This window comes from Eptesicus fuscus, chromosome 5 (genome assembly GCF_027574615.1).
Source record: "Eptesicus fuscus isolate TK198812 chromosome 5, DD_ASM_mEF_20220401, whole genome shotgun sequence".
NCBI classification, from domain to species: Eukaryota; Metazoa; Chordata; class Mammalia; order Chiroptera; family Vespertilionidae; genus Eptesicus; species Eptesicus fuscus.
The window spans coordinates 40,409,934-40,482,022 of record NC_072477.1 but is presented as its reverse complement, the minus strand read 5'-3'; the positions used below and the strand labels follow the sequence as shown (position 1 = coordinate 40,482,022).

Below are 72,089 nucleotides of genomic sequence, written 5' to 3'. Positions count from 1 at the left end.
CCTGCAGGCAGAGTGGTTAGGGGCAATCAGGCAGGCAGGCATGTGAGTCGTTAGGAGCCAGCAGTCCCAGATTGCGAGAGGGATGTCCCAGATTGGAGAGGGTACAGGCTGGGCTGAGGGACACCCCTCCCCCCCGCCCCCATGCACAAATTTTGTGCACTGGGCCATTAGTATATATATAAAAATACAGACAAGCCCTAGATGGTTTGGCTCAGTGGATAGAGTGTTGACCTGCAGACTGAAGGGTCCCAGGTTCAATTCTGGTTAAGGGCAGATGCCTGGGTTGCGGGCTCAATCCCCATAGGGGACGTGCAGGAGGCAACCAATCAATGATTCTCTCTCATCATTGATGTTTCTCTCTCTCTCTCTCTCTCTCTCTCTCTCTCTCTCTCTCTCGCTCTCTCGCTCTCTCGCTCTCTCGCTCTCTCCCTTCCCCTCTGAAGTCAATAAAAATATATTAAAAAATACATACAAAACATACTAAAATGGCAACTGTGGTTATCATAGTATCTTTGGGTGCTAGAACTAGGTGGTGTTTTTTTTTAAATAATGTTCTATACTTTTCATAATGATTTTCCAATAGGAAAAACTTCTAAGCAGAAATAAGTAAGATGATCTAAAATGTATTAGTTAATAAAAACCTATAAATTTTATATAAAGTATGGTTTTCAATATCTCTACATCAGTCTTTGAATAATAGAGGGTGTCTATCAGGAGAAGCCTGATTATAGTTAATTTGTGACCCTGACAAGAAAACTTTCAGGTGTTTTTGTTGTTGTTGTTGTTGTTGTTTTTCTCTAGGTCCAGCATTATTTTTTCCCCATTATTTAAAATTCATTCATAAACCACAGATTACCTTGATTTTGCTGTGTGAGGTAGCATAAAAATAATAGTCATTATGAGGTTGGGCCCTCCAAGAAGCAGATGCCAAGATGGGGTTAGATGTGCAAGAGAGGGTAACAGCTGTGAAGGATAAAGGGGGAGCGAGCAGGAGTAGGCAGGAGTCCTCAGAGGGAAACAAAGGTCTAATCCCTTGGAGGCAGAGGGAAGGAAGGTCGGGCAGTAATGGTCTCAGACTGCAGTGCAGTTCCAAGAGAGGTTCAGCCAAGGCAATGGGGAGTCCTCAAGTCAAGTTACCCATTGAAAGAGTCTCGTGCTGCACAGGAAAAGGACCACATTTGTACCTGCATCGTGCTCAGTCATTGACTGGGAGCAACCTATGGGAATTGTGACCTTGGTGCAAATGCAATGGTACATTCAGAGGGACAGCTATCAGCACCTTAGTCAATTCTGCTCATCACAGTGGATATCTGAGCAGTATAAGTTCAGGGCTGCCACAGTCATTAAGATGCATATTATAAGAAGACTAGAGGCCTGGTGCACAAAATTTATGCATGGGGGGGGGGGAGGGGGGCAGTCCCATCAGCCCAGCCTGCACCCTCTCCAATCTGGGACCCCTTGAGGGATGTCCGATTGCCCGTTTAAGCCTGATACCCGGGATCAGGCCTAAATCAGCAGTCGGACATCCCTCTCACAATCCGGGACTGCTGGCTCCTAACTGTTCACCTGCCTGCCTGCCTGATCGCTCCTAACTTTCCCCCAACCACCCCCCCCCACCACCAGCCTGATCATCCCTAATAGCCTCTGCCTGCTGGCCTGGTCACCCCTTACAGCATGGTCACCCCCAACTGCCCCCCTCTTCCAGCCTGGTCGCCCCTTCATGCTCCCCCCTGCCAGCTTGGTCGCCCCCAACTGCCCCCCTGCTGGCCTGGTCACCCCCAACTGCCCCCACTGCCAGCCTGGTTGCCACTCATTTCCCCCATCTGTCGGCCTGGTCACCCCTCACTGCCCCCCCCCCACTGGCCTGGTTGCCCCCAACTTCCCCCTGCCAGCCTGGTCACCCCTAACTGCCCCCCCTGCCGGCCTTGTTGCCCCCAACTGCCTCCCCTGCTGGCCTGGTCACCCCTCACTGCCCTCCTCTGCCAGCCTGGTTGCCCCTAACTGCCCCCCCTGCCGACCTGGTTGCCCCATGCAGCCTGCTGTTCAGTCGTTTGGTCATCCCTCACTAACCCCCCCTGCCAGCCATGTCGCCCCATGCAGCCTGCTGTTCGGTCATTACTGTGAGGACGTCCTTACCAATTTGCATATTACCCTTTTATTAATATAGATGGATAGATGAATGGTTCCCTAAGTCTTTGAAACACAGAATGAGTGACCTTGACATTTTCTTAAAGTTCATCACAACAGGCAGATGTGCCAAGAGGCAATGCCACCCCTAAAGCAACTCGGAGTGAAGCACATTTGAATTTGTGGGCTAATAATTGCCTCACAGAGACAGAAATAGTTACTGTGTGCATATTTAACTTCTGTAGATGAACTCTGGCTGGGGACAGGCAGCTCATCTATTCTGCTCTACTTTGGTTTTGGTTTAGCTAATTCTCTATTTCAGGTAAATATAATGAAGATAATAATATATTGTAAATGAGACACCAATTCAGAAATTTTCTGTTTTCCCTTTGGAAGTCTTGGCTCAACAAAGACTGTAATTACTGGAAAGCAGAAATGTAAAGCTGTCATACTGAAGTGTTTCCTCTATTTCTCTGAGGCATTTAATCAATTCAGCCAAAGCAATCAACAAAACTGGTTGTTTATTGTTTTACATTCCAAATCGCCTAATGACTGACAGGGTTTCTTCAGAATTAATTGACTAGATGTCGAACTGCTGTGATAACATAAACCAGCATGCCCACATGGCTCTTAAGGTGGCATGATTGCAGAGAATTTAATATAGCTAATACTAATGAGCAAAACTCTTTTCAATTATTTTATACTTGAAACAAAAACACATTTGTTGCCCTGGCTAGTGTGACTCAGTTGGTTGAGCAGTGTCCCATGCATCAAAAGGTTGCCAGTTCAATTCCTGGTTAGGGCACATGCCTGAGTTTCAGGCTCAATCCCCAGTAGGGGGCATGCAGGAGACAGCCAGTGGATATTTAGCTCTCACATCAATGTTTCTTTCTCTCCCCCTCCCTTTCTCCCTCTCTAAAAATTAATTTAAAAAACAAAAAAGACACTTAAGTTGTAAAATGGTCAAAATATCCAGGAAGCATGGATAATATAATAAACTAGAGGCCCGGTGTACAAATTTGAGTCGGGTGGGGTCCCTTGGCCTGGCCGGCGATTGGGGCCAATCGGGGCTGGCTGGCTGGGGCAGGGGGAGGGACTGCGGGAGGTTGGCTGGTTGCAAGAGGTTGGCTGTGAGAGCTCACTGACCACCAGGGGGCAGCTTGTGCATTGAGCATCTGTCCCCAGGTGGTCAGTGTGCGTCATAGCTACCAGCCGGTCGTCCTGTCATAACAGTCACTTAGGCTTTTATATATATAGACTAGAGGCCCAGTGCATGAAATTTCTGCACAGGTAGGTTCCCTAGCAGCTGCCGGCCCCCTGGTCGAATACCCAGTCGAATTTCCGGTTGAGGGGAGTATTTGCATATTAGGCTTTTATTATATAGGATGCTTATTAATTTTTTAAAATTACCTTGCATACCTGAGGGTGAGTATTTTAAAGCTTTGTCTATGGGATTTTCATCAGTGTGCCTTGGAGTTTCCAGGGTAGAACAAACCCTATTCATGTCCTACTCATGGTGTGAATTCAATGACTATATTGTTTAGCAGCTCCCTGTTTTGCCTTCTCTCCAGTCCCTGGTAGCCACCATTCTACTCTTTGATTCTATTTTAGACACTTAATGTAAATAGAGTCACTTGGTATTTCATCTGTGATTGGCTTATGTCACTTAGCATAATGTCCTCAAGGTTCCTCCACATTGTCACAAATTGCAGAATTCTCTTATTTTTTAAGGTAGCATAACATTCCGTTTGTATGTATATATCACATTTTCTTTAGCCTTCCATCTGCTGATGGACACTTAGGTTGTTTCTATACCTCAGCTATTGTGAATAGCACTGCAATGAGCATGGAAGTGCTAATATATCTTCAAGATTCTGATTTCATTCAATTCTTTTGGATAAATTCCCAGAAGTAGAATTGCTGGATTATATGTAACTTTATTTTTAATTTTTTGAGTAGTCTTCATACTGTTTTCCATAGTGGCTGTACCATGTTGTATTCCCACCAATCCTTCCTATCTAATAAAAGAGTAATATGCAAATTGACCATACCTCTGCTACACCCACAAGCCACGCCCACAAGCCAATCAGGAGCGATTATGCAAATAAACCCAACCAAGATGGCTACGGCCATGGAGAGCAGGAGGGAGGCTTGGTTTTCCCGGCAATAGAGGAAGCCAAGCTTTCTGCCTGTCCTTGCTGGCCTTGGCGGGGAGCGGAGCTGGGCAATCGGAGCCAGCTGGGGGTCCCCTGACCTGGGCCCGACCCTTGGCCAGAGGCTTGCGGCCTTGGCCCGGGGCAGAGCCAGGCAATCAGAGCCAGTTGGGGGTCCCCTGCCCAGGGCCCGAGCCTCGGCCAGAGGCTTGCGGCCTAGGCCCGGGGCGGAGCCTGCAATCGCAGGGAGCTGGGGGTCCCCTGCCCAAGGCCGAAAGCCTTGGCCAGAGGCTTTTGGCCTGGGCAGGACTGGGCAGGGGCAGAGCCTGCGATCACAGGGAGCTGGGGGTCCCCTGCCCAAGCTGAAAGCCTGGGCCAGAGGCAGAGGCTTTTGGCCTGGGCAGGCCTGGGCAGGCCTGGGCAGGGGCAGAGCCTGCGATCACAGGGAGCTGGAGGGCCCCTGCCCAGGCCTAAAGCTTTGGCCAGAGGCTTTAGGCCTGGGCAGGGCCCAGCCCTCGATTGGTGTGAACTATAGAGGAAACACCTTTTTCTGACTGCACATTGGTTAAGCTTCCTGTATGCCACTGGTAATATTCTTAGTAACTTGGGTAATAAGAATCCAAAAAGGTGATCTAGGGTTTTTCCACCACACTTCTGGAGAAAAAAACGAAGGTCCACTGCTGGAAGGGCTAAGAAATGTCATATCCTGCCCTAGCTGGTTTGACTCAGTGGATAATGCCTCGGCCTGCAGACAGCAGGGTCTGGGTTCGATTCTGATCAAGGGCATGTACCTAGGTTGCAGGCTCCTCCCTGGCCGGGGCCCAGGTCAGGGCTCATGCAGGAGGCAACCAATCAAAGTGTTCCTCTCACTTTGATGTTTCTCTCTGTCTTTCCCTTTCTCTTCCACATTCTCTAAAAGTCAATGGAAACATATCCTCAGGTGAGGATAAAAAAAAAAAAGAAAGAAATGCATATCCTATGAAAGACACATCTTGAAAATGCCTAAAGAAAGTTGTCATTTTTTCTTGGTGAAGGGACTGGAGTCCGTGTTGATGAAAACACCTTGGTGGCTGTGGTGGCTGGCAGTGGCTACAGCAGCGGGGTGATGGGGCTGGTACCTTCCCCTGATCAGCCCGGTTGCCTCCCACAAAGGGAGGCCAGACTGCAGCTTACATGCCCTAAGCCGTCAGTAGGACATCCCCTGAGGGCTCCCAGTATGTGAGAAGGGGCAGGCTGGGCTGAGTGGACCTCCCCCCCCCCCCCCCCCAGTGTATGAATTTCGTGCACCGGGCCCCTAGTAGTGTATAAGGGTTTAAATTTTTCCGCACTTGTTGTCTTTTGTTATTTTGGTAATAAACACCTTAACAGATATGAGGTGGTATCTCACTGTTGCATTTTCCTGATGACTAATGATATTAAGCATTTTTTAATATACCGGTTGGCCATTTATATGTTTTCTAGGAGAAGTGTCTATTCAAGTGCTTCGCCCATTTTTTAAATGGGGGTATTCAGGTGTTTTTGTGTTTTTTGTTTGTTTGTTTGTTTGTTTTAGGTTTTTCTGCTATTGAGTTATAAGAATTCTTTATATATTTTTGGAGATGAACCCTTCATCAGATATATGGTTTATAAATATTTTCTCCCACTCCACACATTGTCTTTTCACTCTGTTGATTGTTTTATTGGCTGTGCAGAAGATTTTCAGTTTGATGGAATCCCACTTGCTTATTTTTGGTCTTGTTGCTGTGCTTTTGGGGTCATATCCATGGTTGTACAGGCCAATGTCATGAAATTCCCCCCTGTTTTCCTCTAGGAGCTTTACAGTTTCAGATCTTACATTTAAATCTTTATCCCATTTGAGTTGAGCCCTATTTCGTTATTTTGGAGGTGGATATCCAGTTTTCGAAGCACGATTTGTTGAAGAGATTATCCTTTCCCCATTGTGTATTCTTGGCTCCCTTGTTGAAGTTCAGTCAACCATATATGTTTAGATTTATTACTATTCTTTTCCATTGATCTATATGTCTGTCTTTATGCTAGTATGTTTTCTTTTTATTATGGTCAGTTTGAATTTATATTTTGAAGTCAGGAAGTGTGATGGCTTTGGCTTTGTTCTCTCTCAAGATTTATTTGGCTATTTATGGCTTTTTGTGGTTCCATATGAGATGTAGAATTGTTTTTTTTTTTCTATTTCTGTAAAAAATGCCAATGGCATTTTGATAGGGATTGCAATGAATCTGTAACTTGCTTTGAATAGCATGGACATTCCAATTCATGAATATAGACTGTCTCAGCATTTGTGTCTTTCATCAATGTTCTATAGTTTCAGTATACATGTCTTTCACCTCCTTGGCTAAATTTATTTATAAATGTTTTTTTCTGCCGAAACTGGTTTGGCTCAGTGGATAGAGCGCCGGTCTGCGGACTGAAAGGTCCCAGGTTCGATTTCAGTCAAGGGCATGTACATTGGTTGTGGGCACATCCCCAGTGGGGGGTGTGCAGGAGGCAGCTGGTCGATGTTTCTCTCTCATCAATGTTTCTAGCTCTCTATTCCTCTCCCTTCCTCTCTGTAAAAAAATCAATAAAATATATTAAAAAATAAATAAATATTTTTTTCTTTTTGGTACTATTGTAAATGATATTTTTTATTAATTTCCTTTTCTCCCAAGAGCTTAGTTTCCACCTCTCACAGCCATTCAGAGAGAGAGAGAGAAAGAGAGAGAGAGAGAGAGAGAGAGAGAAGAGAGAGAGAGAGAGATTTTTTGTTATTATATAGAAACACAATTGTATTTTGCATATTGATTTTGTATCCTGTAAGTTTACTGAATTGATTTATTAGTTATAACAGTTTTCCTGTGGAGTCTTTAGGATATATATATATATATATATATATATATATATATATATGATCATGTCATCTGTAAACAGGGACACATTTACTTCCTTTCTGATTAGGATGTCTTTTCTTTTTCTTACCTAATTGCTCTGGCTAGGACTTCCAGTACTGTGTTGAATAGAAATGTCAAGAATGGACATCCTTGCCTTGTTCCTGATTTTAGAGGAAAAGCTTTCAGTTTTTCACCATCAAGTATGATGTTAGCTGTGAGCTTTTCATATCTGGCCTTTATTTTAATGACTACTTGCTCTGATTTGTGTTACTCCAGAAAGAGAAAGAAAAAAACAGATTATTTTAGTTTGTGATTCATTCTATAAGTGTGATTCCTGCACCAGCATGCAGCCCGGAACTTGTTATAAATGCAAATCTTCCAGGGCCACCCCAGACCTACTGAAACTTCGGGAATGGGGCCAGCAGTTTGTGTTCCAATAAGCCATCTGGGTGATTCCAATACATGCTAAGAGGAAGTGTGGCTAATACCATTTCTTCTAGTGTATTCTTTCAGAAAGCATTATATGGCATATTAAAAAGTGTTATATAACATAGGGGTTCCTTACTTGAATACACTTCGGAAATTCTGGGCTAAATAAGTAGAGCCCATGGACCATGTCCCTTCACGGAAGTCCCACACAGGTAATTTCTCCTGAACTGTCACTACATGTAAGCACCTGCTTGTGCCCACAAATAGCACATCCCATGTTCTTTCTCCCAAGAGCTTAGTTTCCACCTCTCACAGCCATTTAGAGAGAGAGAGAGAGAGGGAGAGAGAGAGAGAGAGAGAGAGAGAGAGAGAGAGAGAGAGAGAGAGTTCTCCTTCCCTCAATCCAAAGCCTACCTCTCTTTTTTTCAATCCAGTCTGACTGACAGGTGGAAAACCCAATGTGGTCTGATACCCCACACCTTCTAATGCAAGGCAATCACAGTAATTAATGGGCAACATATTAACCAAAGTCTAGGTTATTCAGTCTTCAGTAACTACCCTTTTGGGACACATTCAGTACAGTTCAAACACATTTAGAAAAAAAAAGACATTTTTCTGCAAGGACACAGTCTTGCTAAAGATATATTTTAATTCCTATTTCTAAACTGAATGAAAATATCTTGGTCTGAGGCATCTATATTTGTGTTATTTCAGTGGTTCAGGGATCTCCCAAAATTAATATGGAGTTATTTGCTTTCCATCTATCTGCAATGCAAAACCTAACAAGGGTTTGTCCATAGAATAGATTTCAATTTCCATTTTAACATGAAGAAATTAGTTATGGATTCCCAGATGGCAGTTTTTCAGTTTCAGCAACTTAAAATTTGGACTCCAGCTTCAGCAAAACTGCAGGTAACTTAAATATACTTATTTGTCCCTGTTATAGGGGCTACTCCATAAGACTTAAATGAGGGAGTCCAAATTGCTTTTTCACTTACTAAAAAATTAATATACTTCAATGCTTTTAATGTTAGTTTGTTTCATTATTGGGTCAACATCATCAGCCAAAGAGCAGGAGGATAGTATGCCGAAAAAGAGATATTCTTGCCTTTAAAGAAAACAATATTGCATTTCCTGTCTATCTTAGCTTCAGTCAAGATCTATCTCCACACCATGAACTATAAACATCTAATGGCATGTATGGAAGAAGCCTTCCAAAGCCAGAACTCTAACAAAAGCTGATAAAATCTGGGTGAGATAGAACTTGGGAGATTAACGCAAGCATGACTTCAGATTTAAAACTTCTTCAAAGAAAACACCAAATTATGCCAACCTACTTGTGCCCAGCCGCCTTAATGAGAACAATTCAGTTCCAAAGGAGAAAGGGCACTAATTTAAGGGTTGTTGGCATGGCAAACAATAGATGACGTCTCATCCCTTTATATCCTATAATAAATGTGTGTCATCCCAGCTTTTCCTTCAGTTCCTCTGACTCAAATTCATGCATTGTTAAAAACATATTAAAATGCACTGAATGAGAGCACTGCAAAACAGAAATAGAGGCAGTTGTTGATTGCAAGCCAAGTACTTTTGGCTTTTCTTCCTTATGTGAATGTAAACAAACTGTCAGACACCCATATATACGAATGGAAAATTATTCAGAAAGGGGGGCTGATGACTGAGGTTCTCAGCACAGTTATAACAGCAGGGAATTAATTCACTGACATGTTATCTGTGGAGGGTTGTTCCTTCACTCAGTGTCATGCCACATGACAGATACCTCATTTCATGTTGTCCACCACTAAACAGAAAACTCTTGTGTAGATTACAGTAGTGAAACCCAGGTTTTTCTAAGCAAAAATATTGAGTTTTCCCCAGGTGCTGCTGCTTCTTTCTCCATGAAAAAAAAAAAAAGAAAAGGAAAAGATATAGACTAATTGTCTTGAAAGTTTGGAGGTCAGATCTTAGAAAATGATCATTGGTAAAACAGTCACATCTATTAAATAAGGGTATGGAGTTCACCAGAAACTCTATGGGAGTTAGAAGAACACAAATCTAGGGAGATGACAACAGTAAAACATAACTAGATTTCAAATGTGTGAAATACATATGTGTTAAAGGTTTTGTTTTGATTGGATGAGGGGTTATAGCTTCTAATTAATCTTTGAAGCAAATCAGAAAATCAAAGTTTTAGTTGCCGCAGATACTGCCAGTAACTATCCTCCCCATCTTCTTAGTCATAAGATTTGAAGTTGGGTACATGGCCTCCCAGTTTGTCTACATACCTCAGGCTACCTTATAAGCCAAGTGTAACCTATGACAAACTTCTGATAAAAGGGACTTGGGAAAGTGATATGTGCATCTTCCAGGCTGTGTCCTTAAAGAGAAGGGGCATGCCCTTCGGTTCTCCTTCCCCCTCTTCACAGGCTGAAATGTGGTTGAGGAGGTATGTACAGGTGACACCTTAGTGATGGGAACCAATAAGATAGAATTCTGGGTCCTGATACCATGGTGTTGTCAAAGCAGCTGCTGACTGCTTATACATAATCAGAAAAATATATTATTTTGTTTAAGTCCTACTGTTCAGATTATCTGTCATAGAAGTTGAATGTGTATTCTATTTTTTAACAGTTTTAAAAAATATATTTTTATTGATTTCAGAGAGGAAGGGAGAGGGAAAGAGAGCTAGAAACATCAATGATGAGAATCATTGATCGGTTGCCTCCTGCATGCCCCCTACTGGGGATCGAGCCCACAATCATGGCATACGCCCTTGACTGGAATCAAACTTTGGACCCTCCACAGGCCAACGCTCTATTCACTGAGCCAAACCAGCTAGGGCTGAATGTGTATTCTATTAATGAAAGGTATGTTTGTTATAAAGGAAAGATGTGCCCTGGTTGGATAGCTCAGTTGGTTAGAGAGTTGCTAAGGTTGCAGGTTTGATCCTGGTCAGGACACATACAAGAATCAACCAAGTTCTCTCTCTCTCTCTCTCTCTCTCTCTCTCTCTCTCTCTCTCTCTCTCTCAAAAGTCAATAAGTACAAAATTTTTTTAAAATGAAGGATGTGAAACTTCTAATCCTCTACAACAAGGGTTAGTAAATTATGGCCACAGGCCAAATCTGGCCTGCTGCTTGTTTTGTAAACAAAGTTTTATTGAAACACAACCATGGTCATTCATTTTGTGTTGTCTTTGGCTACTTCCATACTATAACATCAGTATTGAGGAGTTGTGACAGAGACCATGTGGCCCACAGAGTCTAAAATATTTATTATCTGGCCCATAACAGAAAAAAAGTGTCCCTGCTGTAGAGGGGAAGAAAAGGAACACCTGGTCTTCCATTTTAAGTCGGAAATTCAGGAGAACCAACAGCAAATAGGAAATTGTGAAAAAGATAATTTAAAATCAAAAGCCAGGAATGTGACTAAATATACAGTTGGTTAAAATAAATGTGAGTGGGCTAATGTCCTCCACTAAATATGCTAACATTCGTCAGGTAAGATGAGTTAAGCTTGGAGTTGTTAGGAAACTGTTAGGAAATTTGGGGCATTCAGATAAAGAATAAGAGAACTTCAGAGGGGCAACAGCAGGAGGAATTTGGTATGGGTAGAATTTCCCAAGAAGTTCTGTGTTTAAAATTCCAAGTAGTTGTTAGTAATCATTTCAGCTGAAAAGAAAGAAATTGAGAGGAAGGCATTCTCATTTCTTCAGTGATCCACAGAGCCCTTGGTGAAATAGCCTCAGAGCACGGTGGCTATAGGAAAGGTGGGAGTGATGTAAAAGTAAGTTCTACCCAAACAGAGGCCAAGTTCAATTCAATGGGATCAAGTGCTTGGATATCATTTAATCAGTACAAACTGTCTATTCTACCATTCCCTTACATTTTAATTTTTATTAAAATTGTATACTTAAGAATCTTATGGAGCTCTTACCACTGGAGAAATACAGAGAAGAAACCATGATATTGATTCCAGTTCTAAGTAGAGGAAATATAGTTTCTTTGACCCTCTCACTTCCTCTTTCCACCCTCCTTCCCTTTTTCTAGTTACTCTTCTCCCTTCTTTAATATGATCAGTTTCCCATGCTTGATTGCTGGCCTCAACCCCACTACATTTCAGCTGACCCCATAGGTCAGCTTTCATTGCCATTGTTTTTATAAAAATCTAGCTCTTTATGCCATTTTCCCTCGATCCCCTTCTCCAGTTGTTCCTGGAGCCAATCTGCTTACACAGATTGAGTTAATGCAGTTGTGCCTGTCCAGTGTTTTAAAGCATTACATTGGTGGCTTCACTGCATTTTATTTTGAGGTTATAACCTCAAACTTCACCAATATAATAAATTGCCATGTGGAGAATGGTTTGCATCTTTTCCTGAATTACTGTTGAAAAAAACTCCATTCTGCTGTTTCCAACATACAGAGTTGCTTTTAAGAATTTAGCATCAGAAAAAATGTCTTTCACCTGACAAACTGGTGGCTTTGCTTTTAACAGGTGATAATCATATAATGAATCATAATAAAAATTTCATTTGACTGGCTTCAGGAAACTTGGAGCTCAGTTAATGTGTAAGTGCAGTTTAGGTTTGGGACATATTTATTTATTCTTTTCTGTGGCCTCTCTACTAATGGTCTTAGGAGAAATGTATTTTTTTAAAATATATTTTATTGATTTTTTACAGAGAGGAAGAGAGAGGCATAGAGAGTTAGAAACATCGATGAGAGAGAAACATCGATCAGCTGCCTCTTGCACACCCCCTACTGGGGATGTGCCCGCAACCAAGGTACATGCCCTTGACCAGAATCTAACCTGGGACCCTTGAGTCCGCAGGCCGACGCTCTATCCACTGAGCCAAACCGGTTTTGGCCAGAAATGTATTTTTGATTATGCGACACCTCATGTTTTCCTAGAAGATAATAAAATATAAAATATAAATTTGATTATAAAATGTCATTCCTCCCAGAAGCCTGTGGAAGCAAATGACTTAACACAAGGCTGTGGGTATGATAATCTGGGACATAACATGGCCTTGGAGGAGATTATTCTGGACTAGTGGTATTTTTTAAAAAATTATATTTTTACTAGATGCCTGGTGCATGAAATTTGTGCACTGGGGGGAAGGGGTTCCCTCAGCTCAGCCTGCACCCTCTCACAGTCTGCGAGCCCTCAGGGGATGTCCGACTGACAGCTTAGGCCCGATCCCCACACTCACAGTGGTGAGCCCGGACCAGGGCCTCTGGCTGAGCAGATCTTCCCCTGTGGGAGCACACTGACGACCAGGGGGCAGCTCCTGCATTGAGCATCTGCCCTCTGGTGGTCAGTGCGCATCATAGCAACTGGTTGTTCTGCCGTTCAGTTGATTAGCATATTAACCTTTTATTATATAGGATTGATTTCAGAGAGAAAGGGAGAGGTAGAAAGAGAGAGAATCATTGATTGGCTGCTTCCTGCATGCCTCACAATGGGGATCAAGCCCCCATGACCAGAAATTGAACTGTGACCTCCTGGTTCATAGGTTGATGCTCAACAACTGAGCCATGCCTGCCAGGCTGGACTAGTGGTCTTTTGGTGTCCCCCAAATCACACTCTGAGGGTGCTGCTTTTGCAAGCTCAAGCCCTGCCCATGGAGACTCTGCCTGCTTGTGTCAGGAAGAGAGAATTTGGTGACAGCCTGCTGGGAGCTGGGAGAGTTGCCTTAAGAAAGCTATTCAAGGTGATTTTGAAAAGCATGCCAATTTATAATCTAGTCTTGCTTGGGAAGTTATACAGGAAGAGTCTTTGAGGGGAGGAGGTGGAAGAGGAATTTATCAACAAACTCTTCTGATATAAATATTCAAACCTAGTTTTCATTGGTCTAAATGCTATTTTTGCATCTAAAATCATGCCCTGAGGGAAAAAAATCAGGGCAACTAGGGCATGCCTGTGAACACCTGGGACTTTGTAATAGTTCTAGTTCTAAGTAAAGGTTCTATTTCTTTTATTCATCTCCCCCAACCTAATTCCCGGCTAGTTCCCACTTAACGTAGAAGAAACCTTCACTTTAAAAGCCCCTTCACTGTGGATCTTCTCTTCGTGATGTAAAATGGCCCCTTTTAGCATTTCATTCTGCGCAGCTGGACAAGCAAGGGGGCGAGGCAAGTTGCCACAGAAACTGCTGTCGGTTCTAGGACTCTTTATACTTTGCTCCTAAAAATAAGATGTAAAATGTACTGAGGGTGTGATTAGCACAGCACAGAAGGGAATTTCTAAAAAGAGAGCCAAGCCTCGCGCCCCCACAGGAACGGGGGTGTTCTTCTCGTAGCTGGAGGACAGGACCGAGATCCGGGAGCAGATGCTCAACACGGCTCCTCCCTCCAAAGGTGCAGGGAACGACAAATGGGAAAGTGGCTTTTGCAAAAGAAAACAGTCTTTGATCAAGCATAATTCATATACATTTCAAGGTTGGGGTGTCCTGAAATAACCCCTGAAGGAAACAGAACTCTTCTCCCCAACCTACAAAAATGCCATAGAAACTTGGCCAAGAGACTGGGTCAGGACTTTGTAGTTCAGTGTCTTGCCCATTACAGGATGCCGTCATATACCACCCTTGGCAGGTGGGCCCCTAGACAGCCTGGACATGCTCATTGACCTTTCCTTCTTTAGAAGACATCTGACAGCTGGACTTTTAAAATATTGTTGCAAGTTTACCTTCTGTCACTTCCACTCACTTGCTTTCGTTTGCCTCCTGGGACAACCAAGAAAAGTCAGTTGCCACAATATTTTTTGTGTGTCTTAATATGATCAACCTCACTTACTACCAAAAAGGAGCAATTAGCCCAACTGTCCATTGACAGCTCACAGAGGCTGATCAAGCTGACGAATCAGTCCCTTAGATCTTGGCTTCAAAGCAAAATGAAATGCCATTAAAACTGTTCATTTCATGGTTACATACAGAAAATGTATATGTGTTTTTTTCAGCACATTCAGCATCTGCTATTGCCAGGCACTGTGCTAGGTGTATACATTATTTCATTTTATCCAGTTACAGGAGGTCAGGACCTTTATCCCCCAGGTTACAGAGGAAATTCAGATCGGTCTGAATGGGAGCATCCTCGTGGGAGTGGGAGCAGAGGAAGGACAGTGGCAAGGGCATAGACTTCCGAGTCAGAGGGGGTTGAGCTTGAACACCAGTTCCTTCACTTACTAAATTTGTAATCTTGGATAAGTTATGTAACCTCTTTCAACTTCAGGTTTCTCATCTCTGAAAACTGGGATGATAAAATGACATACGTTAGTGGAAGTAAAAAAAAAAAAAAGTTTAAAATGTCCAATGTATAACAGGTGTTCAATAAACTGTAGTTCCCCTTCCCTTCCCTTGCAAACCTAAAGGTCCCCTACTACTGTTGTATAGCAGAGCTGTCAATCAAGCCACCTTAGATGCAGATGCAGTCAAGCCTGGAGAAGCTATCTGTATAGATATTAAATAGTTAGTCTGAGCAAATGAACCATTAAATGACTAAATCCTTTGCAAGCAGAATATGGTGCAATGATATGAGCTGTTAGCATAAAAGATTTTACCTCCCCCAAGGAGGTAACATGGAGATCTCATAGACTACTAACATGGAAGGAAAAAGTAAATATGTACATACCATGGAGCTAAAGGTTAAAATAGTCTTTGTGCTAGGACTGAGATTCCTTGCTGTGACTGCTACTTCTTATCCTTCTAGCTTTACTAGTTTTCACTGTGCCTCACCTGTTCTTCATATCCCTAGAGGGACAGCCAGCCAGCCCCTGGCCTCAAAGCCCCTTGCTTCTTTTGCCCTCACTTTCTTCCTACCCACGTGGACCTCACAGGCAGCCTTTTTAGTGAGGCCTAGACTCCTTTCATGATCACCTCGCTGGGCCCCAGAGAAGGGTCCCTCCTGGGTAGGAAGGGTCCCTCCTGGCCTTCTAATAAATGTCAATTCTCAGGGATGATAATACTGATTAGGGCCTCACTATTTTTTATATAAATATAAAACTCAAAGATACTTGCATTTTGGAATGCTTGCCAGACAGACTAGGGTTTAAATCCTAATTCTGACACTTAGAGTGTTGCCATGGGTCAATTGTTTAAATGGGCCTTGACTAATACAGACATTGATTTTTTTTTACAACAATGCATTGATGTTAGATGGGTTGTTCTGCTCCACAGAGCTATCCATGAATCCAGGCTAGCAGGATGGCCCTGCCATCCTCAACATTAAGCTTCATCATCACCATTCATCACTCATAATCATCATTTTCAAACAACTGGGAGAAAAGGGATGAAAGAATATATAAGTATAGGATTAACAATTTCCTTTAGCCAAGTAAATCCAGCATTGTACACATTGCTTCTGCTCTCATTCCAGTGGTTAACACTTAATCACATAGTTGCTTTGAGTTAGTTAAGGGAGATTGGAAATATAATCTTTAGTTGATCAGCCATGTCAGAAAGGAGAGAACAGATGTGGGGAGACAGTCAAGACTCTCCAGCATAAAACCCTGTAGGATAGTGATATTATTATCCCCATTTTACAGATACAGGAAAATGATATCCATTGGCCTTACCACATACTTCATCATACAGAAGTTGCCTGCTTGATAGAGCTATGAAAAAGGTCATTGGAAGGCACAGTTGACATGCCAGGTATGAAGAAGACACCCTGTGAGGAGGGGGTGCTATCTTTCAAGAAGTAAGTCAAACGCCATTTTATGGTACTGTGTCCCAAACAGGTTGGCCACATGGGCTGGGGAATCAAGGGATAGAAGTAGGAGACAACACTGCTTCCCATTATTGCTAATGACCTACTTGGGGACTTTGTGCTTCCCATTCTCACAACATTTGTCCCTGTGGGTCTAGAAGGTCCGTGTTCACATAGGGGGCTGCCATCTGGTCACTTAAGGCTCCTTGAGCCCGTAGACTAGCAGGCACACAAAGGAGTTCCCACACTGCCAGACATGGTTGATGCTGGTCATTATGAGGAGGTAAGCCTGATACAAAATGGGGGCGAGAGGAACATATTTGGCATTCAGGTGATCTACTGAGGCACCTTGTGATCCTCCCATACCCAATTTTAACTGTAAATGGGCAGGTCTATCAACCACAGACTGATAAGGCATAGTAAGATGGAGCCCAGACTCTTCAGTGATGTGTGTCTAAGTCACGACTATATAAGTAGTAGCCAGGGATGAGGGAAATCAAGAATAGGTGGTAAAGGAGGATGTTAATAAGCATCAGTTACAGCCTTGGGACCAACTACCTCCGCAGAAATCTACTTTCTTCCTCTAACCTTTCTCTTGTAAGTTTCACTGGGAATTGTGACAAACTAGAATTCAGGACTCGTTGTATCTAGATGGAGTGAACTTAGTGTGAGAGGCCAATGGATTTGAGCACTGCATGGTTTGTTCTGTAGTAGATGCTGCTACACCCAGATAACCTATACCAAACCTATGCACATATCTTCCATCGTCTTCAAGTCCCATGGCTAGAAGCTTGGGAGGTTATATATTCCCCTACTGAGGACAGACAATAATAGACTGTTACAGGCAGGACAACTCTGCATTGTAATTTTTACCCATACCAACCCCTCTACCAACCACATACACCACCACCACCCGTCCCCCCAAATGGATCAGGCTACATGAGACCACAACCTTGTTCAGTATTTTGTTCTTCCCTATCCTGCCTCATTCTTACAGGTTTATTTCCCCCCCCCCCACTTTTTTTTTCTTCCTGAAAAGTACTCCCTCAATAAAACACATACCCCAAACCTCTATTTCAGGCTCTGCTTTTAGGAACCTAACCCGAGACTGTGCTATTTCTGACTCTAGGAGGCAGAAACAATCATTAAACTGATTCAGACCAACTGGAAGACAGATTCAACCAGGGGTAGATGGGTAGACTTCAGAAGGGAAAATAATCCCATGATATATTTAGGGGAAACTTAAAAAAACTCCCCAAATATAAATTTAAGATACAGAAGTATTGGTTAAGCCTAAAGACTGAAGAAAAAAGAACTGAGTACAGCTGATCTCAAAAACCAAATATTAACTAGCAATGACAGTGCTATTGTTTAAAATAGTATTAAAAGCATAGATATTTTGAAGAAATTTGATATCTGAACAGCCATTAGAAAGTCTTCCATTATCTTCTGAATTGGTCAGACTCTTAAAATAGTTTATCCTATTTGATAAAAGAGAGTGTGGAGAAACTCCAGACCCTGTAGGATACAGCAATGAAATTTATTAAAGTGGGCAGAGTATGGAAATTACTTCAACCTCTTGGGAGGTGGAAAGATGAGTAGATTTCTGCCCCTACCTGCCAAATCTTAAAATCCATGCACCAGGCTTCTAGTATTCATATAAGATCTTTGGTTAATCTATTCCAGCCTTCCCCCTTCCCTCTGAGATTCATCAGTCTGTTCCATGTCTCCATGCCTGTACATTGAGCATCTGCCCCCTGGTAGTCAGTGTGTGTCATAGCTACTGGTCAAACGGTCAAACAGTTGCTTAGGCTTTTATATATATAGATGGTATGTTGTGTTAGGACAATTTTAAATATCCGATCTATCCTTGAACAAATTTAATATAGTTCTCTCAGTATACAGCTTATTAGTATGTAGAAGATCAAGATGTGAATATTGAGATAGCTGGTTTCATTATTTACTTACCTGAAGGCAATGGATTAGAACCAGACAGTTTCTTGGGAACAGTGCTTACCTTGAATCCTTTTATAGAGATGACTATGGGTAATGGGAAGGACTCCAGAAATAAAGTCAGTAATAAATGGATGAGTCTGTGCAGAAAAGAGTAGGAGGAATTCACTGTTCAATCCTAGAGCAGTGATGACTGAGATGACTAAGGCAGTATATAATGGAAGACATTTCTGACTGAAATTATTAGGAGATGAATGAAAGTGTCAATCTCTTAGTGACAGAGATATCTCTCAACCTCAATTTGAGTTCTGATTCTCCCTTGGTTATACTGTCATTTGAAATCTTAAAACAGCTTGGCATTTCCTTTTTAAAAATGCCAACAGTCATAATTCAAGTAGTAATTTAGCTCCACAATGTTAACTTTAGGTTAAAACACAGAGTAGAAAGAAGGAATATTTATATTGCAGGGGATTTTAAATTAATGACTTTTATGATTTCTACTATAGATAATACATGGTATAATTATTAGTTATCTTTACGTCATTATTCATCCATTCATTTTATACCATACTAGAGACCCGGTGCACGAAAATTCATGCACTTGGGGCGGGGGAGTCCCTTAGCCCAGCCTGCACCCTCTCACAATCCGGGACCCCTCAGGTAGGGTCCATAGGCCTGGCCTGAGATCAGGGCCTATTGGGGCTTTCCTTCCCCGGGCTTCAGGCAGCTGGCCCCACCCCTGCCGCTGCCACTGCTTGCCATCTGTGCAGTGCTGCCCCCTCCTTCCCCTGCCACTGGTGGCCTCCCTCTGCAGGTGACAGGCTGGGGTGCAATGGCTTTGCTGGCCTGGGCCTCCCTCTTTCTTTGCTGGGGGATGGGGACAGCCCTGAGAGGGGCCGTCTGCCTACCTGATCACCCCTAACCACTCTGCCTGCCTGCCTGATTGCTCCTAATGCTTGCTTGGGGGTGGGGCCAGCCTGGCAAGGGGCCACCTGCCTACCTGATCTCCCCTAACCACTTGCCTGTCTATCTGATCACCCCTAAACACTGGTCTGCCTACCTGATCACCCCTAACCATTGGTCTGCCTACCTGATCACCCCTAACTCCTCTGCCTGCCTGCCTGATTGCCCCTTACCACTTGCTTGGGGGCAAGGCCAGCACTGACTTCTGGTTGGTCAGCCTCGGGTCGTTACTGGTCGTTACAACCCAGGGTTTTTATATATCAGGATGATGAATGAACTAGATGAATAGAAAATAGATTGGAATAAATGTAAGTCTACTGAATGTAAGATGTTCATGCCCATGGGAAATGGGAACTTTATTTTTCCTTTTGAATCTATTATGTTTAGAAAATGGTCTGAGAAATCCATTGCTCCTTTCATTCATTCCAGCAGCCAAATGGGCAAAAAATGTACATACATCAGGGTGTAAATGCTTAATGGCTCTTATGAACACAGGCATGTTTTATTGGCTTTTTAAAAATGAGATCAGAGATGTTCCTTACATAATCCTAGGCAGTATAGAAAGCATTTTTGATCTGAAAACTCATTATCCAGTGTTCTGCCTGTAGTCAAATTGCTATATAAAACAGACTTGAATTTTTAAGAAAGTTATATTTTAAAAGAAGACTTTATATTAGATAGCTCTCTCATGACCTTGTTCAACATCCAGTTCCATTGTGTAATCAATCTTGCCTCCAAATTCTTTGTAGTCTAGCTTGAATTTTTTTCAGTAATCATTGAATTCCTCTTTCTACAGCTTCTTTCTAGAATTGCTTTGCTAAAATATGGCTGTAAGACAATGTATGGGACTCATATTCACAGTTATTTGAAAGTTTTCTCATTAAACTTGAAACTTGCTGGACTTTTCCTTCCAACCATACCCCAGAGGAGGCAAAGCAGGACTCTCCTGATGGAAGCAAAGCAGAATGTGTAGGAAGAGATGGAAGGAAAGAAAGATGGCAGAGGTGGCTGTGTCTCCTGGGAGTTTAGTCTCCAGGGAAGGCTTTATACTAAGGTTTCCTATATGTAATCCAATACTCCCCTGTGGCTAATAATTTCTTATTGCTTTTCATATATTATTTCCAGAGGGAACATTGCTCTTAACAAAAAATATCATGCTAAATCAGAAGGAAGACCCAGTAAAAATGGCAAGTGGGTGAATGTAGAACTTACCAGCTCACACACTAATTATCCCTGGTAAGGTAAAGTGTGGGTGAGCTTAATAAAGCTTTTCAAAACTAAATTTCAAATGGCTGATAGATGTCTATAGACTCTGTCAACACATATCCTGTGTAGGTATTATTTTTATTGATAACATGAAATTTTAAGAAAAAGTTTTATAAAAGTATACAACAGAATCTGCTGAACATAAAATGCAGGAGCCTTTCTTCCCATTAACTATGTTACAGCTCTTTCGTGTATAAACTAGTAAGCTTAATAAAGTACCCTAACTTAGTGGCATATACTAATATTGTTGATAATTGCCTTCAATTAATTGTTGTTTGAGGCTCTATAAATAAATATTATGTGGGATAATCCCTAATATACTCCCGTAAAAAGTACATAGGCCCAAACATTAATGTAGTAGAAAGGTTGGTTTTTGGTTTCTGTGACCAGGGACTGTGGAATTCCTGATTTTGATATGCAAAAAAATCTTATTTAATCTTTATTTGGCTTTATTCCCTTTTTGTTTGCTTTATGTTTGTTTTTGAAAATTAAACCTTTAAGTAAGTCTACATTTCTCCTTACATACTTGGATTGAAAGTGGTAGGTAAATATTTTCTATTATATCTCATTAAAGGATGATTATTGAACTTATATTTCTCTTGATTAATTTAATCACTGTCTGTTACTGTTGTTATTTTATATTACTACTTAAGCACAGAGATAAACTATTGCATATTACTTTTATTATACTTATTATATCTATAGAAAATGGTACCATTTGGATTAGGAACTTTTGAATACTGTAATAAAAATGCATTTATAAAAATTTATTAAAATGCATTCATAGATATAAAACAAACTTCACTTATTTATGAAAATTCTAAAGAAGTATCAATAGAAAACTAAGTTTAATCTGTATAAATTTCCTTCATCATTTAATAAAAAATAATGATTGGGTCAGTTCATGCATTTATCACATTTGAAGTCTAGCACTTTTTTTCCATAACGAGGAAGAAATACTCATTTTTCTTGGCTAAACAAGTTTACTGGGTGTGTGTGTGTGTGTGTGTGTGTGTGTGTGTGTGTGTGTTTAACCAGAAATGCTGTACTTTTGGGCATGATAAGCATATTGTTAGTCAGCTGATAGCTAGCTGTTTCCTAGTTTCAGTAGAACTTGAGCTCAGCAGTCTTCTCTTAATGGGCCTGAGGAAATGTAGAGACTGCTTAAAGCCATGGCGGGAACAACATGCACCTCTGCCTCGCAGGAATGCCTCCAAGAATCCAGCACATAACACACAGCAGAGAGGTGGAAGGCTGGGCCACCTGCTGCTCTAGAAGGGGCCAGGCCAAAGGCAGGTGTAGAGTAGGGAATTTTCTGTGGCGAAGAGCAGCCTGTTCCCCATCCCCTGCTGGTGCTTGCTCCTTCTTTGCTGCTTTTAATATAATGTTAAAATATGCTGCACCTGGGCTGGTGGTGGCGCTTTTAATATAATGTTAAAAATGCTGCACCTGGGCTGGTGGTGGCGCTTTTAATATAATGTTAAAAATGCTGCACCTGGGCTGGTGGTGGACTAACTTGTGTTATCCCAGAAGTTAGTGCTACTAGATAGCACCTTCTTGATTTTATGATCCAGCTTCCAGATGAATAAAAATTACCATGTCCTTAAACATCAATTTAAATGACCCAATGTGTCTAAACTTGAAGTTTCTTGGTGGCTAACAGACTCTCTTTTAGTGGGTAATTTTGCTTTGAGATTTTATTGTGTGTTTTTTTTCAAACATATATTGAACACATCAAAGACAAAATAACTTCAAATTTAGGTCACTGGCAGCTACAATTTATATATGTCAGGAAATAAGAGTAGAGACTTATTTAGTCATGGTCATTTGAATACAAAGAGCCTGAGATGAGTATTGACCTTAAGTTACCTCCCCTATTCATCTTATGCTCATGTTTCCATTTATATTGTCGGGTTCCTGAATTTTAATAGTCAGCATTTACAACTGTTTCATTGATTGTCTCCCATTTTTTTTCCCCAGGAAGCATGTTTTTTTTCAAAAGCACCTCATAAATCACTTTTGCCCACTCCCCTATTCGAGCAGGATATGTTCTTTTCTAACAATACATGTTGAGGCACAATTTGTTCTCAATCCAAATGATATAAAATTGGCTGTGAGCCACTGCTCAAGTTTCTGGTTTTGTATCTCCCCCTGCTTTGGGAAAAGATACCTCCTTTGAACACAGCTCTGATTTCTGTTCTCCTTAGTAAGATGCCTGCAACATCTTAAACTTCATTTTTTTAGAATTATTTTTATTTTATCTCATTTTAATAATCTTTGAATTTCCTCAGGGTGAACCAGAATTTCTGTAGAATCACATTGCCTAACAAAGGAGAAGCTAACAAATCCTTAAAATGGTATTTTACTTCTTATGGATGATAATTATCTCTAATGTTGATTGTCATCATAGGCTGATGCTCCAAGGGGAAGCCCAGCGGTTTGCTGGTAGATTGTAGCACTGTACGAAGAGGAGCAGGTTTTCAGTTTGGGAGTTTGGGTTTTAACTCCCACAGGAAATTGCTAATGTGCCAACATTCATTAACTTTGTGTAAATAGCGCTTCCCCTCTGGCCTGACTGCAAGGACTCCCCTTTCCTCCTGTCCAGTCAGGATGAGCTCTTCCCAGGAATAGAGCTGCTTGCCCCAAGCTGCTCACCCCCATCTTCTTTTCCCTCCTCTCTCTTCATCCCAACTGCTGCTCCCTGAAAGACCAGGCCAATTGTGTCTGGAGGCTCAGACTGACCAAACTGGGGCCCACAAAGCATTTGAGTAGATAAGCAAAATACCCCTCTGCTCTTGCCGGAACTCCAGAAGTCTCACCCCAGTTCCTGTGCCCTTTGCTAGAAGGAGAAGGGAAGCCCCAGACTATGACTTTAGTTTTGAGCTAAATGTTCACAAACCAACAATAGTACCAATGACGCTTCTGATTTCTAGAACTATTAGTACAGTATCACAATTCACCTGTGTAATGCCCATGAGCACTGGAGAGATCCAACAAAGGAAAACACAGAAAACCGTGCTCTGTTTTCGTATGACTTCCTTCCTGGAGAAGAGATTTACTAATTTCACTGAGAAATGCCAAGAACCGTCAGTGTATTACAGATCCAGTGGCGCCCAAGCTCAGTGTATATTTCCCAGCCTATTTTCTATGTCTAAATGCAATTTTTCCTTTGGAAAGGGAAATTACAATCCAGTTGTAACATTTCCCCCAGTAGTTGTAAAGTGTTCCTTCAGTTTCTGTCAACTGTATTTCAAGATGGAGAGTGCTACTAGAAATTTGCCAGCCTGTCTGGAAGATGTAAGAGTAGTAGACAGATCACTCAGATAATGCATAACATACTTCAAAAAGCTATATGATGGCTGCAAATGGTGCTACACCTACTCCCTTCAAAAATATGAATAAGAATTTTGTGAGACAGAAACGTCATTCAAAGGAAGTCAAGACAATGTAATGCACTTGGGATATACACTACATTCATGAAATAGAATATTAAATCCTGGTAATACCATCCAAAATTCTGGGTTAGGATGGAAGAATATTTTACTAAAGAGATAATCTGATCTTTATATTTTATAGAAGAGGATATTTTACATTTTGAAAAGTTAATTGATCTTCATCATATAAAAGAAAAAGGAACAAGTTTTATAGCTTTACCCAACTTATACTCCCAAATATGATACACTTTAAATCTCATATTAGGTCATATCACATAGAACAAACAAGTTCCAGACCTATCTTTTTAATTTTAGCTTCATACTACCCTGGGCACCATCTCCTACAACTATGGTGTGAACGTATTTCATGTGATATATTAATCAGTGACACCCTTATGTGTCAGGCAGCCAGCTGTACCCAGCAGGTTCTCATAGCCTAGCAGATGGCCCACCATTCAAAAATATCGCAACACCTATTCTTCAGGGGACTCCTAACCCAGGCCTCTCCCTAAACTCAGATCAATTTTTTTCAATGATGTATGGAAGTCATCCTATTATGTTCTGCTACACAAAAAGATAGTTCACATTTCAGATCTCTATTGAGAGCTAGGGAGGCAGAGATGGAAGGGAATGTTTTTGAGCCCCCAGTGGAGAGAGTGCATTGTAGCCTGTAGACAGATGAAACCATAGGGCAGGCCCCCTATAGCTACCCTCTGCTCACCGCACCATCTGCTTCGCAGCTGGGACAATATTAGTGGGCTGCGTTAGACCACTAAACTCACCCCTGCAGATGGCCACCTTTAACCTAAAAAGCAACCCATTTGCCCCAGATGGTATATTAATGCCAATCCATAGTCTATTTAAGATGATTTGGGCAAATAGGTACTAGACTTATCACTATGTTGTATACCTAAAACTAATATAATATTGTATATCAACTATAATTTAAAAGTCAAAAAGTTTTTTGGAAAAAAAGACATGATTTGGGCAGCAAAATCTTGAGATAAAGTACTTGGTTGATTTAAAAAAACAACTCTTAAGGGACTTTTTTATTAAAAGAAAAGTTCTTTTCTTAGAATTTTATGTGTTATCTATAGTAATTTGAAGATATATTTGGATAAGTTAGCCCTAGTATCATAAAAGAGCCAGTTACAGATCCTGAACTATTTTGATCATTAAGAGCTCTAGGATGATCACTGTGGTTTGTGGCAAAAGTCATGCATAAAAATCCCTTGGCTAGTTCTCTCTAAATTTCGGAATCTAGAAATGACTTCGTTTACTAAAAGTAATTTTAGATAGCTACACCTTAGCAAATCAGTATTTTTATATGTTCAACTGCAACTCAAAATCCAGGTGTTACTGTTAGTTTGAATTAGGGCAAAAGGGTAACCTATAATTTAAAATAGAACGCAGCCAAACTGGTAAAATTCAATCTCCAAGTTCTTCATTAAAGGGCAAATTAATGAAAACCAAATTAGGCCATGAGGCAGAGGGATTTCTAATTGTAAAACGAACCAAAGCAGGTCATTAAATTGACAAACAGCATGAATACATCTGATTCTCAAAACCAGAGCCAGTTTGACAACCATCACTACATAGGAAAGCTCTTGACTTGGCATATACAGTGGAGAGAAAAAAGGGCAAAGAGGAAGAGCTTCCGAAACTGGGGACACATGAAAATCTTAGTAAATCATTATGTTTTCATAGGTCTTCACAGAATAGTCCACTGCTGTTTTCAGAGCGTCAGGTCATTTTCTCAAATAGACTCTTTAGGACATTTTCTAAAGCCTTTCTAGTGAATCTTGGTGATGGTGTTGGGAGGATAACAGTGTTAAAAGGCAGCACTTCCTAACTGCAGGTTTGACTCTCCAGAACTAAAAGGGTCATGAGAGAGCCAGAGTGAGCAGAAGGAAGACTTCAGTGTGTGTCCTGCAAAGCTTCTGCAACACCCTCCCTGCCTGTCCTCAGGTGGATCTGCAGAGCAGTGATTACTGAGGGCTGCTAAGCAGCAGGCTCATAGGTTGGTGCAGGGGACCCAGTGCTAAATTGGATATACATAATCTCTGTTCTGGGGGGCGGGGGGTGGGGCTTAAAGTCAAGTCTATAGAGCTTGGGCAGAAATGGGAAAAAGAATGATTTTCAATTATTGTCAAATCTCCTCAAAGATAAGAAAAGAAGTAGAACTGAAGAAGAAATGGAGGAAAGAATGCTGATGCAAAAAAAACCCACAAAAAAACAACGAAATAATAACAACTCAGAAATAATAATGGCTAATACATTTGGAGAACTTACAGTGCCAACCAGCTATTATATATATTTAACATATTTACACATATTTAACATATTTACATTTTAATATGTAATATATATTTAATAACATATGTTGAACATAGTTTTTAGGATGACAAATCCTAAACACACTATAAACAGTGATGATCTGGCTACTTATAAATGTTTAATAACCAATTCTCAAAAAAAAAGAAAGAAAGAAAGTCAGATTAGTAATGATTGCCAATTTCCATGTGTAAATATTACCCCCGATCATGGTCAATTTCAAGCTACCAATATCGCTGAACATGGGAGTCGGGCAGAAATTTACAGTAGCCCACCTTTATATACTATTTGCACCATACAGAGACAATAGATATAAATAACCTAAGAAACATAAGTAATAGTAAAATAATTAGGAAGTAATGAATTTTGAGTATTTACTACCTTTTATTTAATATAACATTTATTTAACAACTTGCAAAATTTCTGGAAATTTAACCATTGGCTTTTGTAAACAAATACAAGTCCTCACAGCACTTTTTATGAAATAAGTCCTATTATTATCCCCATTTTACATTAAGAGGAAACTGAGGAAGAGAGACGTTTTATAATTTGTCTAAGGTGATATAATTTGTGAATGGCTGAGTTGGGATGACACACAGGCTCCAAAGCTTGTTTGCCTCTCTGGTAGGGAAGTACAGACTTCAAACTGCCCCCAGTAACCCCAAACTCACTTCAATTTACACTCTGATTATCGGTTGCAGCAAAAACTATTTTGTAGATCTTTCGTGGAGAGGGTAGTTTTAAGAAGAGGAGGGTGATTCTCTAGCCTGGATGGTTAGGAGGCTGGTTAGAGGGAGGCCCCAAGGACTGCTGCTTCTCCCCTCCGCACCCCAGCAGAAGGCTGCATCTAAGCTCAAGCCAATAGGCAGAACCTTGTTGACATTCCTCAGGGAGAATAGCAATGTGAACTTACTTTTCCTCTTACATGAGAGTAAGCATAAAATGTCATTTCTGGCTAAAATGAATGACTTTATAGGGTCATAATAGTCATTTGGGATAACTTCATATTTTCTCCAGAATACTTACAGAGCTCTCTGTGGAGGTCATAATTCAAAATGAGAAAGCCACAATACTTGGGGGAAAAATGTTATCATTCAAGCAAAACATTTGTTATGAGAGTTAAGTAAATATTGCAGGTCATAACCATCACTAACTAAACTCACAACAACATATGACTTTTATTGATTCTCATTTTATGTATATATTTTTAAATAATAATAATTCTAAAATTTAGAACAGATGATATTAGAATATTAGATAATTTGGAATAGAATATTAACATTAACCTTGATATTACATATACATTATTATAATTTCACATTTTAATCATTTGTAATGAACAAAAAACAACTTATACCATTAATTGCTTTTTTTACTATAACATTTTGTGGTGAGCTAATTAATAATTTTAGATTCATAAAATGAATATTTCAGTAAATTAAATCCATGTTTATAATCTATGATTCTGGGCTGCATTATATATGAAACTGAAGCAAGTAAAAAAATCCATATTCATTTTTGACAAAAATGTAAATCACTTCAAAAATATTTGAAGTGAATAAGTGCATAAAAATATTCATTGCTTAGAGGCTAATTCACTTGGGTTATAAATTTATGAAGATTGTGCTTCTGGTGGTCTCCATGACAACAACAATAAAACAAGTTAACAGAAAGGGTTTCTCTTAATCTCCATAAAAGGGTTTAAAGCCTTTTTATGACATATTCAAATTTAAACCATCAAATCAAATTTATATTCAATCAGCTTCAAAGATTTAAAAGGTGATCAATACACTTGAACGTAATTTTCAGTAACCAAACACCTCAATTATCAAATTCTGTGCTAGGCTCCAGTGTCCTTTATAGCATGAGGATAAAAACAATATTTTCATCTATTTTAAATATCACTAAACTATTCATTAACATATTTGCTTAATGAACCTCATTGTTTTCCTTGTTCAGGTTTTCATTTTTCATTCTACTAATAACATTGGCCACATTCCCAAGAGTTCATTGGCTGCCACAGGTGGAGGCCAGGTTATGCTAGAGGCAATGGCAAAGAGATTCCGAGGAGAGCTGGAGAGATGGTGGTAGAGTTCTCATTCTGGCACGTGAGCAGTGCCCTCAGCCAAGTGATGTCAGTCTGAGCCCCTACTTGGCCACCGTGTGTCCATTTTTCCTCTTTCCTGCCCATCCACAGCTGCTGTCTGCCCTAAAGCCATCCAGAGCCATATAACATTTGAGATCTCTCAGAAACAGAATTCACGATAATCTATTTACTGTACAGCATCGATTTTCAACCTTTTTCATCTCATGGCACACATAAACTAAAATTCTACAGCACACTGAAAAAATATATTTGTTGCTGATCTAATAAAAAAAATAGGTATAATTTTGATTCATTCACACTGAATAGCTATTGTTATTATGTTGGCTGTTGTCATTTTTTAAATTTGACAATCTAAGGGAAAAGAGGTCAGTGGCCCTGACTAAATAGTCAGGTATTGCATGCTTTAAAAATTGAGGCATACTGTTTGAAAATCGCTCCTCTACAGGTTCAAAGATTAGGTGTGATAACAGGGCAGGGGTGAGGTTTGAAAATCCTGCAGTCCCGGATTTAAATTGCTTCTGCATAAGGACGACATGAAAGAGTTACTGAAAGTAACTTCTTTCATTGGGTTACTACTATGGGCTAGGCAAGAACTGCTACATGTTCAACAAAATCTTTTCCTTTACCTCCTGGTCACAGAGCTAAGCAACATTTCCCAGCCTCCCTTGCACATGACTGAGTTATGGCCCATGGAACAAGGACAGAAGGATGTTGACCATTTCCAGGCCTATCATACAAACTTTTGATGTGATCTTCCATACCTCCTTAGTTCCTACTTGCCACAGATGCAGACAATCCAGCAGAGAAGTCTGAGGTCCGAGCAGGTAGTGGGGACAAGTTCCCTGAATGACTGACCACATTGGAGACTATCCTCCAATTCATATCATCCTCATTAGACTTTACATGAGAGCAAAAAATAAACTTTTATTGTGTTAAGCCATTGACATTTTGAGATTTGATTGCCATAGTAACTAGCCTTACTTACTTTAGTATAATAGCAAAGGGGAAGCAATTTTATGCAATATAAAAATTTTACCCTAATGCCTTTGCCAATGCTGCCCTCTTTTTGTTAAATCTACACTACTATTTGCAATGGAACAATGGCTCTTGATGCTTATTAGGTAATTCAAAAATAGCTATTTTTAATAGGAAAACAAGGTATTACGGAAATTCAGAGAAGGGGATAAATATATAAAATGTCTGACTTTTAGTAATTTCATTGCATAATAATACATATGCAAGTCATGCAAAACATAAAAATACAGGCAATAATCTCTTCCTAAACAGTGAATGGATGGAAATGAATATTAAGCAACAACTAGAGGCAATAAGTAGGCTAACATAATATTATATAGGATAATTGTCATCTAAATGCATAATATTTTAAATTGTAAAACTGGAAGATATTTCTGTTGACATAAGAAGCCTCTCAAAATTGTTATAGGTTAATATAACTTCTTTATTTAAAAAAGTGAAAAGGAGCCAGTAAACCACTTATGAAAAATCAGTAAATCAATAAAGTGACAGTAAATAGCCTTAAACATACTTTTATTTCTTTAGCTTAAAAACTAATACTAAAAAGTTACTTGTCAGTAAAATTTACAATCAGTGTGTAGCAACTGTTTTTCCCAAATTCCTAAGAAATTGGATTCTTTAAAATTTTACATATTTATTTTCATTTATTTGAAAAGTTCTTAATGATATTAATTCACATTTTATTGGCACTTTTAAAATATACAATCATACTAGACATTTAAGTTAGACCAATGTAAAGTTTGAATATTTCAAAGGAAACCAAATAAAAGGGTATTAGTTTTGAATTTTCATTTTACCTTTTATAATTGGTAGATCTTTATAATGAAAAAATAAAAAACACACTAAATTCTAGCTTAAATAATAATACAAATAAGTAAGACATTTAACATCCAACAAAATACCAACCTCCAATAAACTATCAATAGCCATTCTGATATGCTCACTTCTTTCCCTTCCCTATTTCAAAGAATGGTTCTAATGGTTAAAAACTCTAATGTTTTTGAAAGCACCTTCTAATCACCTTTACACTCTCAACTTTTTTTTTTTCCAAAGAGGAAAAACAGAAAGGAAACACAAGGATAAAGACACTAAGTAAAATTTTTCCAATTAAAGGAGGGCCAGCCCTGTGAACTTTCCTATGAGTCATGTAGTCCTGTGAAATTTCTACATAATCACTGTCCCATTTCAGATTTATAAAAGTCACATATTGCCACAAAGCTTAACATTAACCAATATTTCTCTATAGTCTTATAATTTCCCCATTATATCTTTAAGGTAATTATTAAATGTTTCTTAGGAAATAAAGAAAAATGCCTCTTTGCTATAATGAATGCCTTCTCTCAGCTTGAGGCTTTAGAATAGGCTGTAGTTTTCTGAAGATGAGCACATTACATTGCAAAACTAAATTTTAAATGACTGTCATTTGATTTTACACACACACACACACACACACACACACACATTGAGACGATTATAGTATGGTTCTTGTCAACAACACTTGCAGGAAACTTAAAAAATTTTGGCTAAGGATCTACAAAACACTGTGGGGAAAAATTGGCTTTCATTAATAAATTGCCTTTTCTTGGCATACAGGCATAATGGAAAGGAGGTTTTGAGGGAATAGATGAAATATGATTATTAGAAATTGGGATCAAATGGCCACTAAATGGGAAAAAAGATAAGGGGTTGTGCCTATACGCATGTAAAGTCCTTAACAAACTCTTTATTTCATAAAGACTTTAAGGATTAAGCTCAGATATTAACACAGCATCTAAAATATTGAAAATACCTAAAGTCAATACATGTCTAAACCTAATTATATCACAGCGTGATTAATCCTACAAAATATTAAATATTCTCCCAATTCTGAAAATCTTTAGCGTGAAGTTCTTAATCCCTCAGGCTCTGAAATCTGACAGACCTTGTTTGGATCTGGCCTCTGCTACTTATGCACATTGTTTCTTCTCTTCAAAACCCAGCTTTTTCTTCTGCAAAAAGGAGATTAATAGTGCTTGTCTCCTCTGACTGCTGTGAGGATTAAACAGCATAAGGTGTGGACACCCCTTAGTCTGGTGTCTGGTACACAGCCATCACTCAATAAACGTGGTTTTGATACTATTGCTGTAGTTGCTACTACAACATAGCCAACTGGCCAAAACTGCTGATTGCAGGGCCATGGGTTACTAGTGCTATATGCTAACCTATGAAGTCTATAGTGTGATGCTTTTTATGTTTTCCAAAACCTGTTTCACACCGACAAGTTTAAAAAGGTTTTCTTATTGTAATCAAAAGACATTCTCTGCCACCTAGTGGCTCCTGACCAGTCAAGAGAAACATAAAAAGACATGCCCCTCCCACCAATCATAGTAATAATAGTATTAATAACCCACCATATTTATTTTAAACAAAGAAATCATGCGGTAGGTTTTCAAAAGAAGCAAAACATCATAGAAAAAACTGCTTACATTTGAAATATTAAAATATTTTTTCTCCATAATATTATACCAATCAAATTGTATTTGAATATTTTAATTTCTAGTAGCATCCCTGCAGTGACTAGGAGTCATTTTTGGCTTTTAGGCCACGATTAAGTTCCTTGATCTTTCATGGCAAAGGTGATCCATAAACAAGGATTTTATTTCTTATACTTTAAAAATACAAATCACAGATGCTGATTTTTAAAAAAAAAAAAAAAAATGTGGAATACAGGGGCCTTCTGTTTATATTTCTTAACCTGAGGGGTAAGAACATGTTTATTGTATTATTATTCTTTAAGCTAAATACATATGTTTCACATAAGAGTGATAATTCGCTGGGCAAAAGAAGCAAGAAGGGTCCTCTAGACAGAGGACAAAGGCAGGGTCTATGTAATAGCAGGTTCTGTAAGCTGCAAGTAGTTCCATGTGTTTGGACTGTGAGGTTCGTGGTGAAAAGAGTGGATAGGAAGATAGATGGGGCTGGATTCTCAAAGGCCTGGAATGTGATGTATCTGAACTTCAACCTGTGGAATATTAAGAGCCATCACAGATTTTTACAATGGAATTTAGATGATGATAGAAAATATTCATAAAGACAAAAGCTACCATTAAATAATTACCTCCTATGTGCCAGACCCCTTTTGTTCTGTTATTATCTCAATCCTTACAATAACCCTTGAAACTTTTCCTCCCTCATGTTACCTACTAAATCTCATGGAAATTAAGTAACTAACTTGAGCTGACACAGCCAACAAGTAAGTGAGCCTGGATTCAAAGATGATCTATGTCTAGGCATGAGCCTATTCTAGTAAACTAGAAGGTCTACGCCCTGTATCCTGATATGGTCACATTTGTTTGACAATTAAAATCGTTTTATTTTGATTGACTTTTTGAAATTAGGGAGAATGCTTTGGGGGTGAAGGTTGTCTTTTTAAATGTTTTTGTCTACCTCTGTGCACAGAAAGTGTTCAAATGCTTGCTGAATGATTTTTAAAATATATATATTTTATTGATTTTTTACAGAGAGGAAGGGAGAGGGATGGAAAGCTAGAAACATCAATGAGAGAGAAACATCGATCAGCTGCCTCCTGCACACTCTCTACTGGGGATGTGCCCGCCACCAAGGTACATGCCCTTGACCGGAATCGAACCTGGGACCCTTCAGTCTGCAGGCCAATGCTCTATCCACTGAGCCAAATCGGCTAGGGCTTGCTGAATGATTTTAATGCAGTCTGCCAGTCTCTGACTCCAGAAAGGGTTGGTAGAAGGCGTGAAAGTGAAGCATTCTTATGTGAACTGCACTTTCATCCAGTTGCTCATAACTGCATGAGGAGGCACTATTTGAACAGCCCTCCTAGGGTGTTTGGTCTAACCTATATTAATAAATAATGTGTATTGCATACATATTAAACATTTACATATATTAATTCATGTAGGCCTTGCAGAACCTATTACATAGACCCTGTCTTTGTCCTGTCTAGAGGACCCTTCTTGCTCCTTTTGCCCAGTGAATTATCACTCTTATGTGAAACTTATATATTTAGCTTAAAGAATAATAACAAAATAAAAATGTTCTTACCCTGACTGGGGCACAGAAAACTTGCATAACTTGCCTAGTCTCAGGCTATTAATTGGTAGAGGCAGGATTCAAGGCCAGGACATCTGACTTTAGGATGCTCACTTTGCTGTGCAGTCCTGACTGTGTTAGACTGCTCCTCAATAAAGACATACTACTACATATGATACCAGGTAGTCATCTCCCAGGATGAGAGGAGAGATGTGGACAGCCTGTGAGCAGCACAGAAGGAAGAGAATTCAGCTCCCGCCACATTACTCTAGGGCCTCCCGCCAAGGGGCGAGCGGGGCTCCAATTCTGCCTGTGTTCTAGGGGCAAAGCCTGTGCCCTGGCCATTGCTGCTACCAAATCAGGTCCCCTATAGGGAGGAAACCGCCTTTTCCTAATTTATATAAGGGTGCTATACAGACAAGCAGCTCTGCATGGGATCTGACTTGCTAGGGACAGTGTGGGTAGACAGATAAGACAGTGAGTGTGTGGAAGAAATTACTAACCTCATAGGAGAACTTCAAAAGTTGGAGAGTCATAAAACGGGATCCTCTGCCTTAGAGTTTGACCTAGAGAGATTCAGGGCACTGCTCACATTCTTAGCCACCATTAAAGTTATCATTAAAATGGAGCTGTTAAGTGACATCTCTGGTGTACTCAGATAACCATCTTGGTCCTGGTCCAGTTAAAGCATTTCTTGTTGTCCTGATTCTGCGTCATTTATTCCTTCTATGCTTGAACCATCTGTGTGGTAAGAGTCGCTACTTGTACCAGAGACTTTAATGCGAAGTGAACACTTTTCTCTTTATCCTCCTGAAATAGATGAGACTTCAGAATTTAGGCCTAGTGTCTGTAGCTTTAGCTTCCCTTGTGCCATTTAGACAATTGCAATAACATATATCAAGTTAATATTAAGTTACAAATCCCCGGTAATGTGCCAACTAATTATATTAGTAACTAGTAACTCCTCAGATGGCCAAATTTTTATGTATTCAGTTTAGAGTTTCACATGGTATCCCTTTGAACACTTATAATTTTCTTTGGCTAGATTGAAACATGTTATGCGTGAACAAGAACATTATAAAACATTTAATAAGCTTCTTTAAAATGGAAATTTAAAGCCAACCTCACAAATTTAGAATGATCCTTACTTTTGCCTTTCTGCATTCAGATGGGAAAGGAGACTAATTAATCTTCCTAATCTTGGCTTAAAGAGCCATGAGATCATTTGAGGACTTTATCTCACAAAGAGTATAGTTGTCAGGGAGTTTCGCTGAGCTACCCCATAATATTGCTGCCTTGTCATCCATTTTGTGTGTCCAAGCAACCTGCAGGGACCTTGAGCTGACACTAGGCCCTCCCAGGAGCACACGTCCTAGATAACAGCACTCAGAGTCACAAGTAAATGTAAATTCCTGCTCTGACTCCACCGAAGGCCCTTGTGATAAACAGTCTCCCCTCTCCTCCTAGGGCCTTCACTTTGTGTGCCCTTTAGATAAGAGTTCGGTGAAGCTTCCCCAAACTGTGCTCCTTCTGGTTTGAATTGACTATTCTGGTTTTAGCCTGGGAACCCCAAAGCATCCCACACACTGACTCTAATAAAGGCATTTGATCCAGGTCATGCCACTCTCAGTTCCTGCACCCTGCCTTGACCTCCCTGCACAGACCTTCAAGACATGCCGTGCACTTCCTCCAGTACTTGTGAGTAATAAACTTTTCTTTTGCAATTTTCCTTGTGGTCTTCTATTGAACTTTGGCTAACCATGTGATACCCAGGGCTCTAATAACCTGTGTGTGTGTGTGTGTGTGTGTGTGTGTGTGTGTGTGTAAATTTAACAAAGTCCTAACAAGTGACTATACTAATATCAGACAAAATAGAACAAGAAAATATTACTAGATATAAAGAGGGACATTTTACAATAATATAGTCCATCCACCAGAAATATATAACAATTATAAATATATATACAACAGAGCCTCAAAATACATGAAACATCAATTGTCAGAATAAAAAAAAGAATTAGACAATTCAACAGTAATAGTTGGAGACTTCCATATCTAACTTTCAATAATGGATAGAACACTCAGACACATTAGTAAGAATTAGAACACTTGTACTACACTATACACCACCTAAACCTAACACAGACATTTATAGAGCACTCTGATCAACAACAGAAGAATGCAAATTATTCTTAAGGGCTGGAACATTCTGTGGAAGAGACTATATGCTAGGCCATAAAACAAATCTCAACAAATTAGAAAGAATTGAAATCATAGACAGTATGCTCTTTGATAACAATATAGTGAAATTAGAAATTACTAACAGAAAGATTTTTTTAGAAATTCACAAATATGTGGAAATGAACAACACATTTCTAAATAACCAATGGACAAAGAGGACATAAAAGATAAATTGGTAAAAACTTTGACAGAAATGAAATGACATAACAAAAGTTATGGGACTTAGCTAAAGCAGTCTTAGAAGGAAACTTAGAGATTAAATGCATTAATAAACAAGAAGGAACATGTCAAATCAGTAACCTATTTTTTCACTTTAAAATAATACTTTGGGTGGAAATGGGAAGCAAACGAAATCCAAAGTATACAAAAGGAAGGAAATAATGAAAGAGAATTTTTTTAAAATAGAGAAAACTAAGGAGGCTAAAAGTTTGTTTCTTGAAAAGAGAAAAAAAGCGATAAATCTTTAGCTAAACTGACCAAGAAAAAAGAATCATATTACTAAAACTAGGAATGAGAGGAAAGATATTGCTATTGACCTTACAGCTATTAAAAGAATGATAAAGAAATACTATGAAAAACTGTAGGCCAATAAATTAGATAACTTAGATGAAATGGACACAAATGATCAAAACTGACTCACAAAGAAAGAAAATCTGAATAGATTGATAACAAGAAATTGGACTAGTAATTTAAAAACTACCCACAAACACACACACACACACAAAACCTCAGGCCCAGACGACTTCATTGCTGAATTCAACCATTTAAAGAATTAATAGAAATTCTTCACAAACACTCCAAAAATTTGAAAAGGCGGGAACACTTCCCAAGTCATTCTATGAGGCCAGTATTATCCTGATATCAAAATCAGACAAAGACATAATAAGAAAATAAAACTACAGACCCATATTTCTTAGAAATATTGACGTTAAAAATCCTAAACAAAATGCTAGCAAACTGAATCTAGCAATGTATGAAAAGAACTAAACACCATAACCAAGTGGGATTTATATCAGGAATGTAAGTGAGATTTATATCAGGAATTTTGGTTTATCATCCAAAAATTAATATAATATACCATATCAATAGATCAAAGGACAGAAATCACATGATCACCTCAATAAATGCAGAAAAAACATGCAACAAAATGCAACATTCCTTCATGAAAAACATACACAACCACCTCGGAATAGAAGGGAATTTTCTCAATACTAGAAAGGGCATTAATGAAAAAACCCACACTCTATTCATACTTAGTGATGAAAGACTGAATCCTTTATCCCTAAGAATAGGAAAAAGACAAGAAGTGAAAAACTTATAATCTGAAAACTATAAAACATTGCTGAAATTTTTAAATAAATGGAAAAACATCCTATGGTAATGGACTGAAAGGTTTACTATTGCTAAAAGGGCAATCTCCACAAATTGATCTATAGATTCAATGTAGTCTCTCACAAAATCCCAGTTTGCTTTTTTATAGAAATTGACAAACTGATTTAAAAATTTATATGAAGCCCTAGCCGATTTGGCTCAGTGGATAGAGCATTGGCCTGTGGACTGAAGGGTCCCAGGTTCAATTCCGGTCAAGGGTACATGCCTGGGTTGTGCGCTCAATCCCCAATGGGGGGCATTCAGGAGGCAGCTAATAAATAATTCTCTCCCATCATTCATGTTTCTATCTCTCTCTCTATCTCCCTTCCTCTCTGAAATCAATAAAAATATATGTAAAAATAAATAAATAAAAATTTATATGGAAATTCAAGGGTCTCAGAGTAGCTAAAACAATCTTGAAAAAGAACATAGTTTTATTTCTAAACTACAGTAATGAAGACAGTGTGGTATTGACATCAGAGGACATAGACATCAAAAGAACAGAAGTGAAGATTCAGAGGGGACGGGGACCAAACTTCCTACATTTGTAAACAGTTGATTTGTGATAAGGGTGCTAAGACCATGCAATGATGAAAGAAGACTGCAACAAATTGTGTTGGGACAACTAGATGTCCACATGCAACAGAATGAAGTGGGAACCTCAATCTGACCCTATATATAAAAATTAACTCAAAATGGATCAAAGACCTAACTAAAACTATAGAACTCTTAGATGAAAACATAGGTGAGCCTGGCATTTAAGGAGCATGGATTTAATTTTACGTGCAGTGCGAAGCACTTGGAGGGTTTTAAGGAGAAATGGCTTGATCATATTTAGAAACTCAAGAGAGGACACAGGGAATTTGTTATTATAATCCAGGCAAGAGGCAATAGAACCATGGATTAGGGTGTTAGCTCTGGGAAAGGAAATAAGTGGTCAGATTCAGGATATGTTTTAGAGATAGAGCTCATGGAACTTACTGATGGAGCACATAAGGAAGAAGAGATGAGAGAGAGCAATAAAGAACTAAAATGTAAAATTTTGTCTTGAGCAACCAAATAGAATTCGGAACCTTTTACAGAGATGGCAAACTAGAAGAGGGAGAATCAAGAATTTTATTTTTTGGCCATGTTATGTGTGAGCTGTCTATTAGGTACTCAAAATATGTCTAGCAAAGAGTTGAGTTTATATGCCCAATGTTCCCAGAAGGGTCAGGGCTGGAACAACAGGCATTTTGATGGCTTTTAAAGCCAAGATTGAGGTTATCTGAAGGAGTGTGGGGATATAAAGAAAAGGAGGGGACCAGTACAGCATCACGCAACAAGCCACTGTCTGGAAGTCAAGTAGAGGCGTTTCAGCCAAGAAGTTTCAGAAGGAACAAAACAAACACACATACACACACAAAACAAAACAAAAAAAACGTAAGCAAGGCACCACAGAAGGGAAGACAAGAAAGCATTTCGTAGAGGGTGTGGTGATTGTAAATTGCTGCTGGCAGTCAAGTGAGGTGGATACTGAGAAGAAACCATTGGCTTTATTAACATGCAGATCACCAGTGTCCTAGAAAAGGCCTTTCATTGGAGGGTTGGGGAAGTGGCCAATTGGAGTGAGTTCAGGAGAGAATGTGAGGTGAGAGGTGTAATGGCAACCGTTTTCATTTGACTGATCAATACTTCCTAAAGAGTGCACGTTTTGATTTGCATTTGTATTTGTTCTCTTTTGATTTCTGATCAAGCATCTTGTGATTATTGCATTAAAAAAACTGAAGGATAACATACATCCTAAAGTGCACTAATCTTACCATGTACAGCTCGATTGGCTTTTTACGTTTGTGTATGCCCATGTAACTAATGTTCAGATTAAGACATAGACTATAACGGGTACTTAGTAAGGTTCCCGTGCGCACCTTTCCAGTTTATAATCCCCCAGAAGTAAACCAATATTCTGACTCATATACACATCCATTAGCTTTACTACAAAAATTTCCCCAAAGGAAACAAATGAAAACTCTGAAGGGCATTTTAATCGGAAACTACGGTAGTGTAAGTATAAAATGCCAATCAGTTGGCGCCAAATCCTGACGCATTGCTTTGAAAGCCTTCCTCTCCGAAGCCCCGCCCACTTTCTACACCACGCCCCCTGTTCTTTTTTTCCTGCCCAGCAACACTGGGCACACCAGACGGTGAGCAGAGACCGCCTTTCTGTCATGCGCACTAGGGCCAGGCGCGCTTCCCTCCTCGCCACAAGGCGTCCTCCCGCACACTGAGGGTCCGCTAGGCACGCGTGCGTCCTGCCGCGCGGTCTTGCGCATGAGCAGATCGGCCCGCGAGGGCGGAAGTGAGGAGCTAGTGCGCGGAGGTGGGGCCGCCGCGCTTGCCGTGGGGTGGGCGAGCGACCGCCATGGCGACCCCCGCGAGTCCCCTAGTTCCCGTGGCAGTCCTGATGCTGTTGCTTTGTGGGGCTCCCTGGACCCACGGGCGGCGGAGCGACGTGCGCGTCATCACGGACGAGAACTGGAGAGACTTGCTGGAAGGAGAGTGGATGATAGAATTGTGAGCGCGGGTGGCTGTCCCGGGGCCCCCTCGGTGGGCTGGGCGGGCTGGGGTCCTAGGTCCCAGTCTGGGCACCCGACTTCACCCCAACCCCTCCTGCGGGGCCCAGGTTCCTGGGGGCTGTCACTGCAGACAGCGGAGCCCGCGCCGCGACTCCTCTGCGGGCGCCGGCCCGGTCCCACCCCCTCGCTGCTTCCCGGCGAAGGTTCAGTTTCTGCCTGACGCGCGCACTCCAGTCTCGGGTCCCGGGCTGCGGTGCGCCTACGAGATTGCGTTTCGTTTCTCTTAACTTGAATTCTTGGCTTTAGGGGTGCGGTGGTTGGCGTGACTAGTTCCGTTACAGTTATTTATTTTAGAGTGATGTTTCACAGACGGACTCAGATTTATTTCCACCCGATTTCACAAAAGAGGAATCTGAGCAGAACCTCGCTTCTCCTTTTGTTTAATTGTCCTTAAAAGGTAGTCCATTTATAGTGTAGGGATTGGGGACTTTTTGTTTTGCATATTATTTTATGGATTAGGTATATATATATTTTTACAATGCCACGTACATTCAAGTTGGGTTAATTTTTTAAAATCTTCGTTCCCTTGATCATTTTTTCCTTTCATTGCTTTTCTCTTTCTACACCTCTCATTTCTTTTTTTGCGTGTGTGTGTGTGTGTGTGTGTGTGTGTTCGCAGAGAACTGAATGTCCTGGGTTGTGACTCTTAATGCTCTCCAAGGGGTACTGCATTAAAGATAAAATTAATGTATGAGTGTGATTATAAACTCTGTTCGAAGAAAATCGCAAGTCTGTGGTGATTCCGTTATAATGAGGTGTCTTTTGCATCGGTAGAAAAGAACCCATCTGCCTTTGCTTTAATTTTTAAATTGGTGGTAGTGGTGGCATTATTACTGCTACTGATATTAGTTACATTAGTAAAAAACAAAAACAAAAAACCCGAAAACACCGTTATTGAGTGTTAACTGTGTACTAGACACTGCTAAGCACTTTACATACATTATTACATTTGATTCTCTCCAAATTCTATAAAATAAGTATTATTGCCCACGCTTTACAGATGAGAGGCAGATACCTAAAGACCTAGTGAACCTGTCCAGGTACTGCTATGCTGCCTCCTCTGTTTCCAGAGCCTGGCGCCGGGTAGGCTTGCAGCAATGCTGTTAGAACCCCTCCCTTCTTTACCGAGGTTTCAGGGAGTGTTTTCCTGTATGGTTGGGTTGCCAGTTTAGGACGCAGGTGGAAGTGGACATCATTAAGGGAAAACCCATAGTGCCAAGTCAGTAATTCCAGTCAAAAATCAAATGTTCATTTATAGGGAGGGTAAGACAGGGGGAAATGTTTGTAGTATGAATAAAACCAGTAACGCAGTGAAATGAATTTTCAGGCACCATTGATGTTTCAGGGGAGAGGAACTATATAGCACGTTACAATGTTTAGTTTTTATTAGGAACTTGTTTTAGATTGCGTTCATGAAGTATTGTACCATAAATAATGTGTTAAACAATAGTGATTATGAATTTATAGGCAAAATACAGTCAAGCATGACTGGAGGAAATTTTTAGAAACTCAATTTGATCCAGCTGTATAAATACATCAGACAAAAGTGAAGTATAGATGATTTGAATTAGAGCTTCTATGTGAAATTAAGAGTATATGATAGTAATTTTTTTTCTCAAGCTTACTGGTTTTGAGGCTGAGTCTTTAAAAAGCACTTAAAAAATAAAAGGGACTTGGTAAAGGGTTCTCATTAGTAGTACTAATGCTAATTATTACAAGTCAGTTATCTATATTAAATCCATCCTGATCAGAAGTTTTGTTACAGAGATATTTTCATTGTAATACTGTTGTTATGAATTTTGGCTTTTATTTTTGGTACTAGTCTTATTCCACAATGCTGTTACTTTTAGGGGATTTATTTTTAATAAAGTCAGGTATTATATATAATGGAGTGCAGAAACTACTTTTGTGTTTAACAGGTAAAACGTGAGGCAAATTATAAGAGAATACTAGTATACAATAAAGTGGAAAAAATCAAATATTAGGGAAAAATCAGAACCTTGAAAATGCTGAATACTCAAGGAGTAATTTAAATCCTAACATGGCCCTAGCTGATTTTACTCAGTGGATAGAGCATTGGCTTGCAGACCGAAGGGTCCGGGGTTCGATTCTGGTCAACGACACGTACCTTGGTTGCAGGTTCCTCCCCAGCCTGGGCCCTGGTCAGGGCTTGTGCAGGGGGCAACCAATTGATGTGTTTCTCTCACATCCATGTTTCTCTCTGTCTTACCCTCTCCCACTCTCTCTAAAAATCAATGGAAAAATATCCTTGGGTTAGGTTAAGTTAAAAAAAATCCTAACATGCTTGGTCATAGGTTTGGAAACGAGATCTTAAAAACAGGCTGGCCTGTCTAATGTTTGTGTCTATGGCTTACATTTTGAGGTACCATTTATATCAAAATGCAGATTTTTTGGCTTCTTTTATATAAGGTAAGATAGCTTGCCACATTGGGCCAGCAATTCTTGTGGCAGTCATCCTGAGTGGTGGTTTCCTGCTTCAGGTGGGATGCAAGTTCCTTATTCACCACAGTCCTGGGTGCTTCCTGTTTTTCTCATACTGGCACCTTGCATTTGACACTCCTTGAGTGTAAAATTATTAAAACTAGTGAACTCCAAATTTGGCTTTGAGCTTTATGGTGGCCACATTTTAATGGAGAAATCCAAAGGTTGTGTGTTTTTTGTTTTTGTTTTTTTTTATTCTCACCCGAGGATATTTTTTCATTAATTTTTTAGAGAGAGTGGAAGGGAGAGGGAGACAAACATCTATGGGTGTGAGAGAGACACATAGATTGCCTCCCACATGCACCCCAACGAGGGCAGGGGATGGCACCTGCAACTGAGGTACATGCCCTAGATCAGAATCAAACCCAGGACCCTTCAGTCCTGAGGCCAATGCTCTATCCAGCTCTATCCACTGGGCCAAACCGGCTAGGGCCAGAGGTTTTTTAAAAGGAGATGTTTGCATGTGAAAAGTCCTATTATCTTAATTTAGTCTCAGAATTACTTTTATGTGATTAGCATCATCAATTCATAGTTCTTGATTGCCCAGGTGTTAGGTCTACATTTAAAACTTTTTCATTTTCACAAAAGTAATCTCTTTATTATCTTACTTTTAGTATAAAATATTCTTCATAAATTACACATTCTATAATTTTTATTCCATTATGGTTGTATTGGAATGTTTGTTAATTTTTTATTTTAAAATTTTTTCTCAGTTTTGCTCCATGGTGTCCTGCTTGTCAAAATCTTCAACCAGAATGGGAAAGTTTTGCTGAATGGGGAGAAGATCTTGAGATTAATGTTGCAAAAGTAGATGTTACTGAGCAGCCAGGTACTGTAAGTCTGTGGGTAGTTTTGTTTCTTTGCATGTTGGGCTGATATGTTTATTCTGTTTTCCACATCACATGGTCTTAACTCTACCTTTCGTTAGGTTTTGAAAACATAACTGTCTGCAGTTAGTTAAGCCGACCCACTCACTCCCTGATGGGGGCTTAGTGTGCAGTGGCTGCAAAAAGCAGATTCCCTAGTTGTGTATGCAGCTCATTCCTTTTATGTTTTATTCTAAGGGACCTTGGAGACATCTTCCCCACATAACTGATTCTGATCCTTTTTTGCTTTGTAACCCAGGTCCCAGACTAGAATGTAAGATGCCTTTAAGACGTCCTAGAACACTGTGGTCTAGGTGGACATTGGCCAAGCCACCATTTTCATCCATAGCAAGCTTTGGAATAAGGAGCATGAGGTTCTTTGTAGAGTCAAGGTCATATTTCTTGACAAGTCTGAATCTGTAATTGTGTTCTAAATTTAATACCTGTTATTTGAAGACATGGGCTCTTAATTGTAAAGCCTGCATGGTTGTGGGGTCAGGTACACTCCTGACTTGGCCCTCTGGACAAATGGTAGGTCCTGCCCTTAGGGATGCCCCTTTCTTAGTCCAGTCTCATCTTACCTATTCTTGGTCATGGTATACCTGGGTTCTTGACTCTGCTCCTATTCCATCTGTATAATAAAAGCCTAAGCAACCATTATGGTGGACAACCAGAACCATCGGTCGCTATATTGTGCACTGACCACCAGGGGGCAGACGCTCAATGCATGAGCTACCCCTGGTGGTCAGTGCACTCCCACAGTGGGAGCGCTGCTCAGCCAGAAGCTGGGCTCACAGCTGGTGAGTGCAGCGGAGGTGGCGGGAGCCTCTCCTGCCTCTGCAGCAGTGCTAAGAAGCAGTGAGCCAAGTGGTAAGGAACAGCGAGCAGGCGGGCGGTAAGGAGCAAGGGGTCCTGGACTGTGAGAGGGATATCCGCCTGCCGGCTTAGACCCACTCCCCATGGAAGCTGGAAGGCAGACATCCCCCAAGGGATTCCGGACTTCGAGAGGGCACAGGCTAGGCTGAGGGACCACCCCCTCTAGTGCACAAATTTCGTGCACCAGGCCTCTAGTATGGTAATAATAGCTAATATTGAGCACTTGCCCACTAGAGTTATTACTTCAAATGTTTTGCATATATTATGTAATCCTTACACAACCTTGTGAGATAGGTAACATTCCACTTTATAGAAAAGAGAACTGAGGCATTGGGAGATTAATTTTCTGTTATATTAATGTTAATGCTTGATTAGTAATGTTAGGTACTATTATTATTATTGCCCATCTTATGATTCATAATGTTTTCCATTTTTAACAACGACTTAAACTCAGCCTGTGTTTTCTGAATGTCAAATGCAATTTGATTTGACTTTAGACCTTTATAATATAAACCAGCGGTTGCCAACATTTTAGACCTCGTGGACAACCAGTTGTCTGTGGACCACCAGTTGGCAACCACATCCAAAGGTTTTCTTAAACCAGTGGTCACCAATCTTTCGGACCTCATGGATCACCAGTGGTCCGCAGAACACCAGTTGGCAACCGCTGATATAGACTACTAGAGGCCCGGTGCACAAAATTTGTGCTGGGGGGAGGGTGTCCCTCAGCCTGGCCTGCACCCTCTCCAATCCGGGACCCCTCAGGGGATGTCCAACTGACTGGCAGTCAGACATCCCTCTCATAATCCAGGACCACTGGCTCCTAACCACTCACCAGCCTGCCTGTCTAATGCCCCCAACTGCCCTCCCCTGCCGGCCTGGTTGCCCCCAACTGCCCTCCCCTGCCGGCCTGGTCGCCCCCAACTGCTCTCTCCTGCCGGCCAATTTGCCCCCAACTGCCCTCCCCTCCTGGCCTGGTCGCCCCCAATGGCCCTCCCCTGCAGGCCTGGTCGCCCCCAACGGCCCTCTCCTGCAGGCTTGGTCGCCCCCAACAGCCCTCCCCTGCTGGCCTGGTCGCCCCCAACTGTCCTGCCCTGCTGGCCTAGTCACTCCCAACAGCCCTCCCATGCAAGCCAGTTCACCCCCAACTGCCCTCCCCTGCCGGCCTGATCTCGCCCCCAGTTGCCCTCCCCTGCAGGCCTGGTCATCCCCAGCTGCCCTCCCCTGCCAGCCTCATCTTGCCCCCATCTGCCCTCCCCTGCTGGCCGGGTCACCCCCAACTGCCCTCCCTGCAGGCCTGGTTGCCCCAACTGCCCTCCCCTGCCAGCCTGATCTTGTCCCTAACTGCTTTCCCCTGCCGGCCTGATCGCCCCTAACTGCCTCTGCCTCTGCCTCAGCCCCCACCACCATGGCTTTTTCCAGAAGGAAGTTGGCCCCCAGCAGGCCCCGCCCCCTGGTCAGACTCCTGGACAACCTCCTGATTGAGGGGACAATTTGCATACTACACTTTTATTATATAGGATTGTTGGCTGTCCCATGACTCATCACTAGTAGTCTTATCAAACAGTGGTATAATTGATCAAGTGTTTATAAATTCACTTTTTAATTGATAATATGTAGTAGTTTTTTTAAGTTGCTATAGGTAAATGGGATTTTTTTATTGTTTATGTTATAAAACCCAACTACTTTCAGGTATAATTTAATATTTTTTCCTTATTAGTATTTAAATCAGAATCATCTTTTTTTAAATATATTTTATTGATTTTTTACAGAGAGGAAGGGAGAGGGATAGAGAGTCAGAAACATTGATGAGAGAGAAACATTGATCAGCTGCCTCCCGCACACCCCCAACTGGGGATGTGCCCGCAACCAAAGTACATGCCCTTGACCGGAATCGAACCTGGGACCCTTCAGTCCGCAGGCCGACGCTCTATCCACTGAGTCAAACCAGTCAGGGCCAGAATCATCTTTTAAGTAGCTAGTGAATAGCCCATATAAAACCTACTTTGTGATCTTCCTTATATTTATTTCTAATCTTTATTATTTGCAGGCCTGAGTGGACGATTTATCATAACTGCTCTACCTACTGTTTATCAGTAAGTATTTAAAGATTTGGTAGTTATGGAGAAGGATGCATCAGTATAATCAGAATAGTAGGCCTCTGGCCTATATCATGTTTAAAGAGCATTATATTCATTAAGTATGTTAGAAGGCTTATTAACTGCTAGTGCCATCCTAGGTGCTGTTAGATAAATGAATGATATATATGAAACAGTCCCTGATCTCGGAGATTTGTAATTGTTTTCAAAAGTGATGTTCACATGAAATGGTTTGCTGCGCTTCAGCATAGTTAAGTGTTTTTGAGCTCAGAGTTGTGGTAGGTCCTTGAAGGAAGTGTGGTAAGGGAAAAATCACTGGGCTGGAATGGTTAATGGAGATTATGGAGTTGAAATGCAACCTTGGAGGTAGCACAGAGTAAGTAAGCATTCTATCCTGAGGGTAATCTAATAAGTATTTATAAATAGGAATGTGATATGTTAAAAAATTAGCTAGAGCATGCTATAGCTCAACCTTGGAGAAATAGTTGGGAGTTAAGTCAGAATGAATAAGATTATGTTGTCTTCAGTATCAGGTCTTTTAGTTTGACTTTATCATCTAAGTGGGGATAAGAAATCTCAAATCTGTGTACCTGCCCTGTACCTTAATACTCATCTAACTGGTGGGTTGAATGCCAGGAGGTACCACTCTCCTCATTTAAAGTTATGAAAATAAGTTGGCAGTTCTTTGTGTGTCTATATTTTGCTTTTCTTTGTTGTCTTTCCATGTTTATATCTGTTTACCTGTACCTTTTTTATTCTTCCCTACTCCCTTTGTTTCTTTAAATGTCTATTCTTTCTATAAGTGCTTCTTTTCCTTTTCAATCAGTACGTTTCTCTACAGGCCCCTTACATGGCTATAAATCAGACTTCCCCTTTTCTTTTTACTTTTCAACACCCCTTGAACATACCTGGAATTTCCTGCCCATTTTTTTTAAATCATGTTTATTGTGCCCATTCCCCTAATTTCTGCCTTTTCAAATCTTACTTGTCCTTCAAAAACATCTCAAATGCCATTTTTCCCCACAAAAATTTTGTTTTTTGGCTTACTTGTGGTATTTAACTCTGGATGGATAAAGGATCCTTTAACCCTACTGTAGGTAATAGGGAACTATTGAAAGTTGTTGAATTTAAGTGATAAAAATAAAAGTGTTAATAAGTAGGATTAGACTAACAGTATTATTTAAGGTAGTTTAGGAATGGTGGGAGTAGGGGAAGGTACTATGACTCTATGACAGGAACATACATTGGGATTGGGAAGAACCAGGTAGATGTTAGGAAGAACACACAGCAGACTGTAAAATAGAATCACTGAAATAGGACGAAGGGAAACACTTAGCCAGATGCCTCCAGTGATTTAAGGCATGCTGCCTGAGATTATGTGATTATGACTGAAAGTACCAGAAAATTGCCTTAAATGCTTAACTTATAGCTTAACAATAACTGACAATAAGTATCAAACACTTTCTAACAACTTTTCATGTAATATGTGCATTATACATAAGGCTTAAAAGTCATTTTCTGAGATTTCTCTACTTTGTATCCAATAATGACTTATTTTTCATAATTTTATTATTTGGAAGAATAATAGTAACAGTCTTAAGGCTTATGATTGTATAAAAATATAACCTTATTGTTTAATTAAATTTTGGGCTAAGATATTGTGAGTTGATAAATAATGTAATTTGCTATTTGTGCATTGCTAATGACTTTGAATATTAGGATTAATTGTATAGTGAGATTAAAGAAATAGCAAAACAAATAAAAAGTTTATTTATTTGGTGCTGGTTAATATTTAATTCTGATCCTCTTCAGTTGTAAAGATGGTGAATTTAGGCGCTATCAGGGCCCAAGGACTAAAAAGGATTTCATAAACTTTATAAGTGAAAAGGAGTGGAAGAGTATTGAACCTGTTTCATCATGGTTTGGTCCAGGCTCTATTCTGTAAGTATGAGGGATTTTTCTCTTATTTACTTCAGTTTTAATTAGAACAGAGAATTATATTTCATGTAAATAAGACATACTTGGACTTCTTATGTGATATTTTTTATTTGACTTTAAGTTAAACAGATCCTTTGATTCTTATCAAGTTAGGAGACATTTTATAGAATTAAGTTGAAAGCCTTTTCAGGAATGTTTTAACTCTGTATATATGGTCATTTGTATCATCAAAAGCTAAGTAATCCTAAGAGCGTGAACAACGTAATGGGTAAAGCTATCATTTGAGCTTAATATTTGAATGAGAACTATACTTGTGCTAATCTTTAGATTTTAGTTCTTGATTTAATGTGATTGAATTATTCCACTTGTCTGATAACTTTTTGTTTGAATAGATGGATGAACAATAACCTTAATATCATGACTAATCACTGAGCTTTACATATAACTAGAGGGTAGCAACTTGTTGTGGAGCAGTAAGCATTGGAAATAGCATGCATATTTCATTCTAGTCATTGGGGTGCAATGCCTTATGGTTCATTTGAGAGACTTCCAGGAATATTGAGTTTTGTTGAGGTCACCATGGACTGACTTATCCTAGTGCAGTGATGGCGAACCTATGACATGCGTGTCAGCACTGACACGCGTAGCCGCATGCCGAGGATGAAACATTTGCTGCTCCTGAGGATGAAACATTTGCGACTAGAGTCTTGGAGTTAGTTTTTTCCTCAAAGTGACACACTACCCGAGTTATGCTCAGTTTTTTGGCGAAGTTTGACACACCAAGCTCAAAAGGTTGCCCATCACTGTCCTAGTGTGACTAAGCTATCTCTTCCTTGTTATCTCATCACACATGCTGTTGGAATATGGGGCATTGGGGCACCAATGGTATAAGAGATAAAAAATGGATTCTGGATTCTGGGAGTGGGGGAAGGATCAGTCCCTAAACATTATTATGAAATAGAAGTTATCTTTTCCATCTTTCTCTTAAACCTCTCCTGTGAAAAATTTCTGAATTGATTTGTCAGAATTCCCACACTGAACCACCATGTCCAGTCCAATTAAGGAACCTAGTATTTGTGATAGAGTCTAATTAGTTCAAACTATAGTGAGGCTATACAGTGCTTTATGTTTCAATTCCTTGTTCCTCTTCCCATTTTGCATTTTAAACAAAAGCAACATGATTAAAGTACCTTTCTATGTTGAACTGAAAATGTAACTAATTTTATTATTATTTTTAAGAATAGTTTATTGATTTTTAGAGAGAGAGAAAGGGAGAGGGGGAGAGAGAAACATCAATGGAAGAGTGTAACATTGATTGGCTGCCTACTGGAGATTGAGCCCACAACTCGGGCATGTGCCCTGACTGGGAATTGAACCAGCAACCTTTTGGTGCAATGATGGTATCCAACCAACTGAGCTACACTGGCCAGGGTGATTTTTGTTTTTTTGAAATTTCATAAATGAGTCTTCTTACCCTTTTGGTATAAGAAGAAGGTTGCTTCTAAGTCTCTGTTGAATCCTCAGGGCAGCAGCCCATACCTTTTTTATTGGTAGACTGAATAAGGGGCACTCACAATGCGTGTCAGCTCAGCACGTTCACTTACCCAATGATTGGCAGTTGAATCAGGTCATCCTGCAGATAGGAACTTTGGCTTATGTATGAATTGGTTTATGTGTTGGTGGCAAACAGCTGGGAACCAATAAACCCTTATTTTTGGAGCATGCCTTTTTTTAACTGTCCATGTGGGTTTCATTATGTGAAAATAATCATTAGTTTTACTTATATGATGGTTTAGCATTTGTCTTCTATATAATTATTTTATATATCATTAAGCTATATCAAATTAATGCTATTGTCAGTTTTATTTAATGTTAATATGGAAGGGGGGTAATTCTCAGGTGGGGAGGATCCATCCACTCAGTTAGTGGCCCTAGTTCTTCCTTCAGACTCTGCTCATGAAGGGATTCTCTGCTTATTTGGAGCCATTTGCTTTTCAGTATGCCTAACTTTAACTGACTGATTCCATAGAGCTTGTAACCTGTTATTCAGAGTACATTGGAGAAGTCATCAGATGAAAGGTGAAAGATTAATGTCAAAGCAATGGGAGAAAATGAAAAAACAGTTATGAGAACATCACCTAGTGGCAACAATTTTCAGAAACTTAATTTTCATTAATAAGTCTTCTTATTACAGTCTTGAAATTAGTACTGTAGGACTAATCTTGATGAACACCGGCAATAAAATCTAGCCTGCTGGGAAATTAGAGTGAAAAATAGAAGGTATAGCCATATACACATATTGTACTTCAAAGACATATATCTTATCCAGTTTTTTAATCATCTTGCTTTTATTTTAGGATGAGTAGTATGTCAGCACTCTTTCAGCTATCTATGTGGATCAGGGTATGAGCTAAAATTTTATTTCTACATTAAACATTTTTGACATATGCTTTTTAAATGACCAGGTTTTTAGGTTATTTTTTTCTTTTAATTTTAGACTTGCCATAACTATTTTATTGAGGACCTTGGATTACCGGTATGGGGATCATATACAGTTTTTGCCTTAGCAACTCTGCTTTCAGGACTATTATTAGGACTTGTAAGTACTTTATTTTTAGAGTACTGGGAAGAAAAATATTGTAAAATTTGATAATTTTATATAGTTGTACTAGCTTTTTCATATGTTATATATTTGGATTTCTTATGTTTGTTTTTGCAGTGTATGATATTTTTGGCAGATTGCCTTTGTCCTTCAAGAAGACACAGACCACAGCCATACCCTTCCAGTAAGAATATTTTTATTTTGTTTTATTATTTTATTACTTGCTTATTTATTCATTTAAAATTTTTCTTTTTTATTACAGTTGACAAATAGGCTACATGATTTGAGTTGTTTTCCAGTATGTGTGTTTGGCTTAGATTTTGAGTTGCTAGGGAAATACCCAACTCAGTCGAGCTTTAAGCAAAATAGGAACTTATTGGTTTATGTAGCAAGGAAATCTGAGGGCAGAGTTGATTGGATCCTAAGGCTCAGATGTTAGCATGTTATGTTTCTGAATTGCTCAGTTCTCCTTGTCTTTGTTTGCTCCATTTTTGGCTCTTTTCAGCTCTTAGCATAAAATGATGGTAACTCACAATCGCAGAAAAAGAAGGAAATACACCTTTCCCCTACCCCCCATCTTCTGGAAAATCCTGGTGCACTCCATTTGTGTAAAGGGCTCACTTGCAATAGTCACTGTAAACCAGGGCTTTTCAACCTTGATACTATTGATCTTTTAGACTGCATAATTTTTAATTATGACGGACTGTCTTTTGTATGCTGTTGGATATTTAGCATCCTGTTGGTCTCCAGTAGCACCACCTCTCAATTGTGACAATCAAAAATATCTCCAGACATTGCCACATGTTTCTTGAGGGGCAAAATCACCCCTGGTGGAGAACCACTGCTGTAAACTGTAGTGCTCACTATAACTACAAGAGATGTGGTATAAGGAAGAGGCTATTGACCAAACAGAAAGAGGGATACCAGACAAAAGAACAGATTGTCCACTATGTGGTAATTTCTCCCCATAGTTTTCTGATTTATGCTCTGTTCCTGTATTTTCCCCCCTCCATTCTGGATTGATTGCTTAGGATTAGGGGTTATCTAGGAACGCTGAAGAGAGTTAAAGCTCATTGGCCCAATTCTGTGTTTTGATGTCAGTTTAACATGGTGTATTCTAAGTTTTAGTTAACTAGCAACTGGCCTTATTAAAAAAAGTAAAAAGAGTATATGTATATATATTTAAAAATTAGCACATTTTATTGTTTATAATTATCTGAATATATAAAAGCCTAATATGCAAAGTGTCCTCTTGGGAGTTTGACCGGGAGTTCGATTGCTCGCTATGATGTGCACTGACCACCAGGGGGTGGTGCAGAATGAAGGCAGGCCCCGGCCGGCAGCCAACAGCCACTAGGGACCCTACCCATGCACAAATTTCATGCACTGGGCCTCTAGTACCTTAATAAAAGTACATGTGGTATAGAGGATCACATTTATGAAACCACTTGAAAAAACATGGGTAGGAATATAACCTTCAACTGTAAATGTTTGATTGCTGTTCACTTGAGAACTGAAACAAGGATAGTGCTGAAGTTTGTTTCAGTATACTTATTACTTAAAAGATTTAATAGCAAGTTAATATAAGATAGTTATATTTAATAAGTATGTTTTCTTAAAATATCCATATTTACAGCGTTAATTCTGATTCATTAATTTCAATTTATAAATAGGTAATAGTAATGAACTTGGTAACTAAAATGGATCTTGCAAACCAAATTTTATTTTTATGCTATCTCTTATTCTTGAAGATAACTTTTTTTTTTTTTTTTGAAATCCAAACTTATGATTGATAAATAAATGCCAAAGCAGTTTATGGTATATGAATTATGTCTTGATTTTACACTAATGTAAATCTAATATATCAACAAAAAACATTTTGTGGTCTTTATCTTTAAGAAAAATTATTACCAGAATCTTCTCAACCTTTGAGAAAAGTGGAGGAGGAACACGAGGCCGATGATGAAGATGTTTCAGAAGAAGAAGCTGAAAGGAAAGAAGGAACAAACAAAGACTTTTCACAGAGTGCCATAAGACAACGCTCTGTGGGTCCTTCATTGGCCACAGATAAATCCTAGTTAGTTTTTATGAATATCAATATGATTTGGACAAAAACAGATTAATCATTTCTTTTGGTTTGAAGTGAACTGTGACTTTGTACACTGAAGGACTCAGTCTATATTGTCATTAGATTGAAAGGTCTGCCTTCAGAAAATAAAAGATAGCACTATGTAAAAAGTTTGAAATAGGATATAACAATAGTATGGTGGTTTAAACAGTTTTTTAATATTTTGAAGAATCTGGTGCCAAGCAATAAGATTTGTGTATGTTTAATAATAACTTTTTTCATAATAAAATTTTTCTGAGTTGAAAACTTACACTTTCCAAGTATTGCATTATTGAGGTATTTAAGGAGATTACAGAAAAAATTTCTCATTTTATAAAATTTTTCTCAGTTTCACTTTGTGAAAAACACACCATATTTCCCATAAGTGGGAACTTGGCCCACTATCTCAAAAAATAGTATTTCACTGACAACTCTGGTCCTTTTAGATACAATTCAAAATTTCCTTATATTTTTAGATTGCACAACTAATAAAAACTACCTTAATTATAGTTTTTTACACATAGATATGCTACTGATTTAGGAAGTTTTCATAAGTCCATGGTGTTGTCTTGATTCCTATAAGGCCGGCTGCTATTTTTGTTCCTGTGGTCAGTGTGCTTTTCTTACCATGGGTTACATTTTCCATTTTCCAAACTGGATAGTATCCTGGAAATATTTTTCATGTTTTAGTAAATAGTATTTTATTTTGTTGTTGCAAACAAGTTTACTGAGGGCTGTTTAAAATTGAAGAGTTGGCCCGGCCACTGTGGCTCAGTGGTTGAGCATTGACTTATGAACCAGGAGGTCATGGTTTGATTCCCGGTCAGGGCACATTCCTGAGTTGCATGTTCGATCCCCAGTGCGGGCATGCAGGAAGCAGCCAATCGATTCTTTCTCATCATTGATGTTTCTATCGCTTTCTCCCTCTCTGAAATCAATAAAAATATATTTTTTAAAAATTGAGGAGCTGCCTACTGATACAACATTTTGGCCACTCATTAGATTTTTAAATCATTCTTATTGAACTTGGACTTGGACTTGTTTTTTTAATGTGAATGTGAACATTCCTGATTTTTATTTGATGTGGAAAAGCTATTTTATATTTTAAAAATTCACAGAAGCTTAATCTGATACAAAGTTAGCATTCTACTTAGGAAAAAGCATCTTTTATAGTGTTAGTTTTCAATATATATTTTTCCTCACATACAGAAAGTTCTTAATTGATTTTTCAAATTCATTGTATCGATGTTTTAAAATGTTTTTATGTGTTTGAGAAGACATACTTTGTATTCTATACTTTCTATTGTGTTATTTCATAGGTGGGAATCAGCAGGATGGGACATTTAATATATTTTTACTCTTTAAAGAGTTAGAACACAGCAAAAATGAGGTCAGTGTGGGGTGGCAATAGAAAACTGTAATGGCTTTGAGAAGGGGAAAAAACATAAGTATTCAGAATGAATCACCTGTCTATTATGTAATAGATGATTTCTGTAATGGCCCCTCTCATCTAGATTCTTCCTGTGTCGGTTCATTAGACTTAGTTTCATAATGTACAACAGTTATCTTTAAATGCCTCCCCTTTAGAATATTAAGTATTCTACCATTGAAGAGTTTGGATGTGTAGTAATTTTGTGATGCTTTAGAAAAATATTCTAAGCACAAAATAAACTTTTCTAACCCTTCACTAAAGCTAAAGATGTGTGATTTCTAGTTGCATATTTAGAAATGCTTAATTTGTACCTAACAGTGTTCAAATGAATAGTTGTGTCACTCTGTACTTGATGCATGTCATCATACACATCTTTTTCTGTTATCTGAACAAATGATAGAGGAAAGCAGTTCTCATTAATAAAGCATTCTATTTTCTATACATAAAATTATAAATTTCAAGTTTTTAAGTAATTAGAAAATATATATACAGAAAATTAAAAATAGGCTGACTAGGTAGAGACTTGATATTTCAGAAAATAGATCATCTTGCTGTTCTTAAGCACTGTCACTGTAAACATCTGCATAATCAATTTTCTGTTATATCAGAGGCTCACAGAAATGATGTGGGATCATTTTACCTTTAGCAGACCCTTTTTTCCATTATTGGTTCATTTATTATATATACTAGACATTCGTGCGGGGGGGGGGGGGTGCGCGGGGGCGGGGGGAAGGTCCTTCAGCATGGCCTGTGCCCTCTCGCAGTCTTGGACCCTAAGCCAGCAGGTGGACATCCCCTGAGGGGTCCTTAGCACTGCTGTGGAGGTGGGAGAGGCTCCCGCCACCACCGCTGCGCTTGCCATCCATGAGCCCAGCTTCTGGCTGAGCGGCACTCCCCTTGAGGGAGTGCACTGACCACCAGGGGCAGCTCCTGCGTTGAGTGTCTGCCCCCTGGTAGTCAGTGTGTGTGATAGCAACTGGTCGTTGAGCCTTTCAGTCGATTTGCATGTTAGGGTTTTTATTTATATAGGATAATAAATGGTTGACAATCTTACAGATGTCTCCCATTTCCTCCCCTTCTTCCTTCCGCCCAGCCCCTGTTCACCACCCTATTGTCCCTATCCATAGGCTATGCATATCTATCTATATATATAAAAGTCTGTATATATAAAAGCCTAAGTGACCATTACGACCGAATTACTGGTCGACCAGTCACTTTGACACACATTGACCACCAGGGGGCAGACGCTCAATCCAGGAGGTGCCCCCTGGTGGTCAGTGCGCTCCCACATTGGGAGCGCCATTCAGCCAGAAGCCGGCTCATGGCTGGCAAGTGCAGCTGCGGCGGCTGGAGCCTCTCCTGACTCCACTGCAGCACTACCGAACGGTGATGCCAGGCACAGTGGGCCGGAATGAGCACGAGTGGCGTGTCGCCTGGCCCCAGCTCGGGCTCCTCCCTGGCCTCCTGCTGCTTGGCACACTGCTACATCCCCCAAGGGGTCCCAGATTGTGAGAGGACCCTTCCCCCTGTGCACGAATCAGTGCACCGGGCCTCTAGTAAGTATATAAGTTCTTTGGTTTCTCTTTCCTATTCCCCCACCCCCACATTGAGGTATGTCAGTCAGTCTGTTACATGCTTCCATGATTGGGTCTTATTTTGTTGGTCAATTTGTTTTGTTCATTAGATTCCACAAATAAGTGAGGTCATGTGATATTTGTCTTTCTCAGATTGGCTTATTTCACTTAGCATAACAGTCTCTGGGTCCATCCATGCTTTTTTACAGATGCATAGTATTCCATCATGTAAATGTCCCACAGCTTTTTATCCATTTGTCTACTGGTGGATACTTGGGCTGTTGCCAAATTCATACTGCTTTCCATATTGGTTGCATTAATCTGCATTCCCACCAGCAGTGAACTAGTGTTCCTTTTTCTCCTCATCCTCGTCAGCACTTGTTGTTTGTTGATTTATTGGTGATCGCCATTCTGACCACTGTGAGGTAGTATCTCATTGTGGTTTTAATTTGCATTTCTTTGATGATTAGTGACTGGGCATTTTTTCATATGTCTCTTGATCATTTGTATGTTCTCTTTGGAGAAGTGTCTATTCGGGGCCTCTGCCCATTTTTTAATTGCATGGTTTGTCTTCCATTTGTTGAGTTGTATAAGTACTTTATGTATTTTGGAGATTAGCCTCTTATCAGATGTATCATTGGCAAATATGTTCTCCCATACATTGGGTTACCTTTTCATTTTGATGGTTTCTCTTACTGTGCAGAAGCTTTTTATTTTGATGTAGTCCCATTTATTTTTTCTTTTATTTCCCTTGCCCTAGGAGGTGTATTGGCAAAAATTGTGCTATGTGAAATATCTGAGATTTTTACTGCCTGTTTTCTTCTAGAATTTTTATGGTTTCCAGGCTTACATTTAAGTCTTTTATCCATTTTGAGTTTATTTTTGTGTATGGGGTAAGTTGGTGGTCTTGGTCTTTTATGGTTTCATATAGATTTTTGGAGAATTTGTTCTAGTTCTGTGAAGTATGCTGTTGGTATTTTAATAGGGATTGCATTGAATCTATAGATTGCTTTGGGTAGTATGGACATTTTAATGATGTTAATTCTTCCAATCCATGAGCAAGGTGCACGCTTCCATTTGTTTATATCTTTTTCTATTTCTTTTTTCAATGTCCTATTGTTATCCAAATACAGGTCTTTTACCTCCTTGATTAAGTTTATTCCTAGGTATCTTATTTTTTTTGTTGTTGAAATGGTAAATGGGATTGCTTTTTTAGTTTCTCTTTCTGAGAGTTGATTATTGGTGTATAAAAATGCCATTGATTTCTGGATGTTGATTTTGTATCCTGCTACCTTGCCGAATTCATTTTTTAAGTCTACTCCTTTCTTGGTGGAATCTCTCTATGTTCAATATCATGTCATCTGTAAATAATGACAGCATTACTTCCTCATTTTCAATTTGGATGCCTTTTATCTCTTCTTTTCTGATTGCTATGGCTAGGACTTCCAGTACTATGTTGAAAGTGGACATCAAGAGTGGTGAAAGTGGACATCCTTGTCTTGTTCCTGTTAAGGGAAACACTTAGTTTTTACCCATTGAGTTGGATATTGGCCGTAGGTTTGTCATATATGGCCTTTATTATATTGAGGTATGATCCCTCTATTCTCCCTTTACTGAGAGTTTTTGTCAAAAAAGGGTGCTGGATTCTGTTGAATGCTTTTTATCTATCTATTGATATGATCATGTGGTTTTTATCTTTCATTTTTGTTTATGTGATGTATCACATTTATTGACTTGCAAATATTGTACCAGCCTTGCATCCCCAGAATAAATCCCACTTGGTCATGATATATGATCTTCTTAATATGTTCCTGAATCCAATTTGCTAATATTTTGTTGAGGATTTTAGCATCTGTGTTCATCAGGGATAGTGGGCATTAATTCTCTTTCTTTGTAGTGTCTTTATCTGGTTTTGGAATTAGGATAATGCTGGCCTCATAGAAAGAGCTTGGACTTATTCCTTCCTCTTGGAATTTTTGGAATAGTTTGAGGAGTATAGGTATTAGTTCTTCTTTGAATGTTTGGTAAAATTCTCCTATAAATTCATGCAGTCCAGGACTTTTATTTGCTGCGAGTTTTTTAATTACTGCTTCAATTTCATCAGTTGTTCTTGGCTTGTTCAGGTTTTCTGCTTCTTTCTGAGTGAGTTTGGAAGGTGTACGTTTCTAGGAATTTGTCTATTTCGCCCAGGTTTTCCAGTTTGTTGGCATATAGTTGTTCATAGTATTTGCTTACAATCTTTTGTATTTCTGTGGTCTCTGTTGTTATATTGCCTCTTTCATTTCTGACTTTATTTATTTGGGTCCTCTCTCTGTATTTCTTGATGAGTCTGGCTAAGGGTTCATCAATCTTATTTATTTTTTCAAAGAACCAGCTCTTGGGTTTATTGATCTTTTGTACTGTATTTTAGTCTCTAGGTCATTTATTTCTATTCTGATCTTTATTATGTCCTTCCTTCTACTTCCTCTGGGCTTTTCTTACTGTTTTCTTTCTAATTCATTTAGTTGTATGGTTAACTAGTTTATTAGTGATTTTTCTTGTTTCTTGAGGAAGGCCTTTAATGCTATGAACTTCCCTCTCAGGATTGCTTTTCCTTGTGTCCCATAGATTTTGGATGGTTGTGTGTTCATTTTTATTTGTTTACAGGAAGTTTTTAATTTCTTGCTTGATCTCATTGGTAACCCATTGATTGTTTCATAGCATGCTATTTAGCCTCCATGTATTTGAGTGTTCTTTGAGGTTTGTTTTTTATTGTATTTGATTTCTAACTTCATGCCATTGTGATCCAAGAAGATGCTTGGTATGATATCAATCTTCTTGAATTTTTATAGACTTCTTTTGTGTCCTAACATGTGGTCTGTCTTTGAGAATGTTCCATGTGCACTTGAAAAGAATGTATATTCTGTTGCTTTGGGGCAGAATGTTCTGTAAATATCAGATCCATCTGAACTAGTGTGTCATTTAAGGCCTCTGTTTTGTTGTCGATTTTTTGTCTGGAAGATCTATCTAGTGACGTCAGTTGGTTGTTTAAGTCTCCTATTATGGCTGTATTGCTGTCAATCTCTCCCTTAAAGTCCATCAAGAGGTGTATTCTTTTAATATATTTGGGTGTCCCTTTATTGGGTGCATATATGTTTACAAGGGTTATATTTTCTTGTTCAATCATTCCCTTTAGTATTATGTACTGGCCTTCTTTGTCTCTTGTTGTGGCCTTTGTTTTGAAGTCTATTTTGTCAGATAGGAGTATTGCTACCCTAGCTATTTTTTTTTCTTTCAATTTGCATGGAATATTTTTTTCCATCTCTTCACTCTCAGTCTGTGTATATCTTTTGTTCTGTGGCAGGTCACTTACAGATAGCATATATATGGGTCATGTTTTCTTATCTATTCAATCACCCTATGTCTTTTCAATGGAGCATTTAATCCATTTACATTTATGATTATTATTTACTAGTAGCCCTGAGCACAAATCTGTGTGCCAGTAGCTTTCTGCGGGGCCTGGCCGCTCCGTGCCCGCTGCCCAGAGGCCCATCCGCACCCCTGCCTGGCCATGCTGTCGGCTCTCAGCGGCCGCCCCCCGGGACTGGAGGACTCCGGCGGGGCTGAGAGGACTGGGCGCCACCATCTTTGTGATGGAGAGATGGTTAATTTACATATTACCCTTTTATTAGATAGGATATTATTTATAGGTATTTATTGCCATTTTTATTTTCTTTATGCCTATGATCCTCTCTCTCTCCTTCTTCTTCTTAAAGCAGTCCCTTTAACATTTCTTGCATTGCTGGTTTAGTGGTAATGTACTCCTTTAACCTCTTTTTTGTCTAGAACGCTTTATATTTCACCTTCAATTTTAAATGATAGCCTTGCTGGATATAGTAGTCTTGGATTTAGGCCCTTGCTTTTCATTATTATTATTTTTTTAAATATATTTTATTGACTTTTTACAGAGAGGGAGAGGGACAGAGAGTTAGAAACATTGATGAGAGAGAAACATCGATCAGCTGCCTCCTGTACACCCCCCACTGGGGATGTGCCACAACCGAGGTACATGCCCCTGACCGGAATCGAACCTGAGACCTCTCAGTCCGCAGGCCGACGCTCTATCCACTGAGCCAAACCGGTTTCGGCGCTTTTCATTATTTTGAATACTTCATGCTGCTCCCTCCTGGCCTGAAGTGTTTCTATTGAGAAATCATCTGTCATTCTAATGGGAATTCCTTTGTAAGTAATTTTCTGTCTCTCTTGTTGCCTTTAAGATTTTTTCCTTGTTTGTAATGTTTACCATTTTAATTCTGTGTCTAGGTTCTCTTTGGGTTCATCTTGATTGGGACTCTCTGTGCCTCCTGAATATGTGTGACTTTTTCCTTCATCAGGTTGGGGAAATTTTCTGTCATTTCTTCAAACAGGGTCTCTGTTCATTGCTCACATTCTTCCCCTTCTGGTATTCCTATGATGCAGATGTTGTTACGTTTCATGTTGTCCTAGAATTCCCTTAAGCCATCTTCCTTCTTTTTAATTCATTTTTCTATTTGCTGCTCTAATTGGGTATTTATTTCTATCTTATCTTCCAAAATGCTGATTTGATCCTCTGCTTTATCCAATCTACTTTTACTTTCTTCCAGTGTGTTCTTGAAGTCAGATACATTATTCTTTATTTCTGTCTGATTCTTGTTCATGGTTTCTATTTTCTTTTTCATGCTGTTGTAGTTCCCACTGAGTTTCTTGTAATTTGTACTAAGACCCTTAAGCATCTTTATAACCATTACTTTGTACTCTATGTCTGATAGGTTGCTTGCCTCCATTTCATTTAGTTCTTTTTCTAAAGATTCCTTCTTTCATTTTAGAGTTTTTCTTTGTCTCCCCATTTTAGCTGCATTATTGTTTGTTTTTTAATCCTCACCCAAGGATATTTTTTCCATTGACTTTTAGAGTGGAAGGGAGAGGGAGAGACAGAAAGAAACACCGGTATGAGAGAGACACATCGATTGGTTGCCTTCCTCATGCCCCCTACCAGGGCCCATGCCCCTGACCAGGGATGGGAGCCTGCAGCTGAGGTATGTGCCCTTGACTAGAATTGAACCTGGGACCCTTCAGTCTGCAGGCTGACGCTCTATCCACTGAGCCAAACTGGCTAGGGCTGCATTATTGGTTTAAGGGAGCTCATCATGGCATGTTAGCTACAGATCACTTAGGAAAGAATAAGGTGCAGTACCAGCATACTGGAGAACTCTGCACTCTTCCCTCCTCTGGCTCCAAACACCCAATAGTCATTCAGCTCCATCTTATAAAATACGATCACTGGACAATGTAGTGTTCTACCACAAACTACCTAAATAATCAGAAAAACTGACAAAAATCTCAATGATGATTTCCATGTATATAATAATAGCTACCATCTACTGATTACCTACTGGAGTTATTCTAAGTTTCTGTAATAATTCATTTAGTCTCAACTACAATGTATGATAGGTAAGTTTTACACATCTTTCAGGCACACAGGCTCAGAGCTATAGCAGAAATTGGTACAATATGAATCCAGTTCTGATTTAAAATCTTGTGGGGTTTTTTTCAGTATGATACTGAACATTCAGCAATCTATATGTTAAATTAGAATGTAAATTTTAATACTTAAAATTTCAGTCATCAGAATATTGGAACAAATACTATTCAGAAATATCAGAAAATAATATTTGCAGTCATGTGATTTTGGGTACTGCATAAAGAATCAAGGTTATTACAGTAAGTGATGCTTTTGAAAACAAATTTCTCTTAAGTCAGTTGTCTCCTTATTCAGCTCAGTGTGTAGAAGGCCTATTTGTAGACTTAGTTATGTTATAATGAAATGAACATTTTAACTCATTTTAGGGTCATTTAGGATATTCTGATTCATAGTTTAACGTAGAATTCTTTTCATTATTTAATTTTTTCTCATCTTTACTGAGGTATGATTAACAAAGCAGATAAATTCTGAGGTAAATCTTTTATTATTAAGATAATTTATTTGTGATGGAATTTAAATGAGTGGTCTTACTGAGAAATTGTATAATTCTCAAAGTAACATTTTAAATTGAATACTTTCAGATGCATATAATGTTGTCTGTTTGACCTATGAATTATAACTGGTGATAATATTAGTATTTTGGCTATGAATATCAGTGTCCCTCCTTTTTACCCTTTGGCTGTGTGTGACATTGCTTTTAAACTTGTTTTCATTGTGCTATCACAACTCAGACTGGTTATGTATGTCCTAAAAATGAAAACACGAAAAACAAAAGTATAAGAAGTAAATTAATTTATCAGATAGAGGTTTGATTTATCTGAAATTTCTTTTAAATCTAAATATAATCAAGGGTGTCATTTTAAATTCAGTGAAAGTATTCTTCAGAATACACTTTGAAGAATAACTTAAGCAATTAAGAATTAAAAAATAAAAACTTTTCCTAGCTTCAGTGTTTTTAATATGGCATGTCAGAAATGAGGTTACTAGTGAATTGGAATATATCAACTCACATATTTGGGAAGATTCAACATATTGCTACCTGGGCATTCCTTTGAAACTTGCTCTAAACTTTAGTTATTTCTCTGCTTTCACAGGAACAAACAAACTTGGTTGGATATTTTTAAATGCTCCTTAACCATATCTCCTCTGTCCAACCCAACTAATATTCCTGAAACTACTTTAGGAAATCAGCTGTTATTCCATGAACATGCCTCACAATCCATTTGTTGGTTCAAGAGTCAGCTCAAGTCCTGTAAGTACTTTCTGACCCACAATAATTTTTTTCATAAACTATACTGTGGGTTTTTTTTTACTGGCAATTAAGTCACATTCTGTCTTATATCTTTTCTTATATTTATTATACCAGTTAACTAAGTGACATTTAGCAAATCTCAATACATCATTAGTCCTCAATTTATGAATAAAGTGATTTCTGAGGTTCTTGAAATGAATAATAAAGTTATTTGCCACTTTAGCTTCCTGGGCAAGTTTCCTAGAATTGTATCATTTATTTTTTCTCTCCCTTTTTTTTTAATTTTTAAAAATTGATTTTAAAGAGAGGGGGGGGAGATAACATTTATTTGTTGTTCTACTTATTTATGCATTCATTGGTTGCTTCTTATATGTGCCCTGACTGGAGATCGAACCTGCAACCTTGGGATATAGGGACAATGCTCTAACCAACTGAGCTACCCCGACAGGGCAGTTTCTAGAATTTTAATACCATGTGAGTGAAGACAACGGAATAGTAAAGTTGTTAATGTTGACAGTAAGCTGTGTGGATGAAAATGGGTTCAGTTCTCAGTATCACCCCCTTATTGCCATTTGGCCTGAGCTGAAAGATTCACAAGATGTGATCTCACCATCTTTACTGCAGATCTCCACTGCTAGGTAAGGCATCGTGATGAGGTTTCCCAAATGGTTGTTAAAATGTCCATAAGTGTTATATTTTTCTGTTCTTTTCATGGGTCATTTCTTTAATGATGCAATGGGACAAGAGTTGCATAGCAACATTTAAAACATGTGATCACCCACCTGAGTCCCTCTAATAGACAAGTACCAAGAGAAGGTTTATAATCAGTTTTTAGAGGTCTAAGCCATGAGTTAAGAGTGCCCAAATTAAGCCAGAAGAACATATTTCATTTCCAATATGATGAGTCTGTAGTACCAGATATGGGCTCATTAGCCAAATTACTTAATTTATGATTTCTTTGTGCTAGAGAGGTTTGCAGGGATACATACACACCATGTCCCCCTTAAAATGGCATATGTTCCCTCTCAAGATACCAGCATTATATCAGATGAGGAGTTCTGTAGCTATGGCTTTTTCTAGCTATCCTGTTTTTCTCATCTCCCTACTTCTAGGCCTCTTGCAAAGTGAAGTAAAGAGTCTAGAGGAGAAAAGGAAGCAATCCAGAATTCTTTATGAGTGGCTAGGGCTTCAATTCAAATCAAGGCCCAATTTTTCTCCTTTCATTAAGTTATTTAATCTCTTTTTCTAAGAGAAATTAATGAGTCAAAATAGACTCTGGAATGGACTACTTAAAGGCAATTATCCATTTACCAAGGTAACAAGTCTCTGTCCAGTTTGCAGGTGGTAGCCAATAGACTTTTGAGTTACAGATCTAATAGTGTTACAAATCCAATTTTGTGTTACAAATTTAGTCATTAGTGGCCAGTGAGTCATCTGTTTTGGGTCAAAATACCCCCATGAGGTTGTCAAATAGTTTTTTATGATTTGGGGCCACTTATGAAGAGTCTTATTTTAGGTGATGAAATTTAAGTGTCAACACCATCAATCAGACAGATCTAAAGTGAAAAGAAATAATGCGTTTTACCGTAAAATTGGATATAGTGAGACAGCTTCCAAATATGCACCATCTGTTCCCTAGTTCTGTTCCAAACTACATATCTATGAAAGTTCAGGTACCAAAGCTAGCGCCCACAAAAGGTTCCATGTATTAGTTTTGGTGGAGATAGGAGTCTTTTTCTCTAGATGTGATATATTAGAGGATCCTAGGTTTCTGGCTATTTCTTTATATTAATTGCCATCTAAAAAGTCACCTAATAAAATGATTGACTCTAGTTACTCAGAAAATCACCTGATTTCATTATAAGGAAATTGGACTAAGGGAAATTGGGTGGCTCTTCCCAAAGGAAAATGTTTGTTTATAAATATAAATCTTTGTTTTTTAGGTTGTACATCTTTTAGGGAAGGCAGTTAACTCATACCTGTTGATAAGACTGGGTGTATCACATGAGGCTCATGTAGTATTTGGTCATAGGTGCTTGCTAGACATATGTGGAGTCTAGAATCAGTTGTAATATTCCTAGATGCCTGGACAGGCATGTTACTCATAAGGCAAGAGTTGTTGGACCTTCGAGGAGTCATTAAAGTCAATGAGAATATTAGACCAGTGGTTTTCTTTCTAGTCCTCACCCAAGGATCTTTATTGATTTAAAAAATATATTTTTATTGATTTCAGGGAAAAAGGGAGAGGGAGAAAGATAAAAACATCAATGATGAATCATTGATCTGCTGCCTTCTGCATGCTTCCTACTGGGTATCAAGCCCAAAAGCCAGGCATATGCCCTGACTGGGAATCAAACCGTGACCTCCTGGTTCATAGGTTGACACTCAAACACTGAGCCACACCAGCCAGGCCATTTTTTTATTTTTATTTTAGAGGGAGGGAGAGAGAAAGTGAGAGAGAGAGACATCGATGTGAGAGAGAAACATCAGTCGGTTGCCTCCCCTATGTGCTCCGACTAGGGATCACATCTGCAACCTAGGTATGTGCCCTGACCAGGAATTGAAATGCAACCTTTTGGTGTATGGAACAATGCTCCAACCAACTGAGCCACTTGGCCAGACCAGCTATGTTTAACCGGTGTGCTGTAAGAATTTTTAAAATGTGCAATACCTGACTATGACTGGGGCACTGCCATCAGTGTGAATGTCCTGTCTTGAACCATAAGTACGGAGTGGGCAAAATAAGTTTACAGCTGTTCATTATGGGAAATACTACAATAATTAATAAATAATGTAAGAATAAACTCTGTGTTTCTCATACTCACAACTGTGAGTATTATATTATATAATTATTATATAACAATATTATATAACAATTATTATTAAACAAAATTATATAATTAGTGTGACACTACTTTGGTTCAACCCTATATATAGGTCATGTAACAGAGTTGCATCTTATTAGTCACTTTGCATAATAAGATTACAACTGATTGGTTAATTTTTGGTACCAAAAATGCTTATATTCAAGTATAGGCACCTGATTTTTTTTAAAAAAGTCACTTTGGAGTAAAAAGTATAGGTAATTATTATTATTTACCTAAGGGTAGGTAAAAAATTATTATTTTTTTTTGTAAATCAGTCAAAATTATACCTATTTTTTTGTCAGCTTGGCAAAAAATATAATACAGTTTTTAGTGTGCCGTGGAATGCTAGTAATTAGTTTATGTGTGCCATGAGATGAAGAAGTTGAAAAATCACTGTCTTAGACTGTGAGCTTTGAAAGTCTCTGAGAGCTTTGCTAAATTGAGTTTCAGAATTCCATTTGTTCATTTACTTGTCCTGGAAATTGGGGGCAAATGGATGGCAGGCTTCTAAGTGGTATGGCTTTTCAAAGCTCTTTAGTAACAGTCCTCCCAAAATTGGTGCCCTTATCACTAGAGAGATAGATTTGAATCCGCTCTAGTATTGATATTTCTTTCTTCCAACCACTTGGGAGTGTTTAAAACTAAATTCTCGCTTTGGAGTTTTTCACAACCAAGGGTAGTACAGATTTTGTCTTTGTGTGCAGGGCCAGCCTGTGGCTAGGAATTCTCAGAGGAAACTTCTCACTTCTCCCAGAGCTATGGTAAAATAGACACATTTCCTTACTATCTCCTGCCATCTTCATCTTATCTCTGAGGGAGTTATTGGTGGGTCTCATCTCATCAGACCTGGCACCCTAGGTCATAGGCATTGTCTCCAGTGTCCTTGTTGTATAAAAACCAGAAAGCTAGAAATCTAATATACTAGTGGTCCGCAGAAGGTCCAGTGATAGTTGTTAGCTCTTACATTTGAGCGCCTCACTTGATTCAAGTTTTGGGTTCATTTTTGGCCAATGGAGAGTTTCTCCTTAAATGCTATCCTATGAATTTAAAGACTTAAAAGAACATTTTATCCAGAACTTTTAGGCATCTGTCGCAGGAATTTTTTTTCTGAAGTTATGTACTTCACTAAATTACCTGGAACAGAAGTGCTCTCCTGATTTTTGTTTTTTGGTATTATAGGTTTATACTTAAAAATATCTTGACCATTACTTTATTAGTGTTTTGAGAAAATCAGAGATAATAATTTTTTTTTGTGGAAGATTGTTTATTATGTTGGGGTTTTCTTTATACTGAAGCATAGGGGTGATGATGTCACAAACTCAGAACTGAGTTTAAATTTATAGCTGCATCCTAAAATTGTGTTGCTTTTGTTCCTTTTTAAAAATTAAATTAAATTTTATTTTATTTTTAATTTCAGAGAGGAAGGGAGAGGAGAGAGAGATAGAAACATCAATGATGAGGGAGAATCATTGATTGGCTGCCTCCTGCACGCCCCCCAATGGGGATTGAGCTGGCAACCCGGGCATGTGCCCTTGACTGGAATCGAACCTAGGACCCTTCAGTCTGCAGGCCAATGCTCTATCCACTGAGCCAAACTGGCTAGGGCCCTTTTATTTATTTTTATTTTTTATAAATATATTTTTATTGATTTCAGAGAGGAAGGGAGAGAGAGAGAGAGATAGAAACATCAATGATGGGAAAGAATCATTGATTGGCTGCCTCCTGCATGCCCCCTACTGGGGATCGAGTCCACAACCTGGCCATGTGCCCTGACTGGAAATCGAACCTTGACCTACTGGTTCACAGGTTGGTGCTCAACCACTGAGCCACATCAGCTGGGCAATTTTGTTCCTTTTATTGTCAAATAGATATATTTTTTTATTAAATCAGTTGGATTTGGCAGAAGAATGTAGGTATCTAAGGGTATGTTCTTGTTACATTTCACTCGGTTAAGCTATTATAACTGAGCTTCAGTTGATAAATTCTACTCATTTTAGTGAAACTTTACAATGATGTTAAGTAGATATCACAGCACTAGCCGGTTTGGCTCAGTGTATAGAGCGTCAGCCTGAGGACAAAAGGGTCCTGGGTTTGAGTCTGGCCAAGGGCACGTACCTTGGTTGCAGGCTCCTCTCTGGCCCCAGCCCTGGTCTGGGCACATGCAGGAAGCAACCAATTGATGTGTTTCTCTCACATTGATGTTTCTCTTTGTCTTTCCCTCTCTCTTCCACTCTGTCTAAAAGTCAATGGAAAAATATCCTCGGGTGAGGGTTAATAAAGTAGATATCACAAAGATATAAATGTTGAGACTTTTACTTATGGATGTACTTTCCTTAATGATAGTTCCTTATTAAATTTATAAAGGCCAGAAGTGACCTTTTCATGGGACAGAAGAGAAACTATAGAAAAAATACCTGAGAATTGTTGTCTTAAGATCTTATTTAGATAAAGATCTTAGTTTTGTAGCAGAGAACAAAATGGTTAACTAACTTGGTAAAGATAAATTTTCTTTTATGTTGAAAAAGGCACATTTGTAATTAGTTTTATGTCTGAGGCAGGATTGAGTCAGCAACAGAGTCTTAATCAATATGGTATAATGCAAACCTCTTTTTGGATAAAAATGAATAGCGCGGGGGTTCTGAACTTTGGACTTCATAGGGTTTGGGCTCCCCTAAAAGCATGTACAGTTTTGCATATATATATATATATATATATATATATTCATATTCATTCATTTCACAGAGGTAAACACTCCTTGGCCTCAAGTCCCCTTTGACCGGATACTTTTTTTTTAAAATAAATCTTTATTGTTCAGATTATTACAGGTGTTCCTCTTTCCCCTCCCCCCCATAGCTCCCCTCCACCTGATTCCCCACCCGCCCCCCCATGCCCTTACCCCCCGCCACTGTCTTCATCCATAGGTGTAAGATTTTTGTCCAATCTCTTCCTGCACGCCTCAGACCCCCTTCCCCCTGATAATTGTCCGTCCCCTCTCTTTCTATGTCCCTGATTCTATTGTATTCACCAGTCCATTCTGTTCTTCAGATTTTTTATTCACTTGATTTTTAGATTCACTTGTTGGTAGGTATGTATTTGATGTCTTTTTGTTGTTCATAATTTTTACCTTTACCTTTTTTTTCTTCTTCCTCTTCTTAAAGAATACCCTTCAGCATTTCATGTAATCCTGGTTTGGTGGTGATGAACTCCTTTAGCTTTTTCTTGTCTGTGAAGCTCTTTGTCTGACCTTCAATTCTGAATGATAGCTTTGCTGGGTAGAGTAATCTTGGTTGTAGGTTCTTGCTGTTCATCACTTTGAATATTTCTTGCCACTCCCATCTGGCCTGCATAGTTTCTGTTGAGAAATCAGCTGACAGTCGTATGGGTACTCCCTTGTAGGTAACTAACTGTTTTTCTCTTGCTGCTTTCAAGATTCTCTCTTTGTCGTTTGCCCTTGGCATTTTAATTATGATGTGTCTGGGTGTGGTCCTCTTTGGATTCCTCTTGTTTGGGGTTCTGTGTGCTTCCTGAACTTGTAAGTCTATTTATTTCACCAGGTGAGGGAAGTTTTCTGTCATTATTTCTTCAAATAGGTTTTCAGTATCTTGCTCTCTCTCTTCTTCTGGCACCCCAAAAATTCGGATGTTGGTACGCTTAAAGCCATCCAGAGGCTCCTTATGCTATCCTCACACTTTTGGATTCTTCTTTCTTTCCGCCTCTCTGGTTGGGTGTTTTTTGCTTCCTCATATTCCAGATCTTTGGTTTGACTCTTCGGGTATGGTGGTCTACAGTTGAGTTTCTGTATATTCTTTATTTCAGACAGTGTATGCATAATTTCTGACTGATCCTTTTTCATTTTTTTTGGTATTCTCATTAAGGTCCTTGAAGGTCTCTTCAAGTTTCTCAGCGGTTTTTAGAAGATTCTTGAGTAACCTTATAAATGTGGTTCTGAACACTGTGTCGTCCAGTAGTTTACTTTCCTCCATCTCTCCTATTCGTGACATACTTCGGTGTTTCCGCATTTTGGCTGCCTCCCTGTGTTGATGGAGTGACTTTGTGTGGTCAGTGACCTATAGGGGCCGGTAGCTCAGCTTCCCCAATCACCCTAGGTGGTCGCTCTTGGTACACCCCTTTGTGGGCTGAGTGGAAAGTCTTGGTGTAGTTAAAAGCCTTGATTGCTGTTGGTACACTGGGAGGAATTGACCTCCAGGCCAATTGGCTGTGAGGACCTGCTGTGTCTATAATGGAAGCGCTGCTGTGCTGGAGACACTCTTGTGGTACAGGGCTTGTTTGAGTGGGGCTTTGGTGCTCACTGAGTCCGCCTCCTGAATGTGTCACTTATGGATGTGAGGAGTTGAAATCTGGTGTCTCACGCTGACCACTAGGTGCATTGGCTAGTTCAGCTGCTGTCTGAGGCTACCCTGCAGGAGCTACAGCGAGAACTGCCGTCCTCTCCTCCCTGCTTGGAGTTTGGAGGCCTTGGAGCTGTCTGTACCGGGTTGCAAGTTTACTAGTTTAAACTGCAATAGAGAAGGCCATTCATATGCAAAAGCCGGCCGAAACCGGTTTGGCTCAGTGGATAGAGCGTCAGTCTGCGGACTGGAAGGTCCCAGGTTCAATTCCGGTCAAGGGCATGTACATTGGTTGCGGGCACATCCCCCGGTGGGGGGTGTGCAGGAGGCAGCTGATCAATGTCTCTCTCTCATCGATGTTTCTAGCTCTCTATCCCTCTCCCTTCCTCTCTGTGAAAAATCAATAAAATATATTAAAAAAAAAAAAGACATATGCAAAAGCCGCTGCTAGGAGCTTGGGGGTGTTTGTAGATTGTGTGGGGCGGAGTCTCAGGGCGTCACTAGGCTAGGGCGTGGCCAACAGCAACGGCTGGCAGTGAGCTGCCCCCAGACGCGACTCCGCAACCGCGTCCCTGCAGTCTCACACCCCGGCGCAGCCAACAATTCTACTTCCACGCAGCTCTGCTAGTAAGCCACCCTCACTCTCCGACCCGCTGGCAGACAGCCCAGTCTCTCCCCAGAAACTGGATTTCAGAGAGACTGGGGGCTTGTCTCTCTTCAGATTGAAGAAAGCAACTCCCGCCTCCAGCTGGGCTCCACCACCAGTTCGTATCGTGCGCACGCACTCGCCCTGATTGCTCCCGTCTCTTTCAGTCTAGTTGTAGAGGTTCCACTCAGCCAGCTTTCCCGTGGTTCTGGGTGATAGACGTTCTGTCTTTTAGTTGCAGTTTTGGAAATTGTTGTGGGCAGCAGCAGCCCAGATGTTTATCTATGCCGCCATCTTGGATCCTCCAGCTGACCAGATACTTTTGTGCAGAGCATAGACTATGTAACTGGATGTGGTGGCTACGTTTCCTAATAGCTTGCAGCCCATTGAGAACCTGAAAAAGGTAAATGAAAGCAACATTATTCCACATATTGAGAAACACTTGTCTGATGGGGTTGGTATCTAGAAACTTAAAAGTCATCCTTATTGGGTGTATTAAATGTGGAAGTGATGAGTCAGATACTTTTTTATTCTTTTCATTTACACAGAAAGGGGTGTTTTATCCCAGGAAAAGTAGTTCTTTTGCAGATCTTCAAAACCGTAACCATATTTCTTAGAGACCGGGTTTAAGACATGCTATGCTTAGTGGCTGACTATTTTTCCAGCTGACTTTTCAGATAGGCAAAGAACTTGGGCACTTGGTTCCTATTTTTTCTTCTTAAGGGAAGTAGCTAATATATCTTTTAAAGAAAATTAACAAAAATTACCATAAAGAAAGAAACATGAAGAGAAAAGAGCAACAAAAGTTTTGTGTGTCAAGTATAATGTGATTGCGATTGGCATAAATTGTTAGGCAGCTGTTTTGTTATTGTTTTAAGTACCAATAGGTCTGAATTTATTTTTATTAAGAACCTGAATGGAAATTTTGTTAAATTCTTTTTCTTTTAGATTCCTCTACTTTTTCTGTTTCTTGCATAAATAAATCAAATAGTTCCTATTCGGTGTTCCACAAAAGAAATCTCTCACTTGAAAAAAATTTGTAAGACTTACATTTTATATAAACAAGCCTGAAATACATCTTTTTCTTTCCCAGGTCAAAATTCTTTCAGTTTTAATTTTTTTCCTGCCTATGACGGACTTCTTTAAGAGGTTGTATACATAAGAAGTCCTTGAGCAGGTGCTGCTGAAGTCTCAACAGTCTTGTTTTCCATGTGGCAAAAACAAAACCCAACTTGGATTAACTCCTGTGTTGTCTTTCCATGGATGGGGAATGCCCTCTTAGCTTACTCTGTTACTCTCTTAAAGAGTTATTACTCCTTCTGCACTGGCTGGTGTGACTCAGTGGTTGGAGTGTCGGCCTGTGAACCAAAGGGTCTTCAGTTAGATTTCCATCAAGTGCACATACCTGGGTTGTAGGTTCCCTGCTCTGATTGGGGCACATGCCAGAGACAACTAATTGATCTGACTCTCTCATATGGAGATTTCTTCTGCCTTCCTCCCCCTTCCCTTCTACTCTCTCTATAAGGAAAAAAAAAATCAATGGAAAAATATCCTCCAGTGAAAATTAAAAAAAAAAAAAAAGATGTATTATTCCTTCAGGCATCACCTCACAATCTGCCTCTATCTGGAACAGATCGTTCTCTGGTAGAATTCTCATTTGTGGACCTCTATGACTATTTTATTTACTTAGTAATATCCCACTGATCTATTTATTTCATAGTTGTGTCTGCAACTTGTACTTAAGGGCAAGGCAACATTTTTTTCTTAGCTGAGTCTCCACCATTTCTTCCCCCAAAACCCTACCCAGCCCTGCTCCC

General features: G+C 39.4%; 1 protein-coding gene, 1 non-coding gene and 1 pseudogene across 2 annotated transcripts; 2 read left to right on the top strand and 1 right to left on the bottom strand.

Moving 5' to 3' along the window:
• LOC103283944 (cleavage and polyadenylation specificity factor subunit 7-like) overlaps positions 1–1,203 on the bottom strand; it is a 4,876-nt pseudogene extending 3,673 nt beyond the window's left edge.
• Positions 1,204–39,336: 38,133 nt separating this feature from the next.
• On the top strand, positions 39,337–52,923 carry TMX1 (thioredoxin related transmembrane protein 1). The gene is made up of 8 exons (XM_008139056.3): positions 39,337–39,600; positions 42,878–42,993; positions 45,957–46,002; positions 47,818–47,946; positions 50,301–50,346; positions 50,441–50,542; positions 50,663–50,729; positions 52,445–52,923. Exons 1-8 carry the CDS (start codon positions 39,449–39,451, stop codon positions 52,621–52,623), a joined length of 837 nt encoding a protein of 278 aa, XP_008137278.2. The 5' UTR covers positions 39,337–39,448; the 3' UTR covers positions 52,624–52,923.
• Positions 43,112–43,245, top strand: LOC114230710 (small nucleolar RNA SNORA70). The gene has a single exon (XR_003616672.2). It is a non-coding gene; the product is annotated as a small nucleolar RNA SNORA70 (small nucleolar RNA).
• Positions 52,924–72,089: the final 19,166 nt, after the last annotated feature.

Coding starts and splice junctions, on each gene's coding strand:
- TMX1 (XM_008139056.3), top strand. CDS start 39,449: ATGGCGACCCCCGCGAGTCCCCTAGTTCCCGTGGCAGTCCTGATGCTG. Junction 50,543..50,662: donor CAGGACTATTATTAGGACTT/GTAAGTACTTTA, acceptor TTGTTTTTGCAG/TGTATGATATTTTTGGCAGA. Junction 50,730..52,444: donor ACCACAGCCATACCCTTCCA/GTAAGAATATTT, acceptor TTTATCTTTAAG/AAAAATTATTACCAGAATCT.